At 49.2% G+C, this 71,576-nt stretch overlaps 1 protein-coding gene across 1 annotated transcript; it reads right to left on the bottom strand.

Moving 5' to 3' along the window:
• Positions 1–43,716: 43,716 nt before the first annotated feature.
• On the bottom strand, positions 43,717–71,163 carry LOC141472810 (heparan sulfate glucosamine 3-O-sulfotransferase 3B1-like). Its single transcript, XM_074160053.1, has 2 exons — positions 70,763–71,163; positions 43,717–44,642 (listed from the first exon to the last, which is right to left on the bottom strand). Exons 1-2 carry the CDS (start codon positions 71,161–71,163, stop codon positions 44,024–44,026), a joined length of 1,020 nt encoding a protein of 339 aa, XP_074016154.1. The 3' UTR covers positions 43,717–44,023.
• Positions 71,164–71,576: the final 413 nt, after the last annotated feature.

Below are 71,576 nucleotides of genomic sequence, written 5' to 3'. Positions count from 1 at the left end.
AGCATGTAGGAGGCAAACCAGAAAAGTGGTTGTAACCACCCCCACGCTGTCCCTTTCTGGAGCCAGCTGACAACCATCCCAGACCACCGAGTTCAGTCAGAGGAGCTCTAAGATGAAACTGGGACAGTGAGAACAAACAGCCCCAGGCTCAGCCAAAAGGCCATCTATCAGGAGCTGAGAAGTTATTTTGTGCCACATCTATCTAATGTAAATTTTTTAGGGCAAAGTAACCTTTCAATACCGGTTGAACCCAGAGCCTGGGACCCCAGAGCCTGTATCTCACGACACATGGTGACTGGCACACTTGAACTAAAGACGCTACTGTGATTGCAATGCCAGTATGGAGAGAGGTGGTTTGTGAATACTCATGGACAGCCCAGTGGTCTCCATTAGGATTACATTGGTCTGAATCCATTTCTGTCACTGATGAAGGTTTACACTATCTCTACACCTTCACAAAACCAGTTCCTTGGCAAAACAGAAGCCCAAAGACCCATCACACCTCCACAAAACCTAGTTGCCAAGGGGCAAATGAAGGAATCTCCTACGAGCACAGTCAAAAGCAAGGCTCTGAAGTTTAGGTCGTGCCAGCTCCCTGGCAGGAGCTCCAGCATTTTGAAGTCTCCGGTGCTTCCCAGGTCTAACTGGCACAGATGGTACCAGGAGGAACCATGGTCCTTCCCCTGCAGCCAGTTTCTCTCGCCAGAGAAATGGGAAGAACAGAAACATAATTAAAAAGCATTGGGGAGAACTCAATGGAAAATCTGCAGAATGGGTGGTGGCTCTGTTTGAGCTGAAAGTCAAAGTTCTGTTTGATCTACTCATTTACCAGAGCTAGTTCAGAGAGCTAACTACTGGCATGGACCTCAAAAGTTTATTTCCTTGCCAGTATTCCCAGGCTTGTATTACCCCCTTTAACAATAACACTATAAAATTAGACCTTCGTTAATGCTGAATTGCACAGTAACTCACAAAAGAGAGCAAACAGACCTAATCTGACCATCCAGGCGTTGATTAAAATGAACACCCCTGAGAACGCCGTAATAGAGATTCAACACTTCCAGTGCTTGTCATTAGAGACCTGTCTTTTTGTAATGATTTGCCTCATTAAGCCGGGCACAGCGGAGCTGCCATCCCTGGTCGGATGCTTTCCGACACTTGAAACGGTCGCAAGTGGGAGGCAGCACACATCCCAGGGAGCTTTCCCTTTCCCCAGTCTACCTCCTGCTTCTGGTTAAGAACTTCCAGCAATTACTTTTAATGCCAAAACACGATGTTTTTCAGCTGATAGGATATCTGCACATTTCCAATGGGAAATGAGAACTTGGTTTAGAGAGCTTTCGCTGGAAGAATGCATTCAGTAAGTGGGGGGTCTTCTCAATGCCCACCATTCCTGAAGAAGCAGTTTATATTTCCTTTGGAAGTTTTCATTCTTTCAGTAAAATATAGTTTGTTTTTAAGCTGAAGGTTTTAGTTGTTTTGGCTGAAGTGGCATGTTGTTACTTCTGGGACTTTAACAGCTTAATTTTACTCTTTTGAAAAAATATTAGAGAAACTTACTTAAATGGGAGCCTTTATGAGAAAAAGGTCATTAAAAGTTTTGGACAAACTTTTGTTTAATTAAGAATTGCTCTTAAATAATGCTGTAGTCCTACTCAGATTTAGCTTCTCCATTTATTTTATTTACATTCTGCACCACGGTCCCTAGCAGGAAATTTGAGTCAATCCCAACCTCAGAGATGTTAACAACCCTTTCTCGAACGAGCTACCGGAGATTCGCGATTGTCAGCTTCAACTTAGCAAACATTTGAGTGACAAACCTTTTAAACAGAAGAGTTTTCAGAAATCTCTGTTCAGGATCAGCGCCTTCTAAATTAGCTTTATCACAATTGATTCTGATCATTGTTTGAGTTTGTACTGAAAGTGGGAAGCGTATCCAAGCTTAAGTTATTGAGAAGTATTATTTTAAAATAAAGAATAAAAAAGAAGGAAAAACAGGTTTATGGGAGTATATTTGATTTTTAAAAAAAAATACTGAAAATAGAACCAATTTTCTCTTTGGAGGTCTACAGAAGGTAAACAATTGACACAACAGATTCCCACCACAGAGATACCTCATAATAATTTTCCATTTCCAACCAGCTCTAGGAATCATTCAATCCTAGCAGTATAAAGAAAGGTTTTTTTAAACAAGCACCCTCGTCCACCTCTGCACCCCAGAGTGTGTGGAGCCCATTGCTTCCCGGGCTGAACAAGCAACCACACGAGTCTGGCTCAGCTTAGCACAGTAGGGAGAGGGAGAAAAAAAAAAGTCTTTCCTTTGGTACCTTTGTTTTCCCATAGCCTGGGAAAAAAGGAAACAACCAAATCAGCTTACTGCTCCGACAGCAGCCAGCCTGACACTTGATTCACATGCCATGGCAGAGACAGCCCAAGTGTGGCACCGGAGAGAAAGAGGCAGGAGTAATTCCTGGTGTTTATTTTCTCTGGGTGCCCGCAGCCGGGCAGCACCGTTCTCCTCTGGGGCACAGAGCAGGGCCTTCGTGAGCTTGGGGTGGAGGGAAAGGCTCTGAGGTTTGATGTTCAGGAGGTCTCAAGTTTTCCCTAGTGTGAAAAAGCACGGTTTGGATTCCCAGCTGAAAGAAACCCCATCACTGCGCCTAGTGAAACCAGTGCTTCTGACCTCTTTCTGACCTCCATGGCTCCGGAGGGAAGCGAGATATCAAATGCAATTTCTTTCACAATGGCCTGTTTCCACCCAAAACCAGACTCTCCATTAGAAGCCCTGGCATATCATCAGGTCCTGTGGGGACTACAAAGGCTCCTATTCAGATATAGCTCTGAACAGCATCCAAATTTTGGAGGTCTGCAAAGGCTTTAGTGAGGCTCAGCATGCTGCCCTCCTCCTCCTTGACAGCTCCACAGAAGACACCTAAGGGGCCTGAGCAATGGAGAAGGTCCATTGACTACCACCCACCTCCCAGTAACGCAAAATGGTCCTTCTGCACTAATGAACACCGACTGGTCAGACCACACACCACTGCCCCATGAGAACGGCACACATTCACACGAGACCCTGTGCCCCCTTAGTCCCTCCCCAGGCTGTCACCCACTGACTGCTCTGCGGAGAGGGAAGGCAAATAACACACAATAGCCATTAAAAACTATTTTACCATCACCAATATTTGCTCAAAATATTCAATCCCTAACAAAGAGATGCTTTTTGGTACAAATCCAGGTCTCCCCCCCCAAAAAACAGCCCCACCCAACCTCCTCCAGCACTATCCCTCCCCAGGGCCATTAGACCTCCGCAGATGCCATGAGGTGCTGGTTCTCCCTCTTATAGGGCCCAAAAGACACTTATCTAGAACTCATATGGAAGGTGAGCTGCTGAAAGGGTTTGTAGGCTCCCAAAGTCAGCTCCAGGACACAGCGCTGCTTGTTACTTAACAAAGGTCCACTGAAAATGCACCCCAGAGTAGGAGGTTCAGGAGTAGAGGTAGACCAAGGACAGAGTGTCCCTGAGCTGGCTGGGCACCTCAGCAGAGGATCAACAGGTTGACCTGTGAGATGACTGCAAAAATCAAACCCAGCCACTCTGGCAGGTGGATTTTAGGGAATGCAATCACTGGAGGAAATGGGACCATCTGCTGAGAAGAGCTAGATGAGCTGCAGCTGCTCTTGGGATGGTCCACAAGTCCCCAAACTCTGCAAAACTCACTGGTTGCAACACCCCAGCCTTCACCAGTGTCACAGCCACACTCATACTGGTGTGCCCCTGTGCCATCCCGCAGCACAACAGTAGCTTTTTCTCATGGACAGCAGAGGCATCAGGCAGGAGTACTGTGCGCTACTTTCTTTATCTCACCTTTCATTTTAACTTCTTTACAGTTATTGTAGAGCTGAGAAGGTCTCCGAGATATTTGTTCCTATCAACTGCCCTGATTATAACACAGATGGGCTATGGCTCCGTGGTGAAGCAGGTGAAGGGGGCTGTGGCATGTCTCATCCAGCAGCAATTTTCCCAATAACAGGCTGATCCACCTCCACTTGTGTCCTCTAACAGCAAAGCGCTTGTTTCATAACCACAGTGGAAAAAAAAATGTTGTGAGACTGAGATTAAAAGCCTCCAGAGCTGGATGAAATGCCACTGCCTGCTGCACCGCAGTGTAGGGATGTCAGCCCACCTCCACCAAGGCTGACAGCAACCCATCCTGCAACAGCAAGGGTGAAGTTTTACGTGTACACCTATCTTTTTGGAACAGGCTGCCCAGGGAAGTGGTGGAATCTCCATCCCTGGAGGTATTTAAAAGCCAGGCAGATGTGATGCTGAGGGACATGGGTTAGTGGTGGGTTTTGTCAGTGTTAGGGTGATGGTTGGACTCGATGATCTGAAAGGTCCCTTCCAACCTGGACAATTCTATGATTCTGTGATTCCATTCTATGATTTACCCAGCAAAGATCCATGCTGCTGCCACAAGCTGAGTTTTCCCCTCCCCAGCAGCTGTCAATCCCCCCCCGGCATTAGCACTCGCTGCTGCGCTGGAGCAAGGGAATAAACGTGGAAAACTAATGCCTGCAGCAGGAGGGATGGGCTTTGGCAGGGACTGCTGCCAGGTCCAGCTCACTCCTGGGCTCTGCAGAGGGAGGCAGTGGGCAGGAGGGTCCCAGAAGGTGCAGAGGGGGACGGGCAGCCAAGGACGGGGCTGGAGGCTGTGCCCGTGCCCAAGGGAGCTGCAGGATGGAGGGCATGAGGATGCGTCCAGCTGAGGAACCTCATCCCTGTCTTCTCCGACCTGCTCTTCGGTGGAGTCGAGCAGAGGGAACAAGACTCTGCAGGGCATTTCTTTCTCTAGTGAGCGTTTTTCATCTGAGCCTCTTTTTCAATGTAGACCATCTCACTGTCATAAGAAAAAGTCTCTTTTTTTCTCCCTGAAAATGGTCCTTGAAAGCCCTCAAAACTGCCACTTTTCTGTGCTTTCGTTTTGTTCCCTTTCCTTTCCCGCTGGCCCTCTCTCCTGCCCTGCAGATGAGTGATCTGTTCTCACCCTCTACCTTCCCCATTTGCCTCTGAAACAGGGAGAGGGAAGAGAAAAGCAGAAAAAAAAAGAATGATTAAAATCAAATTTGAGGAAAAATTGGGGCCAGTTTCCTTTTCCTAGTGTTATTCTTGCTGAAGATGTTAAAAGTTGTTTCTAATCATTACTTTTTCTCTTTGCAAATTAATTTTCAGCCAGCTCTACTTAAGCTTGTTATAGATGTAAGGAGGGAACTAAGGTGAAAAAAAATACAAAAACTTTTTTTGGGTTAGAACTCCATTGAATATCCATTTTCAAAACCAGTCCTCACCCTCACAAACAAGCAGTGCTCCACAATCTTTTCACTCTGCTACATTTCTATGCTTTTTTCATTAACTGTGCTTATTTTTCTGCCCACCTGGTTCAGGATTCTCTTTATTTGGGCTCCTGACAGGGGCAGAATTTATCTCACACATAGAAGCCCCAACCCGCACCATCCCACTGACCACAGCCAGGCTCCTACGTACAAGCAGAAACCTGGTCTTCAAGAGAGCTGCAAATCCTTCCCTAAGCAGCTAAACTCACCTGCTCCCAGCCAGAGGAAACCTGTCAGATTTATCCTGTTTTATTCTGGCCAGAAGAAGCCCCGTGAGGAGGTGCGGCAGTGGGAGGATGGAGGGAAGGGTGGTTTCATGCCAGCCCGGGATGCCTGAGATGCTCAGGAAGAGGTTCATGAGCTTCTGGGCTGCCCAGGGCTGCCCACAGAGCATCGGCCCTCGAGTGCTGCCGCTGCTCTAACCCAGAGCGCTGGGGTATTTGAAATTTCAATTATTTATGTGTTCATGCTGTGGGTTAATGCTGACTGACACTAAAACACTGCCTAGATTTAGCTTCATAAAATTTTTATCCCCGCTATGAACTGCAAGTCTTTCTCCAATTTCATTTAAAGGAAACAGAGTATTGAAAAGCCTACTGAGGAATTCATGAGCAACTAGCTACAACCTCACTTTTCCTCCTAGCCAAATCCTGGGACTTCATTACCATGGCAACATATCATAATTTTAATTCCCTTCCTGATTGCTGCTGCACAGAGCCCAATACATCTGCTTGCTTTCCTAGGAGCCTGCCATGCACTTTGCGGTGGGTGTAAGGTGGGGGGCACTTGCTTCATGGGACTCATGAGGGATCCAGAAAAAGATCCTTTTTTTGGGTGAAATACCCAGAAAAGGTCAATAAAATTCAATAAAATTGAACAAACCCGATCCAGGCAGCGCTTATGGTGCTCTGAGCTTCGGGCATCTCAAACATGCAGATGTAGCCCAGTGCAGTGGGACCCCCTGGAAAGAACAAGTTTCATGTCTTTTGTGGGGGTTTATGTATTATAGCAAGAAGGAAAGGCGGCTTCCACTGCAATAAGAGCTGGAAAAGGGATAAGGAGTGTTTCTGAAGACACAGGGTCTACAGTGATCATGAGTCCCTGCTTCCAGTTTTCTCTTCTTTCAGCAATTGTCACACTCAAAGGCGTTTACAGGATTATAATCCCTATTTCCTTTACTGTAGCAGGTTGCAGGCTCTGGAAATGCCTTTCTCAGTTCATCCACTGTACCTGTACGAAGACAGCAGAGTTGCTGAGAACAAACAAAGCTCACTTCACTGGACCTTGGGGCTGGACTCTGCACTGGAACCCGAAACCAGACCTCCGCTTGCCACCAACACCCTTAGACTGATGATTATCTTAATTATTTATCTAATTCAGATAAAATCGGTTGTTGGAGGCTGAAAAGCCTTGTTCAGAGCCCATCAGGGAGCCCTTCGGGGGGGGGTCACAAACACTTGGTGCTGCTCTGCGTATGGAGGACATCAGCTGGTGGGCATTGCAGGGGTTCAGATGAGCTGACCCAGGAGTGAAGACAGTTGCTCCATCACTTGAGCACGGGACCATTAATCAGCAGAGGTGATATTGTTGCAGCACAGGGTGCCCTTCTCAGTCCCCCACTAGTCCTGAGCTCTACAGCGTTCCCCTCTCGGTACACCCAAGGAGGATGGAGGCAGTGGGTGGATCTGAAATAGGGGGTCCTGTGGGAGTTAGACCTCCTGTTGGCAGAAAACTCTGGGTTGTTTTTTTTTTCCTTTCACCTCAAAACCCTACATTTGACTAAGTCTCCTGGAAATTCCCAGCACCGACAAAGCAGCTCCGTGCATCAGTCACTCACCCGGGATGGAACGGGCAGCAGCAGAGACAGACCCACGGGTGAGCCTTGGTCTCTGTAGTGCCCATCACTCAGAGGAGCCCATAGAAAAGACCTTCTGTAGTTTGGACCTGCTCTCCAAACTCACTTAAACTGCATTATGCATATATATATTTATTGTGTGTGTATAGATATTTATTATATATATGTATTTATAATACCCAATTTTGATAGCATTTTGTGTGACATCTAGAGAGTCACAACTCATTTAAGCCCAGAGATTCACCTTTCTTTAAGGGCAGGAATGAATGCTCCATTGAAAAGAGCAGATCGAAATCTTAGTGGTCGCTATGTAGCTACAAGTCAGCCTTTTCCTCCACCTCCAAAGATCCAGCGCTTCCTCTTGCTGAAGGGTTAAAAATTCTGAACAGAAACCACAGTGTTTTCCTTCTTTCTCTGAGCTTTTTTATTTAGCTACCCTTTCATTATTGTTTTCCTTCATCTAAAATAAAAGTAATCTAAGTAATTATAATCATAAAATGGACGTGAGCAAAATGAGTACTGTGGGGTTTATAAAATACAAATTTCCCTTTTCTGGGAAATACGGTCTCTCCAGCACTTAAACCTTTCAAGCTCTGCCCAGGCTCCTAAGGTGGCACGAACCCCACAAGGCTTGTAAGACCCCGAAGAGGAAATCACTTAAATATCCAGCCCTCCTCGGCAGATGCAGAATTGTAAACGGAGTGCTTCGACTTAAGCCTCTGCTCCAGCATGGGGATGCTTCCCTGCATTGGAGTGGGAATGGATCATCATAAAGTATAAATGAATAAATGTCTAATAGATGAGTTTGATAACGCTGGGCAGGCACCGAAATGTCTTTAGTAAGGGCGAATTGTGCAGCTCAAGCTGAACTTGCTCAAACCTCACTGACTGCCACCAGGTTGAGTATCCGACCTGTACTCGGTAACCCGCACCCAGGCAGGAATCAGCTCCTCAGCCAGCAAGGGACCCCCTTTGGTTTCGGGGTTTTTCTTTCTTTCCTTTTTTTTTTTTTTAATTTTCTTTATTTAAACTGTTTTCTGAAAATGACCCAAGAAAAACCTTCTTCGATATTCGCTAAGCAGTTAATGGCAAAATATCACTGATGTGAAAACAAGGAATCTTTCTTAAAGGCTGAATGTATCCAAATTGCTCCAGCCCAATCAAGTCCTCTTTTCTTTTTTTGATATTCCTTTATTTATTTTTTTAACTGATAACTGCTCTCTGCATTTAAGTCAGGCAGAAAGAGGGAATTCCACTTTGGTTTAGGAAAGGAAAATATCAGCTATTGGCCTGAGATATCATGTAACCTCCATTAGAAATTAACTTTTATTTTCAAATTACTAGAAAATCCTCAGAGAATGGCAGGTTTGGACATTGGGTCCCTAGTTCCAGCGAAGCTCCTTGCTCTTCTCTGCAGGGGCAGGTAAGCACCTCACAGCCTGGCTTTTTGTGAAAAAACTACATTTCTTCTTCCATGGTCTGTTTTCCACCTTAGCACGGATGGTTCACTCCATGAACTACATCGGAGACGGCAACATTTGCAAATGAGGTATCCCAGATCCTCCGCAGCCTCTGAAACAGACTGCAGTCCATCCCAAATAATTAATTTAATGGTTATTCAGGTGTATGGACCAAAACTTTCTCTATGGATCCTTCAAGAGCTGTTATTTTTCCCAGAACAATGAATCGAGATTTTTTGAGAAGACTTTGCTTCACAGCTGCTTCTGGTATCCTCAATGGCAAGAAATAAATTCCCATTACTTTAAATAAACCCAGCTCTTTTTGAAAAGTCTCCCAGCTTTGGAACTGAAGAACTTCTAACCATAAATCCCTACATCTCAGCTGCCTGGTGTAGCCTCACCGTGCAACCACCAGCATTTCCCCATGCAAAATCGCAGTGACGTCACGTTGTGTGTGATGGACACCAGCGTGCACATACACACATGTGTGCAAGCCTATGGGGGGGCATCTCTGCAAAGCTGTGGCTGAACACAGTGCCTGATTTTGAGGCATCCCTGCAGCTGAAACATCAACAAGGCTTGGGGAAGCTTCTTCTCCCTGTTTTCTTACATTCACAGCAGCTTTAGCTACAGAAAGGCAGGCTGATGAGAAGGACTTAGATTTAGATTAGATTAGATTAGAAGATTTAGATTTAGATTAGATATTAGGAAGAAATTCTTTACTGTGAGGGTGGTGAAGCACGGGAACAGGTTGCCCAGGGAAGTTATGGATGCTCCATCCCTGGAAGTGTTCAAGGCCAGGCTGGATGGGGCTTTGAGCAACCTGGTCTGGTGGGAGGTGTCCCTGCCCATGGCAGGGGGGTTGGAACTCGATGATCTTTAAGGTCCCTTCCAACTCTAACCATTCTATGATTCGATGATTGTATCAGTCACAGGAAGGGTGGTCTAACCCATAGGGCACCTTTCCTTCAGCAAAGCGGGGATGGCTGTGCTGGTGCTTCATAGCCTGGCTGTGTGATTTGGGCACAGTGCTGAGGATGGGGAGCTTCTTGAGCATCCTCGGCGATGCTCAGCAGATGAAGATGCAAGCCTGAGCTGTCACCAAAGTCTCCCTGCAGTCAGAGAAACAGCCACGGCCAGGACACGGTACAGTTCACTCTAAAGTAGATGTCCAAGACAGAAGAATTTTCCTCCTACCTTATATACAGAAAGCCGTGATTTAGAGTCTACATCTACAGAAGACTTCCACCTCAAGCAGCAGGTGGGACAAGACCCACCTTGGCTTTACTATGTCTGAGCTCATCTGCTGGGAAAACCTGCAGGCTCTGCAACACCAGTGCCTCCACCCTGGCTCTCTGGATGAGGATTGCTGTGGTCTGATGCAGGACAAGCGGCCTCATCGCAGGTGACAGCAGGACCCTTTCAGGACAGCACGGAACTCTGTCGCGGTGCTAGGAAGAGGGTAAGAACAGAGATGTGCCCGAGCCAACCACAGCAAGCCTGAGCTCCACAGCAGGTTGATGGGTCCTTGCTAAAGGGATCAGTGATCTGATTTTCCCCCCAGGTTTTCTTCCCAGGTTGACCTAAAATCACAGACAAGCGCAGGATTGACTCCTGCACCCGAACTTGTTTAGACCTTGGTGAAACTCCGAGAAGGCAGATGAACCAACAGCAGCCCTGTGAAACAATGTACGTTTTTGCGCTAAGTACATTTTGGTTTAATGTGCTGATTTTTTTGGCAACATGACAGCAAAGTTAATCAGACCTTTCATTTCTCTCACCAGCTTTAAAGGATTTGTAATATTATACTGACTTATAGGAGAGCAGAAGGAAATTGTCTGATTGTGAACCTGTTATTTATTGTGCATTAAGAGCACAATCACCTAAAGCAGTCAACAGCAGGATATTTTATCCCAGTTTTAGGGAGGTGAGTGTAGAAGCCCACTATCCCGTCCTACCAAGTGACATAAACCTGCTCTGATCTCAGAAGCCACCTCCCGAATACTAAAGAGCTGGGACATAATGGCTTTTAAAGAATATAGTTTCCAATTAGGTCATTGGTTTCAAACACAGGGTGTACTAAATTAGTAACATTTGGTGGTAAATTTCTTTGAAGTTCTCATTAATCTTGGTCTTGGATTTGAACTTTTCTTGGCCATGTTCCTTATAGAATTTGGATCCCAGTTATGTCAAAACAACTGATTAGCCCCACAGTTTGAAGGCAGGGGGGATTAGGTAGGGCGGGTGTTAGATTTCATGAAAGGCCTATTTACCTAGTCGTTTAGCATGACCAAATGGGAGGGCAGCCAATAGGGCCGACGTGTTGGAAAAGTTCCAGCGTTCCTGGCTCATTAGAGACCTCCACAGCAAATGGTAGCCTTACATTTGAGATAACGGCCACTGTTCAGACTTAGCTGCCTACTGGGTCCAGAAAAGGGCTGAGGACTTTCTTTGACCTATAGTGGCTCATCTGCATAATCAGACTGTGCATCTCTTCAGCTCTGCTGAATACAGCGGAAAGGAAGAACTACTTTCAAGGAAGACCTTCAGGTGGTGTCTCCTCTTTATGATCTAAAGAAAACTTCCCCCCCCCAAAATCAATTGAACTCTTTCCATCTATTCCAACACATTCAAAACCAGGGCTTCTGAATAGCTCAGAATCACCAAGCCCAGGAACTGTTAAGAACCTCAATGGGATGCTCTCATATAGCCTCTATCTAAAGAAGCAATAAGTTTAATTAAAGAATTAATGAACCACAGCTTGGAGGAGAAAATACACGGTGAGTCATGGCAGCAGTGAAGCTTGGGAAATTCTCAATAGGACATGCTACAGTGAACCAAACCTGCAGCACACTCGTGTCCATGGTGCACATCTCCTTCCTGAGGCTCCAATTAGTCAAAGAACAAAGAAACACACCAGGAGGCCTTTCCTGGAGATCACAGCCCGGCATCAGAGACCCAACAAGCAGAAGACTCAAAAGTTTCATGAAGAAAAGTGCCCTGTCTCACCGAAGCATGAAACAACTGAGAGCAGATTGAGAGACAGGCTACTGTCACTCCCCGGGGGACATCTGATCTCAAGCCAAGACAGTGCCAGCCCCGGAGGGTGCAAGGCCAGCGTTATTTACAGGTCAGGTGGATGCACACAGGCTTGGCACAGCTTCAAGCCCCTTGTCATCTCCTCCAGTTACCGCTTGCTTCCCCGGGACCAGAATGGGCAGGAACAACATTTCTGGGTGGTACAGCTGCCTGAGACACGAGCCAGCCTTTACACGGCTGGGCTGCTCCCCGCAACGCCCCGTGAGCGATGCCGCTCCTGTTCCTGCTGCGCAACAGCCCCGGGAGTGGGAACGACTGCATTGGTTTGTGGCTGAAATGCATTAGGAAACTGGTGCAGCAAAGGCAACACTTGGTAAGGAGCTCTGAAGACACCAGTAGAGTGCTCAGCCACAGTAACATGGCATAAAAATAAGTTAAACTCATCTTTTCCTTGTAATGAAAAAAGAAACAACTTGGGATTGTGCATTCATTTGAGGAAATGATTGGTTCAACTCTTACTTTATACAGAACTCTTGCTTCCATCTCTAGACAGTCTGTCTAAACACTGCATCGGTGATCGGAAAGTCCTTGGAAAGACCAAAATGGGGTGAATGTCTGGGTACGGACCTTGTTCTCACCAGCCCTAATGAATACATTCAACTTCCAGCATGGATTCAGCCTCATTGACTTTAGCAGGAACTCTTTCAACATGAATAACATTTGTACATATGCAGAGGTGTTTGTAGGATCACGGCCACACAATTAATATAGAACTAACTTTAATAAGCCTAATTAGGGTCATTCCCCAACGGTGTGAAAAGTAGCGCTGATACTTATTGGCTGGGGAGGGAGAAATCACAAGTCTGATCGACCACGTGTTACATTCCCACAAGTTGGTGACCTCAGGGTAGGACTTCAGAAATCTCTCCTATAAAACTGGGGCTACAGAAAATGGAGTTGGCTGAGTTTAGATGGAGCCATGGAAAATACTTTTTTTTTTTTTTCAGCAGCACATTTTGGCTCAGAACCATTTCTTCCAGTTAGGAGCTTGGTAATGATGTCCCTCACATAATGATGTCAAAGCATGGAAAAAATAACCAGGAGGAGGAGGAGGAGTGTGTAAGAGTCCTTTTGGAAGGGCTATATTCTAAAGAAGGGGAGCTTTTTGTGCTGTTTAATAAAAGTTATACAGGCAAAAAGAGAAGTCTGTTGTGGTGCTTGTTGTCTTGCCTTCTTCAGGAAGGCAGGGATGTGAATCTAAGCTGTAGCTGAAGGACAGGTGGCAAAAAACCAGTTCTTTACCTGGTGGCTTTGTGGCCTCGTTTTGATACTGGTTATGAATTTCTTCTCAAGGGAGCAGAGCTGTTTCCTCCACTTGTCCTCATCTCTCTAGCTCATAGGACCATGTTCCCAAAACTGACCAACCCAGACCCACAAGAGGCCATGGGCTTTCCAGCACGGCCCACCTTCACCCCAGCACCCGGGTCCTTCCCAAGCAGCCAAATCTTCACCAAGTCGAAAAGACCTTGAGCTGGCCCTGAGCTTTCGAAGGGGAGGCTAAAGGTAATTTGAAAGCTGGATGGTATCTCTGTGCCTCAGGGGGAAGGGGGAAAAAGGAGAAGTGTCCTTTCCTGGGGTGGACCATTTCCCTCCCAGACCCATGGACACTGCCAGTGCTTCCAGAGCATGGTTGGAGTAAATGTGTGCTCTGAGAGAGAGGGAAGGTGGGAGTTTTCCAGGGTAAAGCATTTCCTCTGGTTCATGTCCAATTAAAAATCACTCGGTGGCCTACAACGGCTTTGCATCTGGCATATCGTGAAACCACTATTTCAGCACAATTTACAGCCTTTTGGGGAAGGGAGAACGTGGTTATTTAGTAACTTCCCTGCTCGCCCTCAGGAAGGTCAGATCCTTTTGTTCCCTGCCAGAACAGTGAAAGCCGTAAACTACTGGAGGGAGAACGTGTTGGGAGCTTGTACTTACAGCGTGGTGCACCTGGACAACCCTGCCAACAGCCGTGGGATGCGGGGGGGTCACCTATGGAGCAGCGGAACATGATGGGATGGATGTGTCAGAGCACGGTCCGCAGCAGCACTGCTGGAGGGCAGCTTATGAGCCAAGCGCTACAACACAAAGTACATGGATTAGATGCATTTTCCTGAGATTTGGGTGAAATCTGCCCCTTAAAACCAAGCATTCGGTGGATGCCAGGAGGGGCTGATCCCCATTAATTTCCCCTTACTGGCCTTTTCCCTGTTAGGAGATGGAAAATAGCAAAGCAAGCTTCAGATTTTATTTCCCACAGCTGCTGGCACCCCTAAAGCACGGTGTGGTACCCAGCTTTGCTCCCAGGCTGTGTTGCCAGCAGCTCCCTCAGCTTACAGGCCACTGGAATGCTTGTATCAGCTTAGACCATGGTAAAAAATACCCCAAGACTAAGGCAGGAATGAGACAAACTTGCCAAGGAGCTTCCCATCGAAAATATTTATTAATGAATTTTAAAATAATAAGGATTTTTAAGGGGGGAAAAACAAAGTTAGCAAATTATTTGGATGCTGCCTTGTGTCCAAAGTTTCATGGATGTTTAATTTGTGTTATTTTCAGACACAGATACTACAGCCTCCATCTGGGAGGAGAAGGCAGCTGAATAGGCAGATAATTGTTGCACTAAATTTTCCCATGAACCTCACTGAATTTCCAACCAGGTGTTTGGGGAATAAAGGTTAAAAAATCCTTAGGGCTCAGAAAATTCGCAAGCGAGAGAAAGAAACATCTTCCATTGTTGCTACAGATTTGTTAACATTTCATTTCACAAGAAATCGATACAGCCCAAACTGTTTCTGCCAAAAACACAAAGGAACAATGGTCCAGGGGATGCAGCTTACCCAGAGGTTTTTTTTTTTTTTTTTTATCACCCCACCGAGGGATAAAACAAACACTTTTCCTCTGCCTCCCTATTTATTCTGAACAATATTTGTCCAAGAAGAGCTGAAACTTATCTCCAGGAAGTTTGCAGAGGAGAGATAGTGGATGAACAGAGAATCAAGAAAAGCATTTTGAACAGTCCAGGCAAAGCCAGCAAAGCAGTGGTTCCCAACATCATCTTCATCTCAGCTTGCTTGCTTAAGCCTGACAATCAACACCTTATTATGCAGTTCCAACATTCCTCTGCAATTTAAATACGGCACCGGTAATGGTGTGTGATCTTCAAGGTCACTTTCTGGAGAGCTGTCTTTAGCCCAGTGGTCACTAGCTATTTAGGAATAAAAATGACAATTTCACTAAAGCAAATTACATCCTGGAAGTATAATACACTTCAGCAAGTGCAATGGAAATGATCGGATGGGGGAATCCAGCTTGGAATACATTAGCTTTCGTGCATATAAAGCAGGTTTCTGGGATCCAGAAACATTCCAGTGTAGCCCTCAAAGAAACAGCCCACCCCACCCCCCCTTTATCTCCAGGTACATGGATTTATAATTATAGTCTGTTTAAAAAAAGCAATCTTTTGCTATTGTACCTGGATACACCAGCCTATTTAGAGTGTATTTCCTAGGAGGGTCTTTACCTTGCAAAAAAGAATCCATCTCTGCTACAGACAGGGAAATACTATATTCTGCACGTAAAAAGCTCCTATAACCTATTATGCAATTTCCATTATTTCTTTTCCCATGCTCTTATCTAAAGAGAATCTTTTTCTTCCTCCATTCAGCAACTAGCTCTGGTCTGCTTTAGCCAGTAATTGCCTGGGGCGTCACAGTAATTCCTGTGATAATTAACCGATGTCACCAAGGCCAGACTGTGACTTCACAGAATGAGCAGGTTCCTTTTGGGAACAGGTAGATTTATTTATTCAGATTTAACACTGTTGGCCATCGCCATGTGGTGTGTATTGGCCAAACCCTCAGGAAGGATTTTCTCACCTCATAGTGGAATAAAAGACAAACTGAGGCTGGGGAAAAGGGAGAACATTTGATGATGCATATTCAAGTCAACTTGAAGTGGATAGTTGGAGAAGATGGTGGTCTCACATATGGTGAAGAGAAGGCCTGGCAGATAGGTGGTGATGGAGGTCCACGGGTTCAGTGGAAGGCGGCACCAAGGTCTGTGTCACTACCAGAACCAGCCCTGGAGCAGGGTGTGCTCCTGGGTGCTGGGTGAGCTCCTGGGGACCTCACGCTGGCTGCAGAGAAACCCGTTCACCAATATCTGAGCAGCATTCAGATTCCTGGGGTTTGCATTTATTAACATGCCAATTTGCTGTTTACAGTGAAAAGCGTGGGGGAGAAATCTTTCAAATAAGCCTGTAAGTAGCATTTTTTTTCCCCTAGTAGAATGACAACTTTTGTATGTTAAGTGTATTCCTTCCAGCTACAGTGCACAAGCAAAGAATTGTAGAGCAACATAATGCCACATGAATGCAGGTTGTTAATCTGCATGGAAAAGAAACCCCCCCAAAACAAAGTCTAACAGCAAGGACAGACCCCTAAACCTGAGCTAGTTATTGCTAACAGTCCTCAGTCTCGGAAAACCTTGCACTTCACTCGGCTTTTCTTTGTGTTGAATGGAGAGGAACCACTTGTCCTCTCAGTGTCCATCAGAGGTGTGCACCTCCATGGGAACACAGTGGCTAACTTCAAAGTGGCAAAAGGATTTTAGCCGTGCTCTTTTGGAGACAGTTGTCAGGACCATGATGTCTACTGGACTGGACTGTCCTGCAGGCATTTGTTTCAAAGCGAGGGTTGGAAGGACGTAAAAGCCCCACCATCAGACCTCACTGGCTTTCAGCCCCAGGAAACCTCTGAGGTTTCCCAGTCATTTCCAAAAACAAAAGTATCTGCCATTTTTCCAGAAAAGATTTCACCACCATTGGAAACATCACAACTGCTGCCTCCAAAAACCTGTGTTAGAACATTAACCAGCCTCACCAGAACTTTATTAGTTACACCTAAAACCACTTCAGGAATGGCAGAGGTGGTATGGAGGGAAGACACTGGGCCTTAAAGACAATGTTCTGGTCTACTCTGTCCCAGTGACAGCCATCAGCTGCCGGCAGAGCTGTGCCACTGGGAACTCCAGGAGCTGCTGTTTGCTCACCACAGGATGCCCCAGTGTTATTTTGGGGCTGAGCCGCCTTCTTTCCTATCACAATATCACATATCACAAGGACCTCATGCAGGGCCACGTCTCCCTCTGCTGACACCGTTACACACACAGGCTCATGAGCCTGTTTGTGTCACCAGGCTAGTTTTTTTTCCTGTAGCAATAGATATCTGGACTGTGAGATGCTGGGAACTTGGTTCCAGCCTCCAAGGAGCAAGTGTTCAAAGGTGCTCCCCAGGCTGCAGGTTGCAATGTTCTACCTCACGCAAGATCATCTCGCCAATAAAGCCTTGTGCTTGGCAGTTAATTGAGGAGGCAGCTCGGAGGTAGCGCACATTACATACCACGATGCATTTACTGGAAAAATCTTGAAACTTTCATGAAACTCCAAGCACTGAACAATAATTGCCAAGACCATGCGTTTGCAACTTGATATCCCTGCTTCGCTTCTCAGAGTGGCTACAAAATTCAAATGAAGTCTTCAAGTCTGCCAACATTTTTTGATCAGAGGGTACCCCTCTGGTAGGAAAAGCCAGAATGATGTCACCTTTAAAGTAATTTTGAGATTAAGTCACTTTATTTGTCGCAATCTGACCTCTCCTCGACATGACACCCATAGAGAATGGAGGAGCCACTGCCCTGACGCACCAGCATTGTTGAACACTGAACAGAATGAGAAAAGGCACCCTTGTTTAGGCAGACCTCCAGAGAAACAGAGGAGAAATGCTCTCCCTTGTGAACAACAGCAGGAGCCCAGGGCTCTGTGTGCAAAGGAGAACTTGCTGGTGCTGCAGTGTCATAGGATCACAGAATGGTTAGAGTTGGAAGGGACCTTAAAGCCCATCCAGTCCCACCCCCTGCCCTGGGCAGGGACACCTCCCACCAGACCAGGTTGCTCCAAGCCCCATCCAACCTGGCCTTGAACCCCTCCAGGGATGGGGCAGCCACAGCTTCTCTGGGCAACCTGGGCCAGGCTCTCACCACCCTCAGAGTGAGGAATTTCTCCCTGATACCTCATCTAAATCTCCCCTCTTTCTGTTTAAGACTTGTTCCCCCCTTGTCTTACCCGTGTCCTGGCACCGCCTGCCAAATCCAGCTCTGGTGGCTCTCAGATTAATGCCTGGTCCGTGCACCCATCTGCCCCTCACCTTTGCTCTGCATCCCCAGCCCTGGCCTCCCTTCTCCTGAAGCAACTCCAGACCTACAGGGTTATTTGCTCCCATGTCCAGCAAGCAGGAATGTGATGCTTCACATCAAAATATATCATTTCCCCCCAAGACTTGCCCAGAGGCACTAGCAGAGGTCTGAATAAGTACTGCTCCCTGTTAGTGGAGAGACCACCCATGTTCTCCTTGTTGGGCAGAGGACCACTAAGGCACCTAAGGGACATCTGGGAGAAGTAAAGCAAACACCAGTGACAATAACCACTGTGACCGAGAGACAGAAGGGGCTCATAGGATGTGCTATGGTGACTACATACCTGTGGCCATACTCTGCCAGGCCAAACACCACTCAAATCCAACATCAAGTGTTTCCTATTGACTGACGTTAAACCTTGAGAGACAACTGACCAGCAGGAAACACATGGTTCAAGCATGTCACAATGATTTAGACTGTCTTAAAATGCCCCTAAATCTTTGTGTATTGCCCAATTTTATGGTGTCAACTGTCCCGGAACTTCGAAATATTCGAACACCCCAAGGCTGGGAACAGGACCAATTTGCCAAGAGCTCACAGACACGAGACTAAAACCTAAAACATTAAGAGTCTTCTGGGGTTTGGGTTTCCCCCCACTTCCTCTCTTGCTGGAATCAGGAAGTGCAAAGAAGCAACTGTGAAAATAAAACTTAGCTTCTTTTCAGAAAGTTACTTGAACTTTCTGAACCTTATGTTTCACTCCCATTTAGGGCAAAAATCCAACACAGTTATTCCTGTAGTTAAACCAGGTTCAGTCATCCTTAGTAATTAAGGGCACTAGATCAAAAATTAAATTTATTGTACCGGTAACACAACCACAATGGATCTTCATAAAATTTAACCACATGGAGAAGTGGGCTGCCTGAGATCTGCCATTCAAGCAGGCTTGATTGCATTTATATATAGAATCATGAAAAATAAATTAAGAATGGGGATGACCCTTTATCTACCTAGAGGCCCAGGAAAGATGTTTGCCTCTGATACAGTTTGAAAATTAGCATTTTATAGGGCCTGGGATGCTGCCTGACACACAAAATACTTTAAAATTCTGTAAATAATGTAAGTAAATTAACAAGAGATAGTGACTGTAATGAATAAAACATAAGTTAAGTACCTTTCTGTTTCCTCTGAAGCCTAGAGGAAAAAAGTGACTAGATTCAGCTCTTTGGGGGAAAAAAAAATTGCAAGTACTTGTAGCGTTGGTTGGAGAATACACAGATAATTTAGAGAAACACTGAAAAGTCAGTCTGAGAGAAACACTGAAAAGTCAGTCTGAAGAATCTGCCAAGTTAACAATGAGAAAAGTCAGGCTTTTGTGGCAAAGACAAGTCCCTTGGGCTGAATTTTAGCCTTGCCTGGGGCAGACCAACACCCACCGAGTGCTCAGGAGGAGCACCAGGGATGAGTCTTCCCCCCTTCCTCGCTACCCCTGATCCCCCTTCTCCACCCTACCAGGCTCCTTAGGGGAGGTTGCTCCTGGGAAGACAAACCACACTTTCAGAGGGCTTCTTCCTTCCAGCATGGGCTGCTGAGACACACCACAAAGTCTCCTGCTCTCTCCAAAGCAAGTCAGAGCTCAGAGAGCCAAGGAAGAACACCGAAGTCCAAGTTCAGTGCTTCTTGCTCAGCTGTAAGGGATGTGACAGCAGCAGACGTACTTCAAGCTAAAGACCATGGTCATCACCAGCCCCAAACCACTTCCCACATTAGCACGGGGCTATCCCTGCTTCATTAAATCCACCTGAGAGCCTGGCCATACCTAAGCAGTCCTAGCATGGCTCTGTCAGCAAGGTAGCATGTGGCCATCATGTAGACTTATCTGGGGACAGACGTGAGCTTGGACCTCTCTTGACATTGAGTGATGTATAGATGGGGTTGCCCACTTGCTTGCACAGCCTCTTACAGCCTTCAAATAGAGAAACTGCCATGAAGATTTGGTACGACTTTGGACAAGAACATTAGTTGCCCAGCTGCGAAACAAAGCACATGTCCCAGAGGAGAGCTATGAGGTGAAATGCGTTACAGCTGGTGAGGCATTTGGTTGACACCACCTTTATTTTTACATTTCCAGTTTGGATCTGGCCGTGAAGCCCTAACCTGAGATCCCTGGCTGAGGCAGAGCGGGGATCGTGCAGCAGCATGCCGGCTCGGAGGCGCGAGCCTTATCAGATGGGCTGGAAATATGACAGCAAGAGCCTCTCCCAGGATGTTTTGGCTTCTGATCCGAGATGAACACCTGGAAGCGAAGAGGAGTCTGGAACAGATTAAATGAATTGGCCAGACTTTCTCATCTTGTTAACATGCTGCAGGGTTCGTTGGTGTTTTGGGCAGGGATTCAGAGTGGTTCTTTATTTGATTCAAACCAGATAGCCCATCACAAATCCCAAACTCCTGCTCGTATCAGCATCACCCAGATACTGTCCCTGCAGAAAAAGGCCTTTGTGACAAGAACATCTCTGACAAAATCAAACAGCAGACACACAGAGTAGGGTTTTGCTGCAGATAAAAGCTAGCAGAATAGTCCACTTTGTCTCTTCTTTTCCACCTTTCATCCTCTTTTCTTATTCCTCCACTTCCAATTTCACTGCCCCAGATCACAGGAAGATTCAAACCACAGCAGCTTCCAAACCCTGCATCAGGAAGTTCAGCAGCAACCTCTACAAGGACAAACACTACCAACATCCCCTTGGAGAGACTTAACCACAGCCACAACATGTGCCATTTCTGGGCCACGACTGGTGCACTGTGTCCCACCACCCCAGACAACAGCTTCTATTAATTTTCCTCCTGAACAGCAACTTTATATTCTCATATTTATGGAAGTGACTCAGTTCCTGCAGAGATCATGTTTCTGTAGCCACCTCGTGCCTTCAGAAGGGGTGCAGCAAGGACAAGTACGCCCAGGTGACACCAGCGAGGACGTACGCACACTGCCACAGCACTCTCCTTTGACCCATCGGTCCCATTTCACCCAGCACTCACAAAAGCCTTCTCTCAGTGAACATGATGTCCCTCAGATATAAATCAATTTAAATTTAGTTGGGTGGCAATATTCAGCCAAGAAAAGCATAACGTGGGTGAGGACCCAACAGCAACACCACAGGCAAGAAAAGAGCTCCCTCTTTATGCTGCTCTTAGACCAAGTGCTTTCATGACCAGGGAAGCCCCAGACTGAGTTTGCATTTGCAGGTAGCAAATAAGAACCAAACACTTCAAGAGAAAGGCAGTGTCTTCTCTTGCCCCTCCTCCTGCCAAGGACCCATCATCTCATCGATCATTTCCCTGTGCTTCTTGCTGTAACAGAATGAAAACATGCTCCGTGCAGGCATGAAACTGCTAACATCAATTACCAAATCAAGAAAATGGAAGGATTTTATCAAGTGCCAATACTGCTGGGTCTGCCTGTGAGTAAAGCCTTCCAGTGAGCGTATAAATCATTGAGTTAAACCATACGGAGGGGGCCATACGGCCCTGCTGCTGGAAGAGACCTTGGCACACGGGCAAGGGAAATGGTCCTGAGCCTGCGCTTCCAGGGAAGCGTCATTAGTGCCCTCTCAAGTCCCTGCACAGCCAGCTTGAAGCAAGAAAAAACTTGGGAGCTACCCCAATCTCTATCATTTATTTATTTTATGATCTTCGGCAAGTTACAGTCCCATTTTTGCCTCAGTTTCCCTAATTTAAAGTGGAAGTGAGCCCAGCTAACTTCTGAAAATTGCTTTAATGTTCATGGGGAAAAAAAACAACAGCCAAGCAAAAAAAACAACCACCACCAAAACCGAGCAAAGGTCTTACAGACTCATCAGTATGAGGAACCAACAACTATTTTTCTTCTTTTGCAATAGCAGAACTTTACGATAAAGACATTATTTTGTGGGTACAGGCACTCACAGCTGGTAACAGCAACCACACAAGAAGTGTGGGTTTCCCTGCGCAAGGATTCGGGTCAAAGCAGCCACTTCTAGGGCTTTTCTCTCAGAGGATACCAAGATTTAAAGTTCATTGTTTTACAAGCAGGCAGAATGGGTTTGCTGTTGTTAAAACCATTTTCCACTGATAACTGCCCAAATCCTTTGCCTTTTCTACTGCCCTTCCTATTCCCCTGGCCTTTATAGACCAACACTATCAATTTAGATCTAGCTTTATTTAAATGTTATTGAGAGCCAGGGAGAAAAATTTGTGTCAGAATTCCCTCGCCTAACAACTTTTTGGAAAGAGAAGTGCTATTTTTTTTCAGATTAGGACAGCTGGCTGCCCATGTTCAGGACATCTCCGTGTTGAGGAGGGGATCGGTATCCAGGGAAGCCCCTGCCTTGCTCAAGGGGCTTTTCTGGAAGATGCTGTAGCACGTAGGGGTAGGTTGCTGGGCCAGTGCTTTAGGGGAAATTGCAATTAAATCCAAATCAAACCTGGCTATCCTGGGCTCAGGGCTGGCTTGGATACTTAGACAATACTGGTGCGAGCAGCTAGTGTTGGAAAGATGAGATCTCAGGAAGAAATTCTTTGCTGTGAGGGTGGTGAGACCCTGGCCCAGGTTGCCCAGAGAAGCTGTGGCTGCCCCATCCCTGGAGGGGTTCAAGGCCAGGCTGGATGGGGCTTTGAGCAACCTGGTCTGGTGGGAGGTGTCCCTGCCCAGGGCAGGGGGGTTGGAACAAGATGATCTCTAAGGTCCCTTCCAACTCTAACCATTCTATGATTCTATGATATTGGAGCTCTAAGAGAAGCAGAGCTGGAGAGGGCTGCTCAGCAAAGCGTTCAGCAATTTGCTATTCTTGTGGCACAACCAACCCGATTTACACCGGGAGCTGCTCCTGGAGGAGACCTCAACTTCAGACACATCTGTGAAGTGTCCAACGCTGCGAAAGGAACTGCAGGAACCGTGCCCTGAGACCCAAAGTACAAGAGGGTGCATGGGAGAGAATTAATCAGTCTGCTCTGAAGAAGAAATTCTCCTTGCAAGGGAAGGAAACAGCTTTGCCTGCATGATGAAAAATTTAAGAACCCCTGGCCTGGCAGTTTCCTCCTGGGGAGAGTTAAAGCAGCAACCTGAAGAGAGAGGCAGACCTTTCCCTTTACACATAAACTGCAGAGACGCTGCACCATCTCAGTGAGTTTCCTAAACAAATTGCCCTCCTTGCTCGCCTCAAATCCAGGGGGATGTTCATCCTTTCCTCTCTCCAGAAGATAAATAACTAAAAGAGGAAGAAACTTTGCCTTTTTAGTTAATATTTTGCGGAGACTCAACTCTCAGAGCTTCACCACGCCAGCCTGAGCCAATCCCAGCATCTCCCTCATGCAGCATGAGCATTTGCTACTCTGAACGTGTAGGGAAGAAGCTAAAATTGGGCATTTACTGGTCCTGGAATCCTTCCCTGTAACCAGCTAACTCCCTGACCAAGGAGGCTGTGTAGTTATTGAAAAGAGAAGCAGCTCCTTTTCTTTGGCATTTCACCACTTTCCCAGATCGGAGGGGATGGGACCATCGCCCTCCTTGCAGCTCAGTGCCCCCAGGGATGAAACAGGGAGGGCAGAGACGTGACCCAGGTGTGGGCTGGTGCTGGGAACCTCAGGAACCGTGCCCACAGGGGCTCTGTTCTCCCGTCCTGCCTGTCTCTCCTTGTCCAGGGACCCGGCTGTTCTCTCTGCACCCTCGGGACAGGGACAAGACCAGGGTCCATCAGGGTCCCCAGAGACCTCTGGCCCTGCTCCGTGAACCACTATGGCTAAAGCCCCCAGCAAACTCAACGGGGGCTTCAGCAAACAGAAATCGGGGCCGGCAGTGGCACCCGGGGAACAAGCAGAGCTTTATACAAACATCTGCACCTCCGCTCCCATCACCCGTCAGACCAAACAAAAACAAAGGCACAAGCTTTCCATTTTCTTCTTTTATTACCCACCTTAAAAAAAAAAAAAAAAAAATAAAACAAAACCCTGGTCAGCCACGGGATTCCTATTTTTATGGAGACCATCCTGCCCCGCTATTGCTCCACAAGGACATTATTAATGCCATTTACAGCTCAGCTAATAACGGAGCCTCTGCCGCTCTGTGGGCGAGAGCGATGGAGGAGTCATTACAAAGGTGATCCCAGCAAAACCTAATTCTGCCTGGCCGCATGCTGGCAAGGCCAAAGCAGCAGTCGTTCTGCGTCCTGGCTGTAAAATCAAATTAAATTAAAGATCCCACTTCACCAAGGGCCTAATACTAATTTGTGTAACATTTCCATTAAACAATGCTGCCTACAGAAAACATACACTAAAGCACTTTGACGATTTAACAGGGAACATTCCAATAGGAAACATTATTAGATTTTCCTATTAAGCTGCTCAGGGCACACACTCGCTTAATAGACGTTAATTACATTAGCGAGGCCGCAAATTCAGTCCTGGCAGAATCTAAGTGACTTTTGCAAAATTGACTCAGTCCTGGAATTTCTGTAGGGACAAAAGGTAAAAAAGAAAACCCACAACACAGATAGAAAATTGGAACAAAGCCACCATGTCACCACTTTTTCAGCAGAGGTTTTAAAATGCTTTACTGTACTGGCACATTTTACTTTCACATTTCCAGAGCAGAGTTTTCACTAATTTCCCAGCTTGGCAAATAATTGGAGACAGCTCATGATACTTGATTAATGGATTTTTTTTTTTTTTTTTTTTTTTTTTGCCAGTGGAAAGAATGGCTGAAACAGCAAAAAGGCTGAATATTTCAGTTCAATTTTTTTTGTGCAGCGACTAAAAGTATTTCATATTTCTTCAGCATGTGCTTTTGTCCTATTACGTTCAATGGGGATTTAAATACACACTTTGAGTTAACAAGGCATATAACGATTAGCCTAAATCAAGATCTAATTACAGAAGATTGTTGACAAATGATTTCAGACAACATGTAAATGCAAGCCAAACAGTATTTCACATGCACCCAACAAAATTATCCTTTTTGAGATAATTAGCTTTGGCCTAGATGTATCATACCTAACATTTGGGTCTATGTTCCACGGAGAGCTAACCTCAGCCACATTTTGGAAGCATCCCCAGTTTTCTGCTGACTTCTGAGGGAACATAAGCATGGATTTAGGACTCTACAACTATATAAAATTGCTTCTGGCTCAGTCCTTGGTATTTTGGAGGTACAATTCCTCTTCAGTTGTGCTGTCCACCCTAACAGTCTACCTCTATTTCACTACTAAAAGGCCTTCAAAAGCTCTGTGACAGCCTAAAAATTATTTCCACTTGCAGGGATGGGAATGGTATGCTGTTTCCCAAGGGCAGAGACAAGGCTGTGGCTGAAGGTGCTCCCCAGGCCCCCCAGCCCTGCCACAGTGTGTGCCCATGGATGTGGGAATCCCTCGGGGTCTGCTCCCGACTCAGGGGGTTGTACAGAAACCACAGCCCACGGTCCAGGCAGGTGAGACCCAGGAAGGTTTTCTGACCTTGTGTCTCTTCATACGTGCAAGCACAGGAAGGGTACTTACATGTATGATGCATTCTCCTGAATCTTAATTAGGCATACTCTACCATAAATTCAATAGTGAGCTGATGGTTCAGGGCCCTGAAACAGCCTTTCTGTTCATTTACATGTTCCAGTATTAGAAATACTGAACACAGTAGGTACTTTAAATGTATCCAAAACCTTCTCCTAATCCCTTCCCTTACTCTGATCTTATATTATTTCTAGCAGATGTGTTGCATTAGCAATGAAGATAAATTTAAAGGATAAATTTAAAGGAAGACTTGTAGAGAAGTGGGAGGTTATGGAGTCCAGCACAGTGGCATAGGATGGTAACGGACCCACCTGAGCCGCATTTGTTGTTGCTGCGTTGGAGGAACACCGGCTCTGTTCCCCCCAGGCTTCAGTGTTGTCACTCCTGACTGCTGGGCTATAACCTCAGTGGAGTTCTATCAGCCTCAAGAGGAGAAAATCAGCCCTGAGGTTCCTACTCGTTTCCACTTCTGCAGTGTTTGGGAGCTGAACCATGGCTCTTGCAGAGGACTCTCCAGTGATAGGCTGTTGTTTCCTATCAAAGTGACATAGCATGTGGCAGCTTTCCTCCAAAAACAGCAACCAAACTGTGAGTGAGCATCCTGAAAGCACCTTCATGTTCCCTCATAGACCAGTGAACCTCCATAGCTCATCATTTTGAATTAAATCTAACACGGGTAGACCTCTTGACCTGACTCACCGCCACAGACAGATGGGGCACCTGGAGCTGCCCTGCTCCTCCTCCCATCAGTATGGCAAAAAAACCCACCTTTTCTTTCCCCAGGTGTCCATCCCTAAGACTCATAACTTCCAGAGCTGCCTGTCCCAGCAGCCAGGAACGACTAGCTGTCCCAAGACTCTCCCTGTCCCATTACACTCATGGGCTCTAACCCAGGCCTTCCAAGGTATGAAGAGTCTCATTTTGACCTCTTCCAATGAGAAACCAGCAAAGATAAACACCTGGGGAGGAATTTGATGCCCTGGGACTGCTATCTGTGTGCCCTGTCACTTTACTGCAGGATGACCCCATGGCCACAGAGGATGGACTCATGGTGCCAACCCCCTAGGGGCTGCAGAGGTGGGACCAGATGGGTTTCAAGGAGCTGGTGAAGGCAGAAAACCATGGGTGAGAAGGGGAATGTATTTAGTCATGGCAGGACTGGGTAGACCCTGGGTTTGAGGGAGGTTTGGGTGACTCTCTGCTCAGTCCCTTGGAGCTTGCCCTGACCCTTCCCCAACAGCGGGTTAAGGGCTCCAGCTCTGTTTCCTTTCCACCCCCTTGGGGCAGGTACGTGTCTGCACCTTTGGGAGGACACCGGAGAGGAACAACCATTTCCCCTCAGTCCATTGAGGCGACGGAAACAAGAAACTGCTTGTCTCCACATAAGATTTCTGCCAGCTTTTAAGCAGACAGACATGAACTGAAAGCCACCCATTAGCAACCCGTCTCCCAGGCAATCGCTCATGTTCTGTCATTTTGGCTAAAGTGGCATTTAGACTAATTTGCCTTTTTCAGAGGCCAAACACTACTTATGAGCCCGCCCTTCAAGCTACATGCAGCCAATGACATTTCCAGTGTGAAGTCTTTCAGGCTCAAAACATCTAATTAAGTAGAAGATAACATCAACACAACTTCTGCTCCACTCCAGGAGCTGTCAACACACAGAACTACCCTTTTTTTTTTGCAGGTTTTATCATGAAATCCATTATATTTGGCACTTCTCTTAAGTCCCTAGCACAAGGATGCACAGTATTATATATGCAACTCTCTAACTCTATTTCAAGCATTAATACTTGCAAGAAAAAAAAAAAGACAGACTCTAGAAATCACGACCCGAGTGTAATTGAGGCCTCAGAAGCAGAAGCTAATTCAAAACAAAACAGGACCCTCCGCCCCTGCCATCATGCCCTCATTTCCAACAGCAGAGCTAGACTCAGAGTCACTTAAGATATTACCCAGCTCAAGTGCCTTGTCAGGAACAAGCCTCTGGCTGCAGCTGAGCCACCAAAAGCAGCACCAAACCCCCAAAAGCACAAAGGGACCTCGTTCCATCTCCCACGTCCTGCTCTGGACACTGGGACAGCCCAAGAGACAGAGCTTGGCTGGACAAGACAACCTCATTTCTTCATAAAACCAAAGCTTTGCTCCAAAGAGGTCAGGTGAGCGTAACTATGCCAGGTGTTTTATCCATTGTCCCAAAACCAAGCATTATGCAGGAAACACACAGCCTCGGGCAAGCTGCAGTGCCAGCAAGTCAAAGACTGGAAAGGGGAGATAACCAGATAGGAGAAAAGGGATTTCTAGGCTGAACCCAGCGGATGCTGCCTTTCTGGCAAGTTTTCCCGAGTAGCCTTTTGCGATGGGAAAGAAATCTTGGTTTTGAGTCGCTGGTGGTACTAGGGATGGCAGCAAAGCGCTCTGCCCAGGGGAAGCCCAAGCCAGCACTGCTAGTGGGCAGGGAAGGGGAATTCTGGCCTGAGAGGGGATATTTTCTTTGGGGCAACAGATTTGTTTCCCCCTCCAGCTGCAACTCAGACGCTGGTTTTCACATTGCAAGATGTATTCGGCTCCACTCACAGCACGCACGGAACAGGGACCTTGGACTGGCAGCTACAGGCCTGCTTCAGTGGGAAATTCCACAATTTTAAGGGCACTGAAGGCATAGCTGAGTCGACTTTTAGGAATAAGGGGCTAAAACTGAAGAAACTGCTTCTTCACCTCAAGAAAGGCCTTTGCATCTATTCATATCTGTGCTCTAGGTGGGAAAATCCAGTTGTCCAAACCAAAAACCTCTCCTGCTGTAGATCAGGCAGATTCAGAGCCCACATCTGGTTATCCTACAGGCTGCTCTCTGCCAAAGCCCCACTGACATCAGTCAACGCCATCTGAAACTGCTTTATCACTGTGAAAACATGCCTCTGCTTTCCTTTTTATTAAAACCTTTCCGAAATCTGCTGCACCTTTGGCTCCTTCCTGGGAACAGCACCGATTGACATTTGTTTGGGTGTTTATGCTGTTCGCTTGCCAAGAAGCAACTCTGGCGCCTTTCTGCCATTCAGCACCCCATAAAAGCTCTGGAGCGTATCGTAACCTGCGGGAACAATCTCTGGACAGAAGCTATTGCTAATCCATGTGCAGCACATACCTACCCACCGCATTTTGTTGGTGGGGCTAGGGGATTTCGAGAAGATGATCCCTGGGAGGTCGGGGAGTGTCATTCCCTCTGCTTTCAGGCAGGGCAGGTAGCGGGGAAGAGCAAGCCCCCACACTCCCCAGACCAGCACACGACTCCCAACAGCATTTTGCCATCCACGGGCTTATTTTCACCCAAGAGCTGAACTCGGCTGACCTCGCTTGGCTGATGAGATCACAGCCCAGAGAGGTATGGCTGCAGGCCAGGGAGAAAACAGATGTCTGCTATAGACACCACTCATTGATACTTTATTCCCATTTATTATTTATTTAATACGTGCTCTAGGTCGATTAGGGTTCTGTTGTTGTGAACTCTGCCCTAACATTTTTATAAACAAGATCTGTCTAAGAAAAACTGGAGAGACTTCCCTGCCAGGGGACACGATAAGTCTCAGTGGTTTGTTGCAAGAGGAAGATTGTCTCAGTGATGCTGGGGTTTCTTTCCCCTCCTGTTATTTTTGTTCTGCGTTTAAAAAGTTTCTTATCAGAAGATAAGAAACACTTCAAAAGCTTTTTGGACCAGCAGCTCAGGGCCTTCTCCAGCCCAATGGCATCCTCCTTGAGGCAAGGTTTACAAGGAATTCAGTGCAAGTCCAGTCTTCAGGATCAAGAGAAGTTGACAAATCAATTAAGTGCCCAAGTACTAGCGCTCCTGGCCCAGCACATGGTTACTCCAGAGACAACCACAGGACCCTTTGGATGTTCTGCAGCAGAAAACCACTGCTTCTAACCCAGCCTTGCCACCTGCATGCTGAAGATTCCACAAACAAGTTTTCTTCAATTACAGTTGAGGGAGATGGGAGGAAACAATCAAGAAAAGATAAGGAAAGAATGATTGTACCTTTTAACATCAGAAAAGCACTTAACAGGAGAGCGCAAAGATTGATCATGTGAATATAAAAGCAGTTGGGGGCAGAAAGGGAAAGAAAAAAAAAAAAAGGTCACCCAATGGGGGGTAGGGAAGACCACTGCCATTGTTGAGTTTGGAACCCCCCCTCCATGGGGAAAAATCAAGGATGGAGACTAAATTCTCCTGAAAAACAAAAGAAAGAGGGGAAGAAAAAAAAAAAAAAAAAAAAAAAAAAAGAAGATATGTTGCACTGGCTGTGGTCTTCTGACAAAGAGAGAAATGATTACTCGTACATACAACCAGAGTTACTGTTGTTTTGCTGCAGGCAAAAACCCTCTTGTCCACTTTATCAGATCCGCCCCAAGACTAGAGATCAGCCATATGGTTGCTTTGGTCCAGATTCCCCTCAATCCCATGAAATGCCTAATTCAGGGCTATAATTGATCTGGGTCCCCTCTACCCTCACTAACCAGAGCAAGGCACCTGGACTCATCTACACCAATTTAGTTTGTTGGTGAGGTCAGGGCTTGAGGATACAATGGGCATTTTATTCTCCCTGTGCTCCAGGACTGTACAGGAACATATCCAACCCCAACATAATGACTACCACCTTCCCAACAACCCTCAGTGGAAACAAAAGATCAGTACAGGTGTGCCCCAGATCCCTTTCCTGCATTGCAGGAGCAAGGGCCAGGGAACAGCCCGTGCAAACGCAGCCAGGGGGGGTATTACCAAATGACATTCTCCTTTATCCAGCGATAACTGATGATCAGGCCATTAGAACAGAGATTAATGTCATAGGGTCACAGAAGATAGTCTAGAAGGGACCTCAAGGTCATCTAAATCCATCCAACTGCCCCACAAAAGGCTCATTTCTGACAGATATTTGACCCCTTCAAAATAAGAGGGAAGTTTCTGACCAATATTTTAAGCAAAGATTTTCTTTGGCTGACTACAAAATACTTAATTTTTTCAGGTATTTTCAAAACAGAATCAATCTCTTTTTAATGTGCTGATCAAGAGAGGCATTTCTGAACTTCCAGATTGTCTCTAGCAAAATAATTCATCTTGGGACAACCAGAACTCCAGGAGGTTACCCTTTTCTTGTTTTTAAGCGTTGTGATCTGCCAAGAACTTCAAGCTGTTTTCATTTTAAAAAAAAAAAAAAAGTTTAGAGTTGTCAGTAAAAAAATAAATAATTCCTATTTGCACAGATTTGAGGATCATTCGTTTAGGACCAAGGACATGAGTTGGTTAATGGATATACTGTGGCACAACGCCCAGGTCTGCCAACAGTGAAGCAGTAAGGATGCTCGAGGGATTTTTTTTCAGAAGATTTTTGGTGAAATAATCTCTCTGTTGCACACTTGTTTCTGCCTCAGCTACTGCTTGTATGGAGCCAGGAGGTGGGTAGGCCTGTTGGCAGAGAGGGCTAATGGACCTTCATTAAGTACTTTGCTGAACTTGACTGAGAGGTGCCACCTAAGTGTGCAGCTCTGGGATGACGGATGTGAAAGTGTAACGCAGTGTTTCCCTCCCATAATTACAATTTCATCATGTAATAATAATAGGTAGTGATTGATTGTGACCCTTCACCGCTGCAGGATGTTGGTCGTTAGGAAGAACTGATCGATCACTGGAACTGCCATTTGGCCATGCAGAGCCCTTCCACTGCCTTTTAGAAGGGGAATGAAAGTTTCTCTAAATAAATATAAACTTTAAAAGATCCCAGATCACTATCAGGAGACTCTTAGCCCCTTCCTGCCCCGACTGTGTCAGTCAGCAGAGCTGGAGATTGCTAGAGAGCTGCCTCAAAAGGCATCATTTGGGGGCTGTAAGCCTACAGAGATCCTTCCTCACCATAGTCACCCACCAAGTGGGGAGACACTGAGGTAAAGGACAGCAGGGACCATCCCCTTGGGCACCAGAGGGACTGTTTCAGCTAGTGGCTCTGGCACAGGGACAGAGTTTCTGCTCTCTGATCCCCCAGGAGAGCAGAGGTCCAGTCCTCAGATAGGATTTGTATCTGCTTTAATGCCGTAAACAAGAACCGTGGGCTGAGGGCCAGAAATCCACTTCAGACTGCAAACTCTGCCACAAGCTTCCTGCACGTCCTTGGGCAAATCACTTCACCACTTGACACTTGTAGTCCAGGGATGAAATTTCTTGTCTGAATATCACAGACTTCGGTGACAAGGACTGACCGTTGCTCAGGGATGCTGCCCTTCCATCCCATGGGGCTCGATGTGCCACATGGGACCTCATGCTCCAGGCTGCATCCCTTTCCGTTCCCTTGAGAAACCCAGCAGTTTCCCAGGTGACTTTAGGCACGGCTTGATGACAGTACATTAATAAACAGAGAGATCTGCTGTCTGACGGGGATACAGTGCCTGCACTCTGCCAGCGTCTGCCAGAAGTGTTGTCAAGCAACTAACTGCCTGTAATTGAGCTCTCAGAAGTATCTGCCCTGAGGTGAGCTGCAGAGAAATTTTACAAATGAAGATAATAGATGTTTATGTCACACACATACGATGAGAAGCGGCAAGCTACGATCACTCGCTTGATAAATCCACCTTCAGCAGTGGCTGCAACAGCTTTGTCCGCAGGTGAATTAGGGTCTCTCTGGCAGCACTCGATGTCTCGGCAAGCAGAGTGAGCCCTGCATTGAGCCATGCCTGGAGCAGGTCATGGTAACCCATGTAACACCATCTTTACCCCACAAATATTCATAAGTTTCTGCAGATTTCCAGACAAGTTTCATTATCTGCAGGCATTCACCAGAACATCTGGAGAAACAGGGCCAGCCACATTGCTGACATTAATCAGTTCAGCTCCCTTGAAGTCAACATGGCTGTGCCAACCGGCCTTTGCCAAGAATTAGTCAATCTTTTCTAACCTATAAGCTCTTCCTGAACTTACTGTTTATTCCCAGGACACCATTCTTCACACGTTTAAATAGGGGAGTGAAGGCGGTGAGCAGCATGAAGAGATGACCATACATCAAGCTGTAGTATCCCAGTGACGCACCAGAATCCACAACGCCATCGGGGTAGGCAAGGGCAAAACCAGGAGGTCTGCTTTCGGGATGGAAACAAAACAGAGGCATGCGGGCAGGGCAGGCAGTTTGCCAAAAAAACCCCATCCAAGCAATCCAGGAACACAAACCAAGCCTCCTAAAACACAGGATTTTATTTCCACTTCTTAGATGACCTCCTAGCAGGGTTGTGGACCTGTGAAGAACCAGAGAACCTGCCCAAGTACCCAGGGCTTAAATGTTTGAGGTAACATTTTCAAAAATAATTGGTGCTGAAGCCAGAGCCCAATTAGGCATCCGACTGCCAGCAGTGCCAGTGCCAGCAAATTGCTTTTATATTTTGAAGCTAGAGGCCATAGGAACCTAGTCCTCATCAACTTTCCATAGGAAAATGAATGCCAAATGCTCAAGTTCCCAATTCTGTACAATTCAAAAGAAAAGCACCTCATTATAAGTCTTTTAGAGTGCCTGTGAAATGCCAAGAAACACCCAGAAGATCCAAGTCTCCCACCATTATCCTTCCTTGAGAAGGGCAGAAAGTGAAGTTGAGCCCCTGAAATAGTCAGAACTTCCAAATGTGAAGCTCTTCAATGACATCTTGGTTTGGTCATCTGCGCAGACCCAAATGGGGATTGTTGGCTTCACATGAGCACAAGGCTTAATCCCTTTCACTGGTGACTACTCCTGGGCTCTGCCACAAATGGCCACACAGACACTCAGCAAGCATTTCGTATGTCCCCTTCCATGGGTAGTCCAGTCCTCATGCCCCAAGTCCCAGCACGTTGACCTCCTTCTCCAAAAGGTCCTTTGCAAGACCTTCACCTTGCATCCCCTGTACTATTTGACTCGCATCCCTCTGATTGTCTGGAGACTGCTATTCACTGTTGATACGTAAATACTGTGTATTTTCCAGCACAACACTCAAACAACCGAGTTGCCAAGTGTGCTCTCAAACAAAGCACTATAAAACAAATATACACAGAGGAAGTGTAATGAGATCCCTGCACTGTTGTCCCTCCAGGGATGAATAACACCAGCCCAACACATGGCACATGAGTTTCCCGAGGACTGAGAGCCAACGGGATTTCTCGTACGATTGTATCAATTCATGCATCTGGGGCCATGTCAAGGGAGATGGAATAAGAGTCCATCTCCACCGGCACCACAGTGCTACTCAGGATGAAGTGGAAGGAAAGTACCAGACGTTTGCTGCCTTTTGACGTCTTGTACTTGGCCTAGAAGCTCTGTTGAAACAGATCCCACCAGATGCCGTTAGCCCTGCATCCCACTGAAGTCCCTCGGACAACCTCGTCTGCAGCGTGCTAAGCGAGGCTGATTTACACCAAATTGAAGATCTGGCCCTCCACACTAGAATTTGATGCGAAGACCTGAAAAAATTTAATACAGTATTATTCTGTAATAATTGTGAATTTCCCATGTTTCAGGGTCACCTGACCAGCCCACAGCCCATACTGCAGATGAAGATGCAACACACCTACAGCTGCACACGACTGTGGCAGCTTTTGGGTAGACATCTGCTAAATTCAACACTGCCCTTCAGCAGAGCTGTCCTCCCCGTGGTTTCTTGGTGCTGCTGGGCCCTAGGAGATCTGTGCTTTGGAGCTTCCCCTCAGCAGAGCTGTGTTAGTCCTTGGCTTGAAGTTCACTTCTTCCATCATTCTTGAATTCAAAGAAGCCAAGTGCTTCTTTGAATCTTTGTGTGCTATCTCACACACAAGTGCTGTCGATTCTGTTTTAATCCATCTCTGAACAGCAGTTAGCATGGGCTTGGACACCAGTACAGCCCAGTGTCTCCAGCAGGTCTCTGTACCTTCCTCATGGACCTTCATCTGCAAGTTTGCACAGATGTCAGCTGGGACATTGGGCTTTCCCCTCCTCTCCTGCTGGGACACATCCAGCTGCCAGGGGCCTTGCTCCCATCCCCGCTGCCCCATCTGGCTGCCTTATGCTGGGTCAGAATTAGCAAAAGTGTTAGTGCCACTCCATTTTCCAAAAAGTTGTTTTCTTAGTTTTTAACTACATGGAAGTTTCTGTAAAGCAGTTTTCCACAGGTGAAGTGGATTTTCCATAGGAAATAATGAAAATCTGGTGAGGAGAAATGAGTGAAAAAAACCCCTCTTTTGGGTTTTAGGGGAGTTTTCCTTGTCAGGCTTTTTGGTTTTCAGGTTTTGCTTTGACTTAGGAGGAGGGGAGAGTAAGTCATAGAGTAGAGTAGCTCTACATCTCCTACATTGTGAACAACATGGCCTGTCCTGTGCCCACTGAGACGTGGGACCCTGGATCTAGAGCAGGTTGGGCAGAGCCTTCCCCAGTCCTCAGCAGCGACGTGTCATGCACCAACCAGAGTCCTCCAGCTCGATGGGCTGCAGCCACAGACACGGTTCCCCTGCTCACTTTCTCCCTGAGCTCAGCACTGGGGCCTGGCTGGTCATCCAGGAGGACACAGGTGAGAGAGGAAGACTGTGGTAAAACCAAGCCAGCTGTAACCATATTCCCCTTGAGAGCTGTTAGCGAAGCAATCGGGAAGCACTGAGCTGTAGGTGACTTCTCTTATCCCAAACTACCCAGCAGTGCAACTTCAGTCCTGATGAGAGTTTCCAGAGTTGTTGCTAATCAGCCGTAACCAATTTAATTATGCATTTGTTGTCTCGGTGGGTGTGCTACACTGGGTTTTAGAAATATTCTTACATAGAAAGTACCTCTAAGGAACTTCAGCCCGTGCAAAGGATACAGAAAGACAGTATTTGGGGTATCCCTATTCAGGGCCACTTTCCCCATGTTTCATATCACCCTTCAGCGACCTGTTTACTGCTGGCAGCTTCCTCCCAGGCTCCCCCTTTGAAGGCGGTGAAACTCTGCCGGCTGAGTCTCTGCCTGCCTGGTGTTCCTGGCTCTGCGCTCCCTCCTGCTTTCCCCAGGGAGGTGTTGGAGCAGCTCTAGCTGTCTGCCCGGGTCATCTGCCAACCAGGTTACCTTGCAGCAACCCGGGCTGGCTGGAAACGGCGGTTGCTCCCACGGGAGACACAGCAGGATTGCTCTTGGTGACTGTGGGGAGCTTCTACAGTGGTTGGAAACAAAGGCATTGCTTGGCGGTTCAGGCCAATGTATGTAAAGCACCCGGTCCTTGGATGCCTTTCTAAATCATCCGAGTTTCTTTGATCTGCAGCTGGGACTGGAAGTTTCGTAAGAAGGGGTATTTGCTAATCTCTTTAGGTTATGTTCAAGGTCTGCCTTGACTGGAGAAGGGACTCAGATGCCCTGCTAGAGAAACCCCAGGTAGAACGTGGACCTCTAAATTACAGATTGACCCCTGTTCACCTATGAGCAGCAGAAAATAAAGGTTCACCTCCAGTTCCTTGCTCTTGGAGCTACCTGGGGTATAGAAGGGTAGCCAGAGAAGGGATACTGGATGCAAACTCATGTCTGATCCAGTCCTGATGGAAGCATCTTAAGAGCTTGCTCCAGGGACTTGGAAACAAGCTGAACTTCATATAACAAACCATTAGTAAAAACTAAGATGTGAACCAAAGCAGTAAAGCAGGAAGACTGACACTTCCAATAGCCAGGACACACATGCCTGGGACAGGGCCACAGATGATGGGTGGAAGAACTAAATTTAAAACCTCTGCAACAGCCTATGAGAAGAGCCAGGGATGCTGTGAGGAACAGAAAAGCCAGCAATGTTCTGTGAAAATCTCTTGACAAAATTCCCTGAGAATTGCAGGAAAGAGAGTCCTTTTTTTTGTTAGAATAAAGGACCAAACCAGAACCTTTATACCCAACTTGTACTAGGAGAAAGGACAAGGGAGGTCTCAGGGAGAAAGGACAAGCCTTTCTGGGGTAGAGTTCCTGGGGAGGGAGGCTAAAGCCATGCCATCAAACCCAAGCTAGAATCCCCATCCCCTTTCAAGGGTGATGCAGAATTATCTAGGGATGCTGTTCTTATTAAAAAGAAAAAAATAATTCTTTGCTTCAATGCCAAGAAGTTAAATAAAAATAATTCATGGCCAGATTAATGAGAGAGAGAAAGTCATTAGAAATCAAAAATGAGATAATTCTGCTGTAGACATGAGTGATGGTGAGAAATAAGTTATATTTGGCTGACACTACTTAATTAGTTGGAAACATGGTGCTTTCTTAAATTTTCTTTGGTGAAGCTTTTAAGCTTTTGACACATAAATTCCCAGCTAAATAACCTAGATGTCAAAGCAGCCAGTTGCATCCTCTCTGCCAAGCCATTTTTTTGAGCAGGTTATTTTAAAACTTCATTCCTTTGTTCAGGATTTTGGTTTCTACCAGGGCATGGCATGTAATTTCTGGCAAAGAGCCCCATAACCAGATCAGGCTTTGTTCCTGAGGGCAGCTGGGACTGATGTCCCCCCTGCCAGCTCCTGGTGGGATGGGGAAAAGATCAAGCCAAGACAAATGGTGATGCCTTTGTTGCCGTAAGCAGCTTGAATAACCAGTAATGCTTAGCACTGCTGCAGCACTTCTCATCAAGCACCTCAGAGGACTTAATGAGCATGAATCAAGTCCCACAATTATGGCTGACTGTATAAATAGTTGCAAATAATATTCCTGGAGGATGCTCTTCAGTTTTTAACTGAGCTGTTCCAGTGACAGTGGCTGATTCTTGCAATCCTATTTGTAAGCCCTCAGGGGAGGGGAGGGAATTGTGCAGGCAGAAATTCCAAAATTCCAGGATCCAAAAATCCTGCAGGAGTGAATAATGGTCTGCTGGAAAATGTAGGGCAGCAGCAGTGAACGGCTTAGCGAGAAGAGTTTAGAAACAGTGAGACCAACCAACCTGCTGGGGTTTTGGTACCAGTTGCTCCCTCCCAGTGAATTAGGGTGTAGGACCCTGCAAAGATCTGGAATGGATGTTTTAATAAAATTAATTACAATCTGAAAATGGGGGAATTCCTGATTGACAGGAAGCTCCGAGGACTCACAATGGCCATGAGGTTTTATCCCAGCTGAAGGTACCAACACTAACATTTGACATAGGAATTCCTCTCTATAATAAAGAGGCCATTAAACAAGGTGCTGAACACTTACCTCGCATAGAAATGTTTGAATGATTTATAACTAATTAGTCAGTATTATTACCTTTTTAAATATATGCATTAGGAAAAGAGTTAACACCATGGTTCTTAACCACAGAGAGAAATTGGAGGATAATAAAGTTTAGCTTTAAATAAAGCTATTAACGGACAGATCTAGTGGCTAAGTAAGATTTTTGAAGGGGAGAAAAAATAACAAAAACTCAGAAAGAGAAGCAAAGCAATTCCTGTTGCAGTATCCTGGTGGTTAGGGGACTGGGACTGCCAGCAGCACAAATTCCCAGCCATCTGTCTACCAGTCTCAAGATAAAAAAAAAAGCACTCATATAATAATGAGTTCTTCTTGAAACCAGGCCCCATAAAAACTTCCTTAAGCTTCAAGGTTGTTTTAAATGCATCACTGTGGTCTAAAGCACAATAAACATGGAGCTACCTACAAAATCCACCAACTTCTTCAATGGCTTTGTTAGCATGGACTCAACTCCAAGCTTTTACCAGCTCTTTCTTGTCTTCACTGATCCTGCTCAGATCGTTCCCTAGCACTTACAGGGCACCCCAGATCTTTCCTTCCTCAGTTAACCTTCCCTCACCCTCCTCAGAGAGGTCTCCACACTCTCCAGGTGCCCACAGAACCAGCCCTTTGCCTTTCAGAGGAATTCCTCCCTGCTCTGTGCTTCCCCATCCCCGGCATCTGCATCTTCACCGTGTGACACCCTTCTGGGATGTTGGCACCAGAGCTCCAGCACCTTCACTAGAAATGCCACATTTGTTTGCACAACCTGGAGACCTGGTTGATTTTTTAGACTAAAGCAACAGCTCATCACCTTTCTTCTACCAACCATCATCAGCAGCAACCGTTCAACGGTTGCATCGGCCTCATCCACCTCTTCATCAAACCATTCTCCTTCAAGAGCTTCCTCCTTTAGCTCGAGTCCCCAGAGCTACTAGAAAACCCTTCAGCCCATCTTTGTCAGAGCAAACACTTCTTTGTATTCAGCATGTGATCCCATAAACAACACAGACACCCTTATTCCTATCTTCTAGATGCTCTTGCCAAAACAGCATCTGAGAACGGGGCCCAGCCCAAACTGGGGAGAGAATTCCCAGTATCCCCAAACCCAGGCACCTACAGGGACATGCAGAGGACAGGGCAGATGCTGAACCCCATAAGGACTTACCTTCCCTTTCTTCTGCAGCACCAGTCCCTCTGTGAAGGCAAAGAACCCACACTCTTTCCATCCCAGAACCAAAGAGCTCTTCTAAGATACAAGAATGAGGGACAGCACTCTATGAGCTGCTGCAAAACTAGACCCTGAGTGCCTACAGGATCGACATCTGCTGGGGCGTTAGCAGAGGAGCACCTGGGTTGGGATGCAATCAAGGTGAGGTGAGAATGAGGTAACAAGCTGCTCCACTCCAAGCTGAGGTCAGCTCAAAGCACGTCCAGCTGTGCTGCTCAGCAGGCGCATGGGAATTTTAAAGCAAAATCTACGTATATATTTTAATGATGAGACACCTATAGAGTTTAAGCATTGCCGGGGTTTGGAAGCAGCTAATTACAATCCTGACAAGCTGGAGGCTTCCAGGTTGAACTTTTCCTAAACCGCTATATTAAATCTTGTGCTTACTTTTGACTCCTTTTCTAGAAGGACTCTGAAAAATGGTCAGTCTGAAAGACTCCCATCAATTACTCTGCACCGGATGCAAGACTTGCTAAGAAAAATTAAATTCTTTTAATTCAGTTTAGTTAAGTGGCAATTGCTGCATTACATAAATCTGTAACGTTCTTTAGGCGCTGCTTTGTATAGCACTGGCCTGGGACTCTTCTGAATTTAATGATAATGAATTTTTATATCTTAAAGTGCTGAGTGTGTAGGGGAGCAATAGCAACCGCTGGCCCCAGAGGTTTGGACCAGCACCACTACTGTAAATGCAACGCTTTGGAAACGAAACTTGGCACTGGAGAGGTTCCCCACCACCGGCTATAAAGGACTGAATTGTCCTCCAGCATCCCTGACGCAGCAGGATGGGTTCACCAACCACTGAGACCATCCAGCTTTTGCAGGGCAATCCCTCAGGTCTCCTTCCCTGAAATGGTGTCTGACGAAGGTATGTTTGATGGGACAGACCAGCTCCCACAACCCAGCCGAGCAAAACACGACCATGTCCACCACCCAGCGAAGCCTCCGGCTCCCAAACCCAGCCCTGTGCTGGGTGGGAGCTCACGCATGGGTTTAAATCCCGCTGGCTTCACACATGCTTCTGGGCTTTGCCATGGGGCCAGCACAACCACAAGGACATTCATGGGTGGACACGCACATGTTGGGGGGGCAGCCCCACCAAACCCACGTGGGGAGGCCACCTCCACCTCCGCAGCCTGGAATAGATACAACCATGTCCAGCGCTTGGTAAAATATAGCTTTTATTTGCTCATACAAATAGTATGAATGATCAGAATTTCATTTTCCTAGAAACATCTTTCTCTGTGAAAAATTAATTTGTGTTGTATATACCACAAAATACTTGATTTACATTTTTTCCCAGTTTTTCTTTTTTTTTTGTGGGTTTTTTTGTTTTTCTTTACGTTCTGTTCTGTTCTTTTTTTTTTTTTTTTTAACAAATCAGCTACTCTATGGTACCATGTTACAGCCAACACATCACTAACACCTGTACTGCACTTCTGACCACAGGACTGAATGAAACTCAGCCATAAATTAATGTTGCAAGGTGGGGAAAAAAAAAAAAAAAAAAAAAAGAAGTTGTTCTAATCACACCTCCAAGCTTAACTTCAAAAAAAAAAAAAAGGTATTTTTTTTTAAAAAAATGATGACAACAGCACTGATTCCAGTATTAGCAACCACACCACGGGGAATTCACCTTCATCGTCTTATTTGTTAGGTAAGGCCTCTACATTAAAAGTCTACTGCAGACTTCATTATGAAGGATATTGAGCCAGGGCTAACAATTTGCTTAAGGTTAGAAGAGTTATTATTCCCTCTCTCTATCTCCACTCTCCGACAAGATTGCTTCGGGAGAGCGTTTTGCAGCAGGGCTCGAGTATACAAATTAAGCCCGCACTCCGCCATAGAGCTGAGCAAGGCATTGGGATATTAAAAAGTAGTTTCCAAAAAAAAAAAAAAAAAAAAAAAAAAAACAAAGAAGGAAGACGTAGTGGATGCGGCTAAAGCTTCCCGCACTCAGAAGCAGCATGCACAGGCTCCGGAGGGAAGCACGGGAAAAGGGATCCAGGCTGAGGTGGGGGATCCCGGAGGCTCTCACCACGCAGCGAAACTGCCCAACGGCCACGTGGAGAGGACGAGCTTCTTTCCACACATTGAATAAGCCGGCTGGTCGGAAGACTGAGGTTCTGACAATCAAAAAAAAAATCACTCTTTTCCATCAGGAAGCAGCTCTTTCTGCCCCCACCCCTCGCCCCTTCCCCTCAGTCACCCCGTAGCAGCAGGGTTTGGGATAAAGCAGACAGGCTCGTGCGTTCATTGCCTGTCCTGGCAGCGGGGACTTGGCTGGAGTGAAACCCAAAGACTCCAACCATGTGGAGATCCAAACGCCACTCGAGTCTGCGGCTGTGTTTTGCAGGACGGGGGTCGTGTGTGTGGCCCATCACCCTTGCGCAGGTCCCACGCTCACGCCCGTGACCTCCGGACATGAGACTGTGGCAGCCCGAAGCGTTGCTTCGTTGCTAGAAATGGCTCAGGGCAAAAAAGCAGAGTATTTGCCCAACTTTCCCTTTCTGTAGGAAGATGTGCTTGGAGGCACCCCCCCCCCCGCCCATGGAGGATTTGCCTCCTGCTCCCAGCAAGTCTGCTAGGCAGCTCGGTCCTGGCATTAATTTAGCATCTCCCTTTCCTTGAGGACCCCCTGGTGCACTGCACCCCGTGTATGAACCCGCACACACCTCACCGGCACCGATGGGGCGTGAGTCCCTACATCCTTTCGGAGATGTGACACCACTGAGCCAAGCCAAGGGCCCTCAGGTTCAAACAAAGCACCAAAGGGCAGTGTTTCACCTGCAAATCCCTCCCCGGGAGCCAGGGGTGGGCTTGCTCGTCGCTGTATCCACCCGAGCAGGACCAGATGGAGACCCAGGGAGAGGATTCCAGGCCCTGAAGAGCCCTTTCATCACCGAAGAGCTGCAGCAAAGAGTTGTAAGGGGCAGACAAGGGCAAGGAGGCTGCCAAAGGAAAAGAAACATCTGGACAACACCTCTGATGGCACCCCATCACAGCTGGGCACGGCTCTGGGCCACGGAGGGGAGGAGCGGGGTGTGCGTTTACATGGGCAACGCACCCGAAACCAGAGCATTAACTCAACCCCCGTGTGCTCTGCCTGGTGGTGCGTTTGCTGTTCCCAGTTTTACCCACACCGCCTGCTTTACGCCAGTGCTCACGTGGTGACGCCGTGAGATTTATCCCGCAAGCCCCAGGCTCAGCGCGGTCCATCATTTCCGAGCCCGCAGGTGAGCTGCACGGGCTTTTTACAGCCCAAAGACAAGACGGCCCCGCTTCCGTTAAAAATTCAAGGTCCAAATCACTTCTGCTGTTGCCTTGCTCTGAAAACGCTCCAGCTGAGCTCGCAGAACCTCCGATGGTAATGATAAGGCATCGGACACACATGGTATTTATCAAAACCTCCTGAGCACACAAAACATGGATAGAGCCCTCAGGAGAGCCTCACCAACCTGTCCTAACGCCCCAAAGCATTTGGCTCCCTTTGAGGTGAAGGATCTCCAGGTTATTGCACCTGGGTTGATGGCCAAGAGCTCGCAGCCTCCTGTCCTGCCTGGCTGTCTGCCACCCCTGCGCTTGCCCTGGCCACCGGGGAGGCAACTGGCCATGCCTGGGCCACCAGCAATGGCCCAACCCCAGTACAGCCCCCTGCTTTCCTAGATTCATCCTCCTTGGCAAAAGAAGCACTTCATCCAGGCTGCTCCTTGGGAGAGACCAGGGATAAGGTGCCGGATCAAAATGTCAGGAGGGCCAATGCTGATGTTCTCCAGTCCCGTGCACCGGGGGCTGCTCCGGCGGCTGCAGGGCTGGAGGTAGCGCTGTCCCGGGACACCCTCCACACTGGGGAATGGCTCCGAGCAGATACCTGGGGTTTTCAAGAGGCTCTGCCGGTGTCTTTGGTGTGCACAGCCACCCAGGGGTGCACGGGCAGCCCTGGAGCGACGCTTCTGGCGAGTCATTCCGACCAGCGGAGAGCGTGTTGCGGACAGATACGTGGATTTTTACATTTGTCCTGCAGTAAAGATTTCCAATGCCCAGAGGGACCGTGGGAAAGAGCCTCCTCGACAAAAGGCAAGAAGGAGAACAACAGTGAGGAGATGGCTCTGCCCACGCACCAGCCTCTGCAGCTTACCTTATGAGGGGTAATGGTTTTAAACTGAAAGAGGGGAGACTGAGCTGAGATCTCAGGAAGAAATTCTTTGCTGTGAGGGTGGTGAGACCCTGGCCCAGGTTGCCCAGAGAAGCTGTGGCTGCCCCATCCCTGGAGGGGTTCAAGGCCAGGTTGGAGGGGGCTTGGAGCAACCTGGTCTGGTGGGAGGTGTCCCTGCCCAGGGCAGGGGGGTTGGAACTGGATGGGCTTTTAAGGTCCCTTTCAACCCAAACCATTCTGTGATTCTATGATTCTCTGCTGGGAATCGCAGACGTCACCCTCCCGGCAGAGTCCTGGGGTGCAGGGCAGGAGCCGTGTGGTTTGGGGTTCCCCAAGCTTTAGAGCCACTGGGAAAACACGCTGCTGCTCAGCAGAGGTAGGTGGGTTGCAGGGAGATGCCCAGCCTCCCTCCCCACCCACCCCACAGAACCCTCCCCCTCCCGGGGGGCCATGGGACGAACTGGGAAGCTGTGGGATGAGGGAGGACAAGAGCGGAGCAGAGACTGGGACACCGGAATAGGGAAAGCAGTGTTTATAAAGGCCGGATACCCGTAACAAAAATAAATTTGTGCTTTCCCTCCCTCCCCGCCCCTCCCCTGCCACCCTCGCTTTTTTTTGATTATTTTTTTTTTTAAATACAAATTTTGTTTAGGAAAAATGGAAGCACCATCTGTTACAAACCAAACCAATAAAAGGAGAAAATAGAAAGAGAAAAAACAAAAAGGAGAAACATATTAGAATTAAACACCGTGGAATGTTAAACAGGTTACGGGCTACCGTTCTAGCCAGTGCGGTTAGGCAGCTTAGTGAATTAATTGCTTAGGAATTAAAAATAAATTATTATAAAATAGATTTCTGTACATTTTACATACATATATATCTCTTTATATAAGCAAACCGTGCTGGGCAAGTAATTACAGGGGACTTTCCCACACCAGCCTCAGTCCCAGCCGAAGTCCTGCCCCGTCATCTGGTAGAACTTCATGTTGAAGGGCCGGTAGAAGTCCCGCAGTCTCTGCACCACCTCCTGGTCTATGTCGGGGTGGGTCCTGCCTTTCGTCTTCCCCAGGCAGTGGGGTTTGCTGCTGCCTTCCGCCTTCTTCAGGCACGGGAACCCCTTGGTTTTGTTGAAGTAGAAGTGTTTGTCGGTGATGATCCTCTTGAGGCCCAGAAAGTCCTGGACCCTGCCCAGCTCCCCTGCGGGGTCACTGATCAGCCTCTCCCCGCTGACGAAGAGGATCTGCCCGATGGGGAAGTAGAGGAGCCAGTTCTCCAAGTGCTTGGCGTAGATGCCAATCTGGATGGCGCTCCACGAGGTGTCGATCAGGCCCGTAGTCCTGTTTTTGAAGGTCAGGCTCTCAAAGGTGGGGATATCGGGCTTCTTGGAGAGCGTTTGGGTGTAGTCCGAGATGGCTCTGGTGACGGGGTCCCGCACCACCACGATGAGCTTTGTGCCCTTGGACATGGAGGAGATGCGGGCTGGGGCCTCCTTGGTGACAAAGTAGCTGGGGGTCTTCTCCATGGTGATCTGTCCCTCCAGGGTCCTGGGCATGAGGTCCCTGCCGGCAAAACACACAGACTCGGGTCAGAACGGTAGGTAACATGAATAACAATATGCATATTCACACACTGATACAGAAGAATTCTTCTCCCTAAAATGCCTACACAGGCCATTTAGTTTGCACAGATAAATCCATTTTCCATTGATTTAGGGATTAGAGGGGGATTATTATTAAAGGCCATTGTATTAGAAATCCATCTGAGTAATCTCCCAGTTATCCATGAGTGGATTAGCTGGGCTGCACTCTGCACCTGGAGTGTGGCTGCACGCACCAGGTCAGGATGGCTCCAGACGGGTCAGGATGAGTCCTGAGCTGCACCAGGTGGCCCTCCCGGCTCAGGTCAACACCAGAGCCCTCAGCCTCAGCCCCAGCCCAGGGCCCGTTCTCCCCACGGGAACAAGAGGAATGGTGTAGCGAAAAAGCAGGAGCTCACTGGAGCACGTCCACCTTGCTTCCCCATAACATCCCAAACACACCACTTTTCCCAGTCCGGGCAAGAGGGTACAATTTGTCCCTGGCTTGTCAACAGCAGGAGCTCACCCAACTGCAGGGGTCCTCTTGCACCCAGCCTCACCCATTGCTTTACTATTCCTTGTCACTGTGCAGATTTGTTCCCTAATATGGACTAGAAGGAGCATGAAGAGGTGCTGGTGGCATCTTCAACACATCCCAGTCCAGCAGGAGTGGGGAGAACCCGATGAGGAGAACCTCTCCCCTCCGCTGCCACATAGGCTACAGCAGGGCAGGACACAGGATACCACCATGGAGAACATAACCTCGGCTCATGGGTAGGACGGATCCTCACAAAATAGCCTTGAAACCCAAAGCCTTCAGCGATTCCACCTTATTCCCTGGGTATATCTAATTAACCACGTGGGAAAAACTAGAGAGGTTGCAGAAATGATGGAAGTGGCACGAAGCAGGAAGAGTCATTTTTTCCTATCATTTGCTAGGCAAGCCTAAATATTTTAGATCACTTGCCAGTTCTTCCCCTTTATAACCCAAAGGGACTCGTTTGCTCTGGGTTGTGAGACAGTTTAAAAAAAAAAAAAAAAAGGCACTAGGGGAGTCAGCCACAAAATTAAAGCTATAAAACTTGATTAAGTTATTAAGTTTTCAAAGCATCCACCCAGCACAGAGAAAGAACCAGCCAGTGTGTGATCTGAGCGTTTCCCTCAGACGTAGGACACTGCACACAGGCTATTTGTTCCCCGACGGCCATCTCCTCCCTTATCGCTTTTATGCTTCTACAGCAAAGATCACCATGGGCTCTTGCAATTAAAAAAGCCACGGATAACTTGTGCCAAAGCCGATGGCTGCCCTGATTAAGAAGCCAAGGGAAAAAACCAGACCTATCTACTCTGAGGCTGAATAAGGGGAAAACCAGGAACGAGAGGCCTGATTGAATCAAAAATCATCATGTGCCTATGAAAGTTGGTCAGTAGCTATTTATGCACCTACTATTATTTACCTTACACTGTACCTGGCATTTCACTTCATCGGCTTCTGGCGTTAGCTTTATGCAATGTGTTTCCTGGGAAGGGGCACCCAATGACTATACCTCCTCACCACAGGTGAGCTGTGCTTGGGGGCTGCCCATGAAGCTCCTTCTCCACAGCCCCATGGTCTATGGGGCGATGGTCCCCACAGCAGATCTCACCAGAAGCGGCAAAGGACAAGCTGGACTATGGAGGAAGGAGGTACCAGCTTGTGGAAACCTCCACGCATGCCCAAGGGTGACGGCAACCCCTAGGGCTGTGATTCCAAGGCCACGCAAGTGGAGTTCCACACGCAGATAGACATCACGCTGGTCTACCAGACACCCGGGACGTGAAAACTTCTGGAAGTCAGGAGCCAGCGTGTGCCAAAAAAACAGTAACCAAAATAAAACTCTGACTAATCCTTCACCTTTCTGGCCAACTCTGCAAACCCGTAATGCCGTCTCAGAACTGAGCCAGTCAATAACGCTCAGAGAGCAACTCTTAAATCTACTGTGGGCTGATGTGGATTTCGACAGTCTACTCATTAATTGGTGTCTCTCTTTATGGCCACATTAAACCGGAGTTCTACATCCTGTGCTGGCCAACGGCCGCTTTCCAGCTTGATTTAAGAGGTTGGTTTCAACCCATGAAGTCCTTAATGGTCTGGGACCTGCCTAGAGAAGAGAATGCTTCCCAGGACATGCTCAGGATGGCCACACTGCACTGAAGCCCTGGCTGTAGAGGGTCCTGCATCTCGAGACCGACTTCTCCTCCAGGACTACTACAGTTGGTATTTATCAGCCTCCTGGGAATGATGCAAAACTTATTTTTTGCACAAGAGAGGCATTGGGTAGGGCTGGGCCATGAAACGGGAGGAAATTGCTGGGGGTGGAGGTGCTGAGTCAGTAGATGTGGTTGGGAAACACAGGCTCCTAATTAGTTTTTCAACAACAACAGAGGAGCGCACCATGTAAGCGGAAGAAGGCAAGGAGCAACTCTTCATCTAAGAGGCATCCACCGGCCTGGTGTCAGTCCCTTTGCAGACCAGTCAGCTCCTGAACCCACACTCCATTTGTGGCTGAGGACATCCAACAGACCCAAGAGCACGCAGTTCTGTGCAGGTCTAGATGCCCCAAAATTGTTATTTTTTGAGAGGACCTGAATCCTTGGCATTTACAGAACATCTTGCTGGTGACCCATCACAGCAAGAGAAGCAAGACAAGACACGTTGACGCTGCTACTGCCATCTGGCTTGGTCAGCACAGGCTAAGATGAGCAGAGATAGAAACGGAGCCTTCAACCCAAGAACGAGAACTGAATCCACCAAAACCAGCCTTCAGGCCCTGGCTCCAGCTCTCTCTTCCTTCATTGTACCCAGACAAGTGCCAGGCACAGCCCAAAACTAAGATCCTCCAGATTGTCTCAGACACCGCCTTGTTTGAAAAGTGGCTGCGTGAAAGCTAGACAGCAGCAAGTGACGCCAAATATTGTGGCCCATGGATGTGGTTTGAAACTCTGGCAACATCACATCCAGGAAAACAAAATTTTATTGCATGGGCCTGTCAGCTGTGAGGAGCTTTCCCATGGTTTCCATAATCTCCCATAAAGGCATCACCTGTCATGCTGGCGGCTGGAGACAACAGAGCCTCAGGGACAGGAGGAACTGGTCTGAACTCACATTGGTGGAGAAGTCACCAAGAAGCATTTAGTCCCAGTCAAACCACAACTGGAAAAGGGCAACTTGGCCCATGTAATGCTCTGCAGCTCCAACACAACATGCTGGACACACGTGTTGGTGGAAGGAGGACCAGACTCCAGCTCTGAACACATCTGCTCTGGTGGCTACAAGACAGCAAGGAGGGAAAAAAACCAACTGAACAACAGCCATTGCAGAGGGAGGAGAAAGAGAAGCCGTAATGGTCAGGAGAGCTGTAGCCACAGTGAGCTGGCAGGATGCAACCCCCTCGGGTGAAAGGAGTGGGGTTCAGCAGAAACCCATGTTCAGCTCAATGGTGCATCCACAGTTCAGCCCTGGGGCAGCTCATGACAGTTGTGGGGTCCTCTGTTTCCACAGAGGCTTCACAGGCACGTTAGAGACCTGGGCAGCTTCTTCCAGCCCTGTCTGGTGCTCAAGAAGAACAGGGTGGGTGCAGCTACCACTGCCCTCCGTACGGGAGAGGGAAGGGAGACGATGAAGGAAGTCAGGCTGTGGGAAATGGGGAGCTCGGCTAAGCCCTCAGACAAAAGCTGCCACACCGGTCAGGACAGGGCTGGATGGAGACACCACTGAGGGCTGTAGCGGATACTGCAGTGGAAAATAAAGATAGTATGAAAAGCTTGGCAAGCAATTCCTCCTGCCTTGTTATCCTCCTGCCTTCTGGCAACCTGGAGTTCAAAGCCCTCTGGAGCCAGCATCTGCATCCAAATCATCCCATTTCATAGTGACTATGAACTGTCTAATCCTTTCAAACCCATGAATGCTTTTGGCCTTGAGAACATCCCACAGCAGAGAGTCCCACCGCTGAAGCGCTGCCTCTACCCATCGTTTGAACCCTCTCCCTGCATCCCTGCTTGGGAAGGGACGAGGCAACTGCTTTCGGAGCACGGAAGAGGAAGGCGAGGATGAGGAGCACCAGTAGGCTCCTGGCATCCCATATTCCCCCCAGAAAAGCACTGGTGGGGCTCGGTGCCAAAGCCAGGGGGGCTGCCGGCAGCCTCGGGGGTCCCAGCAAGAGGAGGGAGCTGCTGCCCGAGCACCGCTATGGATTTTCCGCAGGCAGAGCCCCTAACCCCGAGCTATTAACATGTCAAGAGGGACAGAGGAAAAGCTTTTCCTTTAATGAATACTTCCTCAGCGAAGCCTGCGCCCTTCGTAGGCGAAGTGATAGGCTTAGTCTAAAGATGGATTGGCCTACTTTACCTATTAACCACTTAGACTAATGTAATAAAGGCTCTCTCTATTCAAACAGCCCTAATCCCCAGCCCCGCGCAGCTCTCAAGCCTGGAATAAGAAGGGATGCTAAAACAAAGTCCACCAGGCTGCTGCTTGGAGAGGCACTGGGTGTGGGAGGGAATTATATATATATATATATGTATTTATTTTTTTTTTTTATGTGCGAACTTCTCCAATGTGAAAACCGGACCCAGAGCGAGATAAATGTACAAAGCGGGGATGGCAGGTGGCCACACGGTAATCCAATCCTGAAGCCTAATGCCCTTTGTGGCAGCTTTTGTCTGCGCAGAGGGGCTCCGGGCTAATCTGCTGCCACTTCTCAAGGAGGAACGGTGAGGGGCTGGGGAGGGGGAGGTTGTCCAGGGGACCTCCCCAACCTGTTGCTGCCTTACTGGCCGCAGGTGGGACAGACCGGGGTGCAGGGCAGAGCACAGACTTCGTTACCGCTTGATCCCTGGGGACGTCTGTCGGTCCCCCCACGCACCTCCTGCCATTCCCAAACACCTGCTGGGATAAACCCCTCCGGGCTGTGCCGGAACCCCACGGCCAGGCTCATCCTGGGGGGCTGCGGAGACAACCGCCCCCGGCCGTCTGCCCACCCCGAGGTCACCGTCAGGCTGCCCAGCCCACCCCCGGTGCGCTCAGGTGCTCCTGCTGCCAAACGGGAGCCCTGGAGCCCAGAGGGTGATGAGTTTTCCTTCCTGGGGAGGGTTTCTGCCGGATATATTCCCACTCCGCACCCTGAGCCACCCAGCATCACTTTTTGGAGATGTTCCCACCACCCCAGCGTGCTCCAGAGCACTGGGAAGTGTTAAAACAGGGGTGCTCCATGCTGCAGCGACAGCACCCTCCAGCCTCAAAGCCCTCCACTCCTTGCTCAGTCCTCCAAGCTGCCTCAGTTTCCCTCTGCAAGGATGACAAAACTCTCTTAGAGGAGAGGGACAGCTGGGTATAGCATATCATAAAAGCAAGAGAAGCGTTGCTACAGTCAGGGTAAAACGCCATTAGCATCTGGATGCAGCTACGAGAGGCAGACCGGGCAGCGCTCGCAGCGGTCCCCACAGCAGCGCTGCCAGCAGACACCGCGAGAACCGACTTTGGTGAGGAATTTCTAGACTTTTCCCTCCCGCAGCTGTTCCCTAAAACCACGGAAAACAGAGGAAAGGGCAGAAAAAGCCAAGTCAAACTATTTTGGACATCAGCCACATTCATGCCGAGTTCAGGCCTGTTATCCAGAACTATTTGCTCTGCCGCCCAGCGGTGCACGCGCAGAGCATCCAACCTATTTCTGGCCGGTTTCTACCCAAATTCCTGACTAGTGTTTCAAGACGACAAAAAGTGATTTCTTCCCAGAAAACCAAATTTTGGCAACCTGGCTGTTTCCAGGGAAAGCGCTCCCAAATCTTCCCAAAAGGCCGTCTAAGAAACCACATAGATTAGATTGAAAGCTTATGGTGAGAAGGTGAGTAGAAACGCAGAAGGTAGACACAAAAGCTCTTCTCCCAGCCTGGGAGGAGACAGGGAGGAAACCCCCTCCAGAGTCATGAGAGGGGGTTTGAAAACCCGAGGTGACAACAAGCCCAGGCAGCACAACACAAAACATGGTACCATTTGGTGCATGTGATGAATTTGTTAGGACTTTTGCTGCATTTCTGATTTGCAGGTTGGAAAGCAAACAAGCCCGCGGGTACCAGCTCGGAAAAGCTTTAAAGGAAACAAATGCCGAAGATGAGGTTGAAGCCTCGTCTCCCCCCACGCTGATGCTCTTCAGTCTGCTGCATCCCCTCCTGTCCTGTCCCCAGGGAGCGGTTCGGTCTCCTGTCCCCATCCCGGCACGGTCCCACTCAATTCTGCTCCGGTCAGGATCCCACCAAAGCCAAAGGGCTTGTTTCAAACCACAGCCCATCCGCTGCCTTAAATCAAACACACTTTTGAGTAGGGCTTTACCGCCGTTCCCGCCCCGCACGGCCAATTCTCATTCTAAATCCTCCTGCTTCTCTGCCTCTCCCTCTCCTCTCTCGTCCTGACAAATAAATTTAGGCCAAGTGAGCTAAATCTAGTATCTTGAAAAAGAGCTGTAGACACCCAGGAAAGGATGGGGGCGGCATCTCCATCGCTGGCAGCTTTGCCACCCAGCCCACCCGTTCTGCCGAGGCGATACCCAGTTGTTCCCAGTCTCCGAGGCAGCGCGTTTTTGTCAGAAAGCAGGAAAAGTGTACAGTGGTGATCAGAGCAGCCAAGGGCTGGATTAAAACCACACGCTTGTAGCCCCACACCGGTATCTGACAGTGAGCAAGAGCTTTGCAATGCCCTGGGGAGCAAACACCCACAGCATCACCAGCATCACCAGTACCACCAGCACCATCAGCTCAGCTCGCAAGGCCACCACACTGGACCTATCCCAACCCCACCTCCTTTCTGCGGGACTGACCACAAAATCATCAAATCCCAGAAATACGCCTTAAAAGCAACAACCTGACAAGCCCAGGAAAAGACTGTTAAAGCAATAAAGCATTTTAATTGCATCCCGGAGCCTGGCACCAGCATCAAGGTCAGCCGCCTTCAAAATTACCCACTTGGCTTCGACTCTGCTTTCTGGTGGCAGCAGCTCCAGATGGGGGAAGGAGGAAGATGAAGGAGGAGGAAGAAACAGAGAGAGAAGTGGCAATAGCAAATTCCTCTTTGGGGGTGGGAGCACTTGCTGCTTTATTATTTGATATATCGCATTTCTCTCATCAATTTTTCTCACCAAAATTTCCCCGGGTTCAGGCTGCCCTTGCACCAAGGACCCGACAGTAGCAGGCAGCCTCTCCTCCTCTTTTTATGACCAGCGGTGAGGGCAACATGTGTGCCTTTGTCTCGAGCGGGAGCCCGATGTTTGGGTTGGCAAATTATACAACAATAAAAGGGAACGCCTGGGAACCAGCCTCGGCCTTTTTGAAAGGGGTGTAACCCAATCCAGCTCCGTCAAACACCGGCCACGACGTTTACACGAACCAGATGATAGGAATTAATGAACTTTGGGGGTGAGGAAGGGGTAGGTAAAGGAGCAGGGAGCCGGAGGCGGGGTCGGGGGGGGAATATGTGGGCCTGAAAGTAATGTTTTTCTCACTCTCCTTGCTCCCTGCCCCCAAATCTGCCGGGTGCCCTTCATCTGTTGGGGAGTTTGAGGATTCAAGGAGGCAGAGGAAGGTAACAGCGTGCAAAGGCTCCCCATCACGAAGCTGCTTCGATGGGGCCAAAGAGCTGGTGGCCACGGGTGGCATCACCACATACCCCACGGGAACAGGCTCTGGTCCGGCCGTGGAGTCTGATCCGAGTTCCTTTGACGCGGATATAAAAATCCCATCAAAGGCTGGGGGGAGCGCGGAGACGTGGGGCATCGGCAGATGGTCCTTTGGTCCCCACTCCACGCAGGCAGAGCCGGGTCAAACCAAAGGGCCCCGGCAAATCAAAGCAGGCAGTGCCTCGAGGAGGGGACAACACGCTGCTGTGATCGCGTGGGGTTATGGGTTTTGAGGAGTTTTGGTTGGTTGGTTGGTTTGTTTTAATAAAAGCCTTTATCCACCTCCCCCAAACTGACTGCTGGATCAGAGCAGATCCAGGAGCCGCCAAAGAGGTGGCTGCAGGTGAGGGACAGGGGACGCTTTGCCCGGTCCCAGCGCTGAGCAGCGTCTGAGCACCCCACCGGGACAAAGCAGGGCCTGATCCACGCACAAAACCTGCAACACCAGGGAAGAGCAACGGGTGTGATGAGCAGAACCAGCCTCTGCCGCCAAGGCTGCCCCCCGCCAGCCAAAACCCACCTCCCTCCCAGACACCACGGGTTTAAGTGGTTTAATTAGAAACACAGACTCATAACCAAGATAATGACGTGTTATCCCTCACAGGGCTGCTGCCTTGTGGAACTAAGTGCCGTATAGAACCTGGAATGGCTTGGATTGGAAGGGACCTGAGAGACCACCTAGTTCCAACCCCACTGCCACGGGCAGGGACACCTCCCACTAGACCAGGGGACCGTAGACCATAGGGGAGGACAAATTTACAGCAGCAGAAACACTTGCTGTGAGTCTTGTCTGCATGGGGACAGGGTTTTTTGCTTTCACAGCAGAGCATAATAAAGAGGTCAAAAGAGCCACAAAGACTCTTTTGAGACAGAGGGGTGACATGGCCATCACCCCTGAGACATGCCCATTCTTGGTGACGGATGGAAAGGCACGAAGTTGGTCCTGGAGGTGGCTGGCTGGAGCAATCCCCCTTCCCACCCCAGAGCTGATGCTCCGTGCTGGCAGCCTTTGGGAGGAAGGTCTCGAGGGGACAGGACCAGCCTGAAAGCTTGGGAGAAACGTATCCTGCTTGCAGATGCTCACATGCAGCCCTCTCCTTCAGGCCAAAGCCCCTGTGGCCCAGGGATCTCCAGCCCTGGCCATAGAAGGACTAAGTGCAGAGCAAGAGCAAGAGCAAGGCAAGCAGCACCGCCCGTCCCCCACCGCTCTCCCAAATTCAGCTCAGGGGCTGTCCTGGCCCTGATGTAGTTTGTCTGCCTAATAATCCTCAACCGATCTCTCTTCCAACCCCTTGTCCAGGTTCCTCCTGAACCCACGCTGATCCACCACGTGCACAGTCCTCCCTGGGTCCTTGCTTTGCCCGTTGTGCACCAGCTCCCAGCCCCATGCCATAGCCCCAGTCCTTGCACCACGACACCAACCCAACCCTCCATCTCCAGCCCAGCTCTGACTCTGTAGAGCACCGTAACTTCCCCCGAGACATCTCTTTGCCAGGCTGAGGTCTCCCAGCCTACTTCATCATTCCTCAAACAGAAATTCCTCCAGCCCTAAAGAACAAGCCCGAAACGTCGCTGCTGTCACCAGGTGGACTCATGCACTGAGTGAAGATGGGAAGATGGGCTGCAGAGATGTGGGGCTTCCTTTGGCCTATGAAGGGCTGAGTTTCCAATTATTTCCTTCCCCCAACAACAGCTTGAGATGTTACAACTGCTCAGCAAGAACTTTCTCTCCTCCTTTGCTGGAGCCAGGCACGACGTTCATCGACTCCACCAGTTCATTATAATATAGACCCTCCTCTTTATGTAAACACCGAAGCCTCTTTCTGTCCCCCATCATACTTAAAAGCTCCAAACTTCCACTAAATAATTATCTTCACTGGGGGGAGAGGGGCAGCACTTTACATATCAAAGGGCTGCTTTGGAGGGATTTACAATAATTTAAGATGAAGTGGTAAATATTCTATTCACTCCAGCTCATCTCCAGTAATAATTATAATCCTATTAGCAAGGTCCCAAGAAAGTGATTGCATTATCATCTAGCTGGCATCTAATGTGGATTTCTTGGAGGGGTGGGATGGGGGAGGCCAGAGGCAAGTAAAGAAGTAAAAGCAACAAAAGATGCAATTGCCAGCACCTCCCCTCCCCCAGAAGGATTTGGTCTCCATTGTCCCGATGCTTCAATAGTGCTTTGCTCCGAAAATAAGAGCTTTTGAGAGCAGTAAGGGGGTGGGGCCGAAATGAGGATCTTATTCCTCTCGGTCCCCTCCAGTTGCCTTTCATTGCCGTGGTCCCCCCGGTGCTGCTGGGGCCGACAAAGAGCACACGATGCTGTTCCGGGGGGAGGGGGGGGGGACACGGGGGGCCGGCAGCAGCGCCGTGATTAAAAGCTAATTGCTGTTTATGGGTGAGTTCTTTAGAATATCGCCCAGCATCACCGGACTTCGCTGCCCACTGGTCAAGTCATGTGAGATTACTCTAATCTGTCTCCATTTCCCCACCCCCCAAAAAAGGGGAAAAAAGACTGGTTTTGTTTAAAAGAAGAGCAGCAAAGGGGCAGTTCTGTGAAACTCATGATTTAAGGGGGGGGAAAAAACCCCCTTAAACCCAGCAGGAAACATGACTGAGCTAACTGGCAAACTGGGAATAAAGAGGTTTTTTTTCCAGCAGCTCGCAGGGCCAACTGTCTCCGCCAAGCCGTGTGTTTTCCTCCCGCGCCGTGTCGCCTCTCCGTACGCCCCGCTGGAGTGTTTAACTGGAATTTATCATTTATCCCTGCAGGAGTGCCCCAGCCGCACCAGTGTAATCCCCTTCCCTCTCTTCTGGCACCTGAAGGCCACCAGTACGAGCCCTCACCGGGGCCACCAGAAGCAGGCAGCTCGGCTCTGCTCGCCCCGCTGCGGATGTAAGTCAGCAGCTACTCCAGAGCTTCACCGGCCCGGGTCTGGAACAAGCTAAGATTACTTTCACCGTGTCCAAGAGTTTATTGCAAAGTGGTAAAAACATTTTTCTCTATAAATTAAACAGACAACAGCCCAAAAGGGAGGAAAGAGGAAGAATTTTAGGCATCTGCCGAGATTTCAGCGCTCCCAACTCACTCCCGGGGAAAAATAAATTCCCCACACTGCCTCTGCCTTTTACTCGATCGCAACCAGAAGGGCCAGCCGTTTCTCTTCCCTCAAAAATTTATAGCCTTGAGTTAACGTTATATGTACTAAGCTCCTGCTATGCAAAGGTTTGGTAGATCCACTTATGGATTCATTGCAAGATGAAGCTCTGCTCTTGGAGCCTCTTGCAGGAACTGCTGGTTTAGCACATCCTTCTACCAGAGACGTTACTTCTTGAACTCAGATTTACTTGGGTAGCACCGATCCTGCCCTCCGTGGGAAGCTGGAACTAGTATCTGCTGAGCTTGGGCTGCTGCTGCAGCTGGAAGCACAGAAGTCATGTCCCCACCCCAAAGAAAAAAAAAGGCAAAGCAAGAGAGTCAAGGTCTGGATTTATCAGCTAAACTGTGGAAAGAGATCAGAAAGGCAAAACTCAAACCACGGCTGTTGCAAGGCTTTTGCTACCTCAGAGAAGGTTAAAGCAAAGGAAGCCTGGCTTGGAAAAGGCTTAAAAGCAGGATAAAGAAATCATAGCTGGTGGGACATCCAGCCATGGCACATGCAGGTGACAGAAGTGTCCCCTGGGGCAGAGGACATGGGGCCAACACGGCTGTCACTTGGCTTCAGCCAATGCCAGAGACCCCGATCTCAGGGCTTTGGCTTCAGCTCCAGCAGGAGAACAACCAGGCTGTTCCCATAACACCCACCACAAAGCCCACCACTTGGCTCTTTTGCCACACAACAACAGTTCGGCCACGTCCAAGCAGCACCGGTGCCCACCGCTCCCACCGCAGCCTCTTCCCGAGGCTCTTCCCTCCGGCCCCATCCCTGCCACCGAGGCTCAGCCACAGCCACCGATGCAGGAGCATCAGCCATGGAGGGCGGTGTTCAGCCACCAGCAATGCACCCCCCAGCCCCCACGGAGTCCGTAGCCCCAAACTGCTCCCACACCCACCAATTTGCTCTCTGAATTTGTAGCAGCGGCACTAATCCTCTCAAAGATGTTAAAACCCCACGGGCACTGCTACTCCCCATTCTAGACATCCCTCCTCCTCAAGAGGTCTTGGGAAAATGCTTCCTTGCAGCAAAATAGGGAAATCTCCATCGGGTTAAACCCTGTGGACATAGGGATCTGGGCTGTGGGGGAGGCAGAAGTGGGTGTTGAGGTGCGCAGAGCAGACACCGCAGACTGTGCACAGCTTGCTGGCTTTCACCTGGTGTCCCAGAAGCATCAGGTCTTTCAAGAAATAGGTGCCCAAACAAAGTAACACCATGGCTCATCCAAGAGCCAAACTGCCCATCACTGCCAACGGAGCAGAGCATCCTCCTGGCTCCCCAGAGAGATGCACCCACCACGGGACACCCCGTTACCCTGTCACACCAGAGCTGTCACACCCCAGGGCTCCTGCCCCCGGCTAGGACACCAGGAGGTATTCCTAATCCAGATGACCCGTGGGAGGTTATCCCATCAGCCCCATCCCTACAGTACCTGCTCTTCAAGGCCCTTCTCCTGGGACTCTTACGCCGTTTGCTGGTGGTAGAGAGCCCAGTGAGCAGAGCACATCTCAGTTTGGACCCAAAGGGCATGTCTTGAGCATCTAACGCAGGGAGAGGTGGTCAGTTCGTGTACCCCTTAGCAGTATGTACGGCAGCTGAGTACCGCTGCAGTGCTTCTGTAGCCATGCTGCAATTAGGCAGAAGTTTCCCAGAAAAGAGTTTGGTTCAAGAGAAGTAACCCCTGCTTGAGCCTGGTTTCGGACGGCAGCCTGTAGGGTTTCCATGGGCATGGATTTTTATGGCAAAACTTCCTGGTTACACAGCAGTGACCATCACGGCAGCCTCTCTCTAACCACTGGTCGATCCCAGTACACCAAGGCTGAAGGTTCAGAAGCACCTAACAAGTTTCCCCCCAGGACAGGACTACAAGGAAATGAACTTCAGCAACCCTTCCCACATTGTCCCTCTCCTCTGGGGCACTGCCACGCCACCGTGTCTCACCTGCTCCGATTTTGCTAGAAGAAGGAAAAAAAAACAAAAACAAAACCAACCCACAAACAGGGTTGGGTTGAGCCAACCCCAAATTAAACGTTGCCCAAGTCACCACCCACCAAACAAACCCAACCCAGCGAGGTACGGGCAGGACCACGTTCCCCTATTGCCACGGTCATAAATCACGGCCCCGCTGAGAGGTCTTTTGTGTTTTCCCCCAGCACAGAAATTAAAGCCCTAATCCATGTGCTTGCACAGGCAGGTAACTAGTCCCCCTGATAATGCCACCTCTTGTTAAACACCCACGTGAGCAGCCCGGCGTTTGCACAGGGAGGGCTTTGCTTGCCACCCTGACACACGTTTCTTCTAACCAAGCCCAGCCCTCCTGCGTTGGGGCTTTGCAGCCACCATCAGAGGAATAAGCCCCTCATTAAGCCCCAGAGCCCCTTTCTGCCTCGAGTGACGCCCCAGCTCACACTCCTCAGGCCGTGATGCAGGGGGAGCAGCCTCAGTGATTTGCCTGCCCAAGTCATGCCAAAGCGGGGCTTAAACCACTCTGCTGGTTTACGAGCCCCAAAAGGGACTCGTGCCAGTGGCAGTCGTGAGACAACTCATCTTCTCCTCCTCTTCCTCACTGTGGGGACAGCAGAGCAGGGAGGGAAACAGGGAAACTGCTTTATTCACCCAGCAGCGCTTTCCTCCAGGCACCGAAAGCCCATGGAGCACCTTCCAGGTGACAGCTGAGCTGGAGCCCATTATCTCCTTTGCAGGAGGCGTGAAGGGAGCTCTCGGGGTGGGAGGGCCAGGGCAGGGCTTGAAACAAGCCTTGAAGCGATATACATCTCCAAGTCTTTAAAAGAGCCACACACGGTCCCAGGAATCTACCTTCTGCACCCAAAGGGATCCTGTGGGCATCCAGCATCACTTGGACAGCAGAGGTCTTTGAAACGACAGCTCGGAAAGTGCCCAGATTTTCATTTTCACTATGGAAAAAGAAAGTTACCCTTTTTTTCTGCCCTTTTTGATAATGCACACATGTTCCTAACACAGAGCAAGTGATGCTGGCGAGCTGCTGCCAAACCCCAGCTGCATGATTCCACCTGCCTCTTCAGCAACACCAGCCAGGTAACCATGCGGCACTGAGGTTCCCCCTCAACTGCCTTAAAAATAAGGGGATGCCCCCTCTGACCATCAGCAGACGGTCACCTTCCTGGTAGCCAGTAATGGTGGTGAAGAACAAATTCATCAGAGGACGACCGGCTCCACGAGAAGGTGGCCAACCGAGAAAGCATGTCCCATACGCACCAGCTGGCAGCTCATCACCCTGAGCATCCCATCGAGTGGCTCAAGAATTTAAAATTGGTGTAGACTTTATTCCAAGCTGAGCCACCCGATTCATTTTCAAAGGTCTCCTGCCTCCTTCCCAGCAAGGGAGGGGTGGTACCAACCATGACCTGAACTGGTGGCAGTCTGGACGCTGGCCCAGACAGCGTGACCCCCATTGGGATGAGCTATATTTGCCACCCATTGGAACAATAGGCCTGGCAAATTAATACACTGGTGATCCTGTCAGTACTGATCCCTAAATGCATTTTAACACAAATGGGATTGTCACCTCAACTCATTTGTTAATGGATTTGTGATTTACAGTCATAAAGGAGGAGGACTGGAAATTAAGATTGTTCCATGGTAAACAGACCAGGGCAGTGAGTGAGACGCATTTGTCCAGAATGGGATTTTTTTCCCCCCACCATCTCCAGTCAGGCCAGTATGACCCTCCCCAGTCTCTCCCCATCCTTTTTACACCCCACACTGCCAAACATCAAAGACAGAAAATAATACTAAGTTCCAGGACAGACAAGTAGTGTGCTCATTGAGGCAATCAAGCTATGGGTTCATGGTGCCACCACATCCCAAGGTGGGTCCCCACCGACGCTGCAAGACTCAGGGCAGAGCAGAAGGAACCACAACAGCCTTGGGAAGGAGTGAAACTCCCAGCGAAGGAGGGAGACAGGCACCAATTAGGGAAACATGAAGGAGCAGGTCCATCTGCAGACTCCCCTCCTGCCCCAGTCATTACGTGGGATCATGACGTGGTTGTAAACAGTCAACGAAATACAGTCAAGAGCTCTTTAAAGAGCAGGCTCAGCTGGTGGAGATGCTCTGCTGCAAGTACAACAGATGCAAAGCACTGCTTCTAATTAAAAAGGTATTCACATAATTAGAGACTTCACATCGCCATACCAATGATTTGATCTAGCCCAGCACACTCGCTCGGGCTGTATTTAAGAGGGCTCTCCGTGCTTGCTTTCCACTTCTGACTACCTGGATTGTCTTTCTTCATAACCCTGCCCACCTCTTCACACCCCACCGTGACAGGTCCACTGCTACGGTAGCAACCAGAAAGGACCTCATGGAGCAAAATCCCACGTGTCAAACCCCAGCACCAACCTTCAGCATCCCACCCTGTCTCCATCGAGAGCCGATGAATTATCCCATAGTCCTTCAAGCCCTTCTACATAAAGAGCCGAGTGGGCCGGTCTGCCGAGGCCTTGGAGCACAACCCAAGTGAAATGACTTTTCCCTGAACACTGAGGAGTCTGAATGAGAGCTATTGTTATTCAGATGAAACCAAGTGTCAGATTAACAAATCAATGGGCATAAAAGATATAAAATGGGTTACTATTGAAGCTTTTCAAATACCCAAACATATGGATGAACCAAATGTGAATTGTAATTGACTCACCCACACCTTTGATCTCTACACCCTTGGGTTCCCAAAGAGACAGCCCGGCCCCCTCTGATCAGGGCTGAACTGATTGGGGACTCCATTGTGAGCCCTCACAAAGCCTTTTCTCCCCTGCCTCCATCTCCTGGATGTAGACACAGCCTGGCACTTGGAAACTGAGACAAGCCAGCTCTGCCTCAGAGAGCTGAGGAGCTGGAGATGGGCAGCCCAAATTACCCAAATGCAACCTCTCGCACGGAGCCCATCAGCCCCGGGTACCTCTTCCCACCAGTGGTGGCCCTCGGTCAACTGGACATGCATGAGGAGATGGCCCGGGAAGCAGCAGCGGAGCAAGCAAGGGCAGCTCAGACACATTCCCCCAACTCCTCCTAGAGCCAGCCATGGGGGTCTGTCCGGTTTTCCAAGGATTTTGCTGTGCAAAGCCCAGGATCAGGCTTTGCCGTTGAGCTCGTGACATGCACGAGCCCCGACTGCAAAACCCGGACTGGTCTGGAAGTGCTGAAAGCTGCTCTGCCCTTCTCTGAGTACCTCGACATCTGACCGAGCACATCACCTCCACCTGACTAAGAGACATGATCTTTAATTTTCCTGGGGTGTTTCTGCAGCTACATTCAAAGTAACCTGGAGTTTAAACTAAACCTAATCCCTAAATTTTTTAACTTTTGGGGTTTTGACCAGTTTTGGACAGGTGCAACAGAGTGAAGAAAAAAAAAATAACCACCAGCTTTGATACCGTACAAACCTCAACTCCACAGGAGTCGCAAGACGAGTATTTGTCTGGCTTTAGCCCCAAGGCTCATTACAAACCTGCCGTTGCTGCAGCTCTTCCAGGAAACCCAGCCCAGCTTATCCTCATCCTTCCACCTCCGGGCTGCGAACCCCACGCCAACCCTGTGCTTTCTGCGGAGGCTTTAACCCCACACCAAAGTGGGGTTAATAAAATTACGCAGCTCGGCTATTGCTAAACGGAGCACATAGAGGAGTCTTGAAAAGCCTGTTGCTGAAGGCAAAGCCCAGCAGCTATTCCCAGAACTACATGAGATACAGAGGGAAGCGAATCCCACCAGGAGGGCAGAGATGCTGCACGTGTCCTTTCCTCCAGCTCTTTCAAGAGGAAGACTGGGTCTGATGGGGGAACTGGGTGAGCTGGGGAGTCCCCTGGAGCTGGCATTGCTCTGTTCCTACCATTTTTGGGGCTCAGACCCAGCCGTGCAGCTCCTCAACCCAACCGGGATGGCTGAGGGTGCGACCACCACAGGGCTCACCCGCAGAGGAACCCAGGAAGGAGAAGACCGCGGGGAGGAAGGCAGGCGGGAGGAAACTGCTGGGCTCTTAATCTGCTTTAGGACCATATGAGCTTGCTGTTTATATATAGCTTAATTAATTATTACACTGCATTTAGCAGTGTGACCTTGAGATGGTCTCTGGGGGGAGCCGGCAGCCGGGGCAGCTGGCCAAGGCGCCGGTGTGTGCCCAGACACCGGCGCGGGGCAGGCGGCTCGTCCCGCTCTCCGGGCAGCGCCAGCCTGTAATTAAGAGGCTTCGGAGCAGACGGCAGCTCCCAGCCCCTCTCGGCCTCCAGCAAACCCAGGTTTGAAGCCCTAACCGGCTGTTCCACTTCGGCTCTGGCAAGGCTGCTATCTTCTCCGGAGGCTCAACGTCCCCCCCCCCTGCCCCGATTAGCTATTCCCTCCGCTCTTCAAAACGCCAGGCAGACACCACAAGGCTCATCAGCCACCAGACCAGCTCGAGAGGGAAATAAAACAGAAAAAAAAAAAAAAAAAAAAAGAAGAAAAAAAAATATAAGCTATGAGCTTTGTCTTAAGTTGCAAGAAGTTCAGTGCTGGGGAAGAGGGAAGGAGATGGACTTTGCTAAGTCCTCCCTAGGCCCTCCCTCCTCCTTTGCAATTGCCCCTCAAGAAGGGGTGATGCTCAGGCTGTTTGCTTCTTGGGCTGCTCAGCCCGGTCACGGTGAAGCCAGGGCAGATGCTCGGGGATGTTTACAGACACCCACAAAGCCCACCGCCCCGCAGCTCCCCAGGGAGACCTTCAGGAGCATCCTCCATCCCATCCCACCTGCAGAAGATGGGGACAGCCCCGATGCTCGCAGGGACTGGCTCTGATCCAGCACAATTCCCTAAACGTGGCACCAGAGGTAGACGCAGGGGGTTGAGAGCAGAGAGGCATGGCATCTCGGCATCACCTTCACCCGGACACAGAGACACAGGGCACAGCAAAGCCACAGGGGTCCCTCCGCAATTCACATCCGCCGTGTTCCCAGCCTCATGGAAAAACCAGCCGAGGACCGTGCACAGCCACCAAAGGGCTGGGACACACCTCCAGCACCTCCAGCTTCCATTCCAAGCCTGGTACACCTTGAAATAAAACAAAGGGAGGGCAGACCAAAGCTGCAGGCCTTGCCGGTTTTGAAACAAATATTTAAGAGCTCAATGAAGCAGCAAAGCACTTTTATTAACGAAGCGCCGGGGTTTCGTCCTCCCCCTAGTGTCGGGAAGATCTCTGCACCGAGCTGCAGCATCGCCCGACCCCGCTCCAAATCAAAAATACTGCTGTAATTAAACCTCAGCGCAATGCCCGTGCCTTCTGCTCGTCCCGCGTTTAATCACTCTTTCGCCAAATCAGCAGTTTCCTAAAGATTTCCTACACCTCCACGTGCCGCTCGCCCACACTTTCAAGTTTTTTTTAGACTTTAAAGTTTTAAGACAAGTTTGTATTTGATCCTCAAGACGGGCTGCAAGCTCGGGGCTCTAATATAAAGCCTGTTTAGCTGTTTTATCAAAGCTAATCGTTAGATTAACTTTGGATAATGGATTTTGGCTTCTGGGGTAACATTTTCTGCGCTCACAGTCACACGCCGAGGGCCTGATCCTGGAATCCACCCCCGGGGCAGGGCTTCGGACTGCATTAAACACGGCGAAGTCTAGGGACCTGGACCAGTCCTGGCCACCAGCATGCTGCTGAAGACTGGTCTCCTCTCCAGAGCCAGTTTCCCATGTGAAAAATACATTCTTTTTAAAGAGAAATCAGCGTTTTCACTCCAGCCGTGCTCAGCGCTGCTTGGCTGCGGTTGCGGCAACACAGGATTTGGCCTTGCATTCACATTCGGCGAGGGATGCGTAAAATACATCCATCCACCTATAATATTATACACGGGGATATGAAATACAAGCCCATGCACAATTCTCTCTTTCTTCTGGAAGCGCTGCCTGCCAGGAACGCGCACCGGAGGGGAGAGGCCGTGCCAGTGCAGGGGAGAGGCCACAACGGCTCGCTTTTATTGCAAACTTTGGTGGATCTGCAGAAGTCCCTGGCAGGACCAACCGAGAGGACTGGCCAGATTACACCTCCGGCTTTGCGAATCTCAGTAGCACAGGACTTACAGGAAGGTGATGGGCTGTCCTTAGGAGGGAGGAGATGGACATCTCCCTCCAGCGAGGCTCCGCAGAGCCCAGCTCCGTGGATGCTGCTGTACGAAGCCACACGGAGAGCAGGGTCAGCCACGCATGGTCCTGCAGCCCAGGCTGCAAACTAAATTCTGGGTCAGATCCTCCTCTGCCACGAGGTGCCGTGACTCCCTTGAAGCCATCACTAAGTCACAGCATCCCTCAGTAGAGACGTTCTTTCTCCATCCCTTTTCTGTAGGGAGAGGAGGGAAAAAAAAACCCTGGTTTTGAAGCAGGACATTTCCAGGGCGTCTCTGAGGAGGTTAACGCAGATGTAAAGCATTTACCAAAACATGGCATTATTTTTCTCTAAATAAAGTTTTCTTTCCCTGCTACCCACCACGTGGCAGGGCACTGCCACGCTGACGCACTTTAGAAATTTAAAAAACCTGAATTATTAATTTACCTCAAATGAGCGTGAGGTCTTCTGCAAGCAGCACCTCTACCTATTTTACTCCAACATGCCCTCCAGCATCATCTAAACCCCAAGCCCCCAGGTTTCCGTCCCTCTCTGAAGGACTCCTGAGACAGGAGCGCATCTGCTTGCGGAGCCGGCATGCAAGGTCTCAAGGAAGCCAGCTCACAGCTTCCCACGCACCCATCCTCGCCCCCTCCCAGTACGAGGGCATCGCATACAAAAATCACTATCACCGAGTTCATTTTCCTCCTCCGTCTTCCTCATCAAAGAGGAAAACCACCCTGAGGAATGCTTGAAGCCAACGTGGCACCAGGAGAGGTTATCTCCTTCCCGTAACCTGTACGAATGAACTAAAGTCTACTACACATCACGTCTGAGCAGTCCCCACCATGCCCAGGCAGAAGGATGCTCAAGACAGAGGGACCAAGGTCCTGACCTCGGCTTCCTCTTCTCATCTGACCCATGGCAAGATGCGATGGGTCCTTGCAACCACCTCCAGTCCAGGAGCAACTCCCTAATGGCAATGCCATGCGACTAGTAAACCCCAGCCCTGAGTTAACCCCACCTTCCCCCCGAGCCTGCTGATAATCAATATGTTTCATTATGGGAGCCCTCGTTTCCATTAAGAAAGTCAAAATAAAGTCCATTTACTCAGTTGCCTTCCGGCTGCCGCTGGTGACGGCTGCTGGGCTGAGCTCCTTTAAAAAAAAATAAATAATAAAAATCCCATGGCATTTCTCGTGAGCTAATTAAGAAACACAAAGTGAGCTGCTGAAAGACCTGAAATTGCAACGGCGTGGGCAAGCCCCGGTACAGTCATCAGCAGCAAGTCAGGACCCGGCACAGCACTTAGTCATTTCACAAAGCAGAGCAGCAGCCGCTCCTCCCGCCCCTCCTCACACCCCACATGGTGACAACAGGACAACAGGTAGCAGCCGATAGCCCCTGACCCCCTAATTACTCCGCTGAAATAGCGTGCCCCGCTATTTGTTGTTCTTTGAGCCCATATGGCCACCGTCCCCCACGGCCCTGGCCCATCCATTATCCCCCGAACCCACTGACCACCCATGGTCACACCAGCAGAAGACATCAACACTCAGGCTGAACGGTCACTAGATTAGACTTCTTCCTACTCGGGATGGATTAATAGCACCAAACGCAGGCTCAAGCAGCCAGAGCAGTGTAGTGAGTGAGTGAGGTCCGATGGTGAGACAAGTCCATGATCAGGCCACAGCTCAGAAGAACGGTGGTTTGGGTAGAGTTTTTACAGCCACGGCATCCGGGGCTTGCCGGATGCTTCCAAAAACACAAAGCCTTCGCTGGAAGTGCCTTGAGGTATCCAAAGCTTGGTGTGTGTTACAGACATCTGCCATGGCCCACTTGAAAAAAAAATAAAATAAATCCCAAACCCAGAGCCGAGCCCGTGGGTTTCTCATTCCCATCGTTTTCATGCCAAGAAGGAGCGGGAGGTTCCCCGGCGCGGCGCTAACGCGATTAGCCGGGCAGATCCACCATCCCCATAAGTCACCCCCAACGCGTGGTCAACTCTGAAAAGTTCAGCAGCCCAACAGGTGAGGCCATGAAACCCGATCACGGCGGACAATGTCGTCCCCCCCAGCGTCGTGCTGGGAAGGACTTGTCACGTGCGTCATATCGGGCAACGCGCTTGAAAGGGAGCAGCGCGCCTGAAACCCCAGCAACACGAATAATCTTCGCCATCTGTTTGAACAACTCAACCCTCCTCAGATCTAGAGGAATGAGCCCATGCAAACACAAGGGCCTTGCTGACTGATTATAGCAGCCCAGCCCTTCGTTTTTTGGGGGGCTGTTTTCTTCCAAACCGGGGCTCGGGCAACGTCATGGGGAGCTGCTGCAACGGCCAAGGGGGCACTGAACCCTCTGCGAGTGTCCAGGGGACCACTACAAGTCCCCACTCACTTAAGCACAATACAACGCAAGGTGAATAGTTGATTTTTATCTATTTTTTTTTAAAAGCAAGAAAAAAAATGCTCAACAGGAAAGAGGCCGTCCCAGAGAACGCAACTCTCCTTTAGGACACGCTCATTCCAACCCAGCGCAGCCCTTGGGAAGGCACTGGAGGAACCGGTCCTCGCTCAGATACAGTCATTTGCGCCCAAAGTCCAGTTGGGAAAATCAAAACCATTCCCAAACTTCCCAGGGCCAACGAACCTTGCGACACCCGGCGGAAACAACAGGTTGAGTTTTGCAAGCAGCCGGTTGCATCCGACACCTCCGCGCTGCCGGGTCCGAGCCCCGCTCCGGAGGCTGAGAAGGGGCCGGTATTGAGCCCTCACTACCCCTTAAAGTCAAAATTTAAAGAAAACAGCCAAACGCAGGGGTAAAATCCTGCCTTGCTCAGGATGTGCCCTGGGTTCAGCGGGGCTTTCTCCCCGGAACGTCTAACCATCATCGCCTTATCCCTTCCCTGCTCCCAGCCCGGCCCCCGGCAAGCACCAGCACCGGGTGGCTCACACCCCCCTACTCTCCTTGGGGCAAAAAAAAAAAAAAAAAAAGGTTTTTGGGGAAAAAAATAATAAATTTAAAAAAAAAAAAAAAAAAAAGGGGGAGGTTTCTCCCCATTCAGGAATTGGGGAAGCAGCACTTCACACATTAAGGTCCCCGGTGCTTCTTTAGGCGATTGGGGAGTCTAAAAATGCATGTTTGAAGGTGTTTATTCCACACCACCAGACCACGGGGCCTGATCCTGCTGGACCAAGAGCGGGAAGATGAAGCCCCAGCATTTTAAGAATTTCCACCCCCCCCCCCCCAAAAAAAAGTAAAAAAATGAAAAGGAAAAAAAAAAAAAGGAGAAAAAGAAAACGAGGTCTGCCCTCCGCGCTGGTAGAGGCGGAGGAGCTCGGGCTAAGGCTGCCACCGGGATCCCAGCCGGCGTAGCCACGGCACAGGGTCTCCTAGCAGAGGGCTACAGACTCGAAATATAAATCAGGGATGTCGAGTGGGGTTGGGAACGCTCAGCCCACGGCAGGAGGGAGCGGGTACTACAGCCCACTGGGCCTAAAATGATAAAAAAAAAAAAAAAAAAGAAAAAAGAAACACCAAAAACCACATAACACTAATGACACGATCTGTTTTTCTTAATTTACGTTAATTATAGGACGAAATGCTTTCAAGTCCTTAGTATATTTAAAAACGCATCGCAGTTGCACGAAATAAGAAAGGAAATAATAAAAAAATAAATATCAAAAACTGATTTTCTAGGCTTGCAAGAAACACTTTTCCCCCCCAAACCCATATCGTAAACCCATTAAAAAAAAAAAAACCAACCAAAAAAAACCAAACAGCTTCCCAGGCTGTCGGTCCGGGCAGTCGGACACAGGCGCACACAGGCTGCGGAGCTCAGCTCCTCACTGCTGCGAAGAGGAAACTTCTTTACTATCCTCCCCCCCCCAAAAAAAATAATAATAATCCAGGCACTACTTAAAATGAGTTTGCAATCGTGGCTGGATCCCCTTTCTCCTCTGCCATGGCACATATTTTCACTGGGAGCAGTTCACATGCTGGATTCATTACCGGGGGGAAAACCCCGCAATGTGCCTACAGAAGTTATTTCCATTAGATTTCTAACTATCTCGCTATCGAAAAATCCAATTTCTCCCCCCCCCCCCCCCCGGCTCTGCTTTTCAGGAACGGTGCTCAGCACCGCTTGATGCCGTTTTCCCTTCCACACAAAGGGAAAAAAAAAATAATAAATAACAAAACCAGATTTCATTTCACTTGACGGAAAATGGAGCAAGGAAAAAAAAGTTTGTATTCCCGCCTTGGAAAAGTTATTTTCTATAGATGAAAACTTTAGACAGAGATCAAAAGTGAACTTAAATCTGATTAATGGCAAATACCCCAAAACATAAGTCTTCATCAGGTTAAATAAGCAAATTTGTGGTGCCTTCTGCCTCTCGGAAATCTGGAAAAAACGTTACATTGGAACAGTTCATTATACGGCAGGAACAACTTAAACAAAAACTCCTACCAGATAGGACCACATTTAGCCAAAACCAGTCGAATAAAATACACTTTCAATGAGACGTGGGTCAAAAATTGCATCTTCACCTTTCCAAAGCCGGGCGATTGGATTTAAAGGGTGAGGAGCAGGAGCCGAGGACACGAGTGACTCCCCGGCTCCAAAGTTCAGTCAATTTGTGTAAAAGCATCTGAAAAACCAGGAGAGCGGGCTCGCCCCGCTCACTGCACGCCGGCTGGCACGGCGGATATTTTATGGCATTTTTTAACCTGATTTTATTGGGTCATTAACAAGAAAATACAAACGCATCTCCCCATTGATGTTAAGATAATAAATAAAAGCCTCATCAGGGCTTGGGGGAATCCGCATGCTCTTGGGGAGCGCTGAGACACCAAGATCCCCCCCAAGTCAGCGGGAGTTTTGAGCTGAATCATATCTGATTCGGAACGCTGAAGTTTATAGGAACAAACTTCTGCTTCTAATTCAAATTAAGGTTAGAAATAACACGGAATTACCAAACAACTTGTCTGTTGATTTGAGCAAATACATCCTCCCCCCCCCCCCCCCCCCCTCCCCCGTATATTTTGCATTATTTAGTCTTCCCCCCTCCAAATCGATCGGGGGGTCCTGCTCCCACAGACAGACAAACACGCTCCGGTCCTCGGGGCGAATCGTAGCCAAGACCTTCAGCATCACTCACACTCGCTGCTTGGGAGCGTCACCGCTCAGACCTGAAGATTTGTCCCATTTGGGTTAAAACAGCTCTTTTCCAAAAACTACTATATAAGAAGTAGCGGTGCATTTGCAGGGATGGGGCCCCTGCTGCTGCAAATGAAGCAGATAAGGTGAAACTGCAGGAAGTTATATGGAACTTTCCCGTCAGCTTCCCCAAATTTAAAAATAATGTGTCTCTCTTAAATATTGACTTTCGCCCACTGCATCTGGGACAACAGATTAATGTTATCATGAGCACTATTCTCCCCTTCTCCCCTTCCACCTCTTACTTGTAAAAGATTAATCAACCATTTTATGGTCTAATTTAGGTGCCTAATTAAAAACAGAGTTCAACACGTACAACACCATTTTTGCTAATAAATCCTGACAGGTCTTCTGCTCTGTTATACGCAAGTTCTCCTTTTAAAATGGGAGATTAATATTTTTAAAAAACCAAACCAAACCAAACCAACTGAATTGATAAAGATTTCGCCTCGGTCGCTGTGGGACGACACGCTGCATCCTCCCCCAAAATTCAAATATTTCATAAAAAGAAAGTGCTTTCAGAAACGACTTCCTGCTCGCCAGATTTTATCCTGCCTTCTAACTAACTAACTGCTAGGGATGGCAACATTAAAAAAAAAATAAAATAAAATAGTAATAAGAGAGAGACATAAACCTAATGGGACTCGCAGGGTGGGAGTTTTCAAGACTACAAAGAGATTAAAATTCAGAACTTCACAGCTCCCACCCAGCTTCAAAGTTTTCCAGCTCTGCTCTCTCAGCCTTCCTGTAAACACTCGGCAGCGAGACACATGCAAAATATTCTCGATGAAGGAACTTTTCATCCTTTTAGGACTGGAAGACGCTGAAGCGGGGGCTCGGCGTGTCCCACCAGGACGCTGAGGAGCACCGGAGGGTTCCTCCACACCATCGCCTCCTGCTTCTCCAAGCCCACCCGCAGGCAGACACCGCGATGCTCGGGGCTGCAAAAATTCTCCATCTACCCCTGGCAGGATGCAATCCCCTCGTTGATCATTTCTGTGTCGTCCGTCCCGTCCCGTCCCGTCCCGTCCCCCCCCCCTCACCTCCAGCCAAAAAAGTTTCCTCCCGTCCCCAAAAACCGCGCGTTAGAGCATCGCGGGTACCTCATTCCCGGCGCCGGGCTGGGAACCGCCACCCCGAGCGATTTATCAGCCATAAAGCTCATTATAGCGGTGGGAGAAAGTTAACGGGGAAAGAGCGTAGGAAGCGCTGGAGGAAGTTTCCTCCGGACCGCGGAGCTGCCGCTGCGCTCCCCAAAACCGGCTCAAAACCCCCCCCTTCACTTCCCCCCCCCCCCCCCCCCAAAAAAAAAAAAATCCCCCTGCCTTCGCTGGGAAAACTGGGCTGCGCAGCCTTGGTTCCCGGACCGGCGGGGGATTCCAGGCAGCCCTCAGCAACACCCCCAGCCGAAGGGAAAATACGGGCTCCAGAAAAAGCTCTGGAAGCACAACGAAACCGGCGTGTTCAAAAAAAAAAAAAAAAAAAAAAAAAAAAATTAAATTGATAGTTAACCTCCATTTAAAGATTAAATACGGTCCGGGCAGCAGAAAGCCTGCAAACACCCACCCGCCGCTCGGACTAACGCGGAGAGCAAGTTCCGCGCAGGGTTGGGGTGGGTTTTTTAGGTTGGTTTTCCCCCTTTTCGGGGGGTGGATTTAGCGGAACATCTCCGTTTCGCCCCAGGGCTCCGCAGCGGGCGCTCCACGCGCATCCCCCGCACCGGGGCGGCGAGCGGCGGCTCCCCCCCCCCACCGGGAAGGGCAGGACGAAGGGGATCGGGGGGGGGGGGACGGGGGACGGGACAAGGGGGAAAACCCGAGGGGGCAAGAGGGGATCGGGGGGTGACCGGAGAGACACCCCCTTCTTCCTAGCCCCCCGCCGCGGTGCCGCCGCCCGCCCCAGCCCGTCCCGTACCTGTACCAGGCGAGTCCCCGCTCGTAGTTGCGGTCGAAGAAGTGGGGCTCGGCCCCGACGGCGCGGACGTCGGGGTGCACCCTCAGGAACTCCAGCAGCGCCCGCGTCCCCCCTTTCTTCACCCCGATGATGATGGCCTGCGGCAGCCGCTTGGTGCCGGAGCCGTTGAAGAAGCTGGAGATGGGGCTGGCGGCGGCGGCGGCGGGGGGGGGTCCCCGCTGCTGCTCCCCCGGGCCGCTCTCCTCCCTCGCCACCGGGGAGCCGCGGGTCGCGCAGGAGCCGGCGCAGGAGTAAAACATATAGAGCCAGAGGAAGAGCATGATGAAGAGCAGCAGGAGCCTCCGCCTCAGCGGCGGCAGCGCCACGGGGACATCGAGGCAGCGGTTCAAGCGCTGCCCCATGTGCCGGCGGGCGGGCCGGGAGGCATGGCTGGAGCTCGCCCGGCTCCCTTCGGTTCTACCCGGCGTCTCATGGGCAAAACCCAACCCGCCGAGGGAGCCTTCCCCCGACGCTATCGCCCCGCTCCCGCCGCTCTTCCCCCCCGCCGCCGGCAGCGCAGGGAAAGGCAGCGGAGGCGGAGGCGGGACGGGCAGCGCCCCCAGCCTATAGGAGCCGCCTCCTGCCGCATAATGAGCCGGGCGGAGAGCCAATCAGAGGAGAGGACGGGCGGCGGGGGCGGGGCGAGGGGGGGTAGGGGGAGGTGAGCCGTCGAGGCAGCATCCCACTCGCCCTCCCTCGCTCCGGGGTTGCCCGCGGGCCCCCTAGGGGGGGGGACCCCCCCCTAGGGGGCCCGCGGGCAACCCCGGAGCGAGGG

Source organism: Numenius arquata, chromosome 17 (assembly GCF_964106895.1).
Source record: "Numenius arquata chromosome 17, bNumArq3.hap1.1, whole genome shotgun sequence".
Taxonomy (NCBI): Eukaryota; Metazoa; Chordata; class Aves; order Charadriiformes; family Scolopacidae; genus Numenius; species Numenius arquata.
Note: the sequence above shows the minus strand (reverse complement) of the source record. Positions and strands in the feature narration are given on the sequence as shown.

Bases quoted from the DNA above. Each gene is read 5' to 3' on its own strand.
- LOC141472810 (XM_074160053.1), bottom strand. From the start codon at position 71,163: ATGGGGCAGCGCTTGAACCGCTGCCTCGATGTCCCCGTGGCGCTGCCG. The intron at 44,643-70,762 runs GTACGGGACGGG...TTTTGCCGGCAG, and splicing joins CGGGGACTCGCCTGGTACAG to GGACCTCATGCCCAGGACCC.